Here is a 64,709-nt window from a genome sequence, read left to right as displayed (position 1 = left end):
GAACCAGAAGAAATAAAATGTTCATTAAAGCAGTTGAGAATGGCCGATTTGTCAGTGAGAGTTTGCGAGTCTGTAACAATGCAGGCTGGTAATTCATTTTTAGTTTCTGTTCCAAATGAGTTTTTTATTACCTTCCAGAATTTCTTTGGATCATTTAAGTTACTAGTAGTATTTGAAATGTAGTATTCAGATTTAGCCTTTTTAACTAGGAAGGTGAAACGATTTCGGAGCGGTCTAAAAACAATCCAATCCACTTGGGATTTCGATTTTCTGGCCCTTGACCAGGCAATATCCCTTTCCTTTAGAATGCTGGCCAGTTGAGGACTAAACCAGGGATTTTTTAGCCCTTTCACCCTAAATTTGCGGAAAGGAGCATGTTTGTTTATAATTCTAGTAAAAGCCTCATGAAAATAATCCCATGCCAGTTCAACATCACTACTGAGAGAGATCTTGTTCCAATCAAAATCCCACAGGTCATGAAAAAATGCTTGCTCGCAGAAATGTTTAAAATCACGTTTAAAAACTATTTGTGGTCTTGTTTTTTTAAGCTTAGCTTGCCTGATTGTAGCTATAGCGCAATGGTCACTCATATAATTTGCAAAAATACCAATATCCAAAAACTTATGAGGCGCATTTGTTAAAAATAAGTCCATAAGAGACGATTTATCTTGTTGTTTAAGATTAGGACGAGTTGGGCTATTGATAAATTGCGTAAGATTAAAAGAGTCACAGGTTGATTTAAAACTATCGGAGACAGAGGACAACCAGTCCCAATTAAAGTCTCCAGCAATTAAAATCTCATTAAAATCCAAGCAAGATAACTGATGACTCAGTGATGATAAAGCCTCAATGCTTGCTGAAGGGGGTCTATAGCACCCTACAACAGTGATAAAATGACCCTTAAGAAGTTCCAATTTCAGCGCAAGTAGTTCAAATTGTCTGCTAAGAGACACAGATGATTGGATGGTAGCATGACATTTTGTTTTTACATAAATTGCGACACCACCACCTTTTCTGGGACGGTCACAACGAAACACATTGTAACCCTTAATTGCAATGTCTTTGTCCGTGATAGATTTATTTAGCCAAGTTTCAGACAAAACAAGAACATCAGAATCAGAGGATTTTGCCCAGATTTTCATGTGGTCCATTTTAGGAAGTAGACTTCTGACATTTATGTGGATGATACCAAGACCCGACCTTGCTTTAAAATCATCAGGGGTACTCAGACAATTCAAATCTGGTCCAGGGTTTGGATGAACATTTCCTGATATTAGGAGCAGGATAACAATGAAACATTTCCTTTTCACCCAAGTTTTTGTTTGCATAGATTCATTATATAGGCCTATTACTCTCTTTCCACCATAGGAATATGAGTTCATTGAAAACAACCAGTTATAAGGACTAAAAAGACGAATAAGACAAGGTAGATTCATGAGATCCTTGGAGATTAGAATGATCCAATTTACAGAGCTCTTAAACAAAGTAGAATCCCAGTTTGTGTCTTTACTAGGGAAGACATGATGAGGCACATTTTGGTCTCCACACCCTTCACGCACCTCATATGGATGGAGAATAGTCAATAGGAGAAAAATAGGTATTAGGAGAAACATGCTGGGTGACATGTGTCAGGGGGTAGAGAAGGCCTGCTGAAGAAATCCGAAAATCAGCACAGGAAACCCGTCCGCGTTTTCCGTCCTGCCAAAGTTGAGAGATGCCAGATCAGCGAGGTGAGAATCCGGTCCGGACTTTCAATCCTCCCGAGAACGAAGATGACGTTGTTTGACGTCTCATGTAAACAGGAACACAAGCCCAGTCATGCTATGCTTTAGCTCAACGAACCCAGTCCACCAAAGTCCAAAATCAAGCGCAACACAGGTGGCGTTTCAGCTCCGGGAAGTGAGCACAGGCTCCGCTGTCCAAGCGGATAGAGTGATCCCAGTCCTCCAAGAACGGCAGTAATGTTTAGCCGCAACGTTATACAACAACGCTCGCCCTGGTTGTACTGTCCAAAACAGCTCACAGATATTGGCCGGTGTTTTACAAAGATAACAGATATCACCTAGACAACACTAGAACAGACATGAAAGCTAGTTATTAACCAGAGGTGGGAAGTAGTGGAGTACAAATAGGCCTACTTCGTTTCTGCACTACTTATTTTTCTGACGACTTTTTACTTTTACTTCTTACATTTTTAACACAAATAGCCTACCTGTAGGCCTACTTTCTCTACTTCTTACATTTTCAAAACAGGGTCGTTACCAGTGGCGGCCGGTGGTCTTTTTTTTTGGTGGGGCTCTTGACGTACCGTAAGTGACCTACCCGGGGGGTCCGGGGGGTTTCCCCCCGGAAATTTTTTTCGAGAAATGACCCCTTAAATGATGACTTCTGGTGATGTTAGAGGGGGGGGGAAAGGAGAAATCGAGGCTTAAAAATATGAGAAGACTGATCAATACCTCCATAATCTTCAGTGTGGAAAATATTATTTATCAACCTGAACATCTACTACTTTACCAGGAATTTGTGTTCTCAGAACTGGTCTGTTTTTTTCTTTCTTAAAACTGTTCATGTTTTATGAACCAACACCTTCACCAAGTAGCTTTACAGTGAACTGCATGTGAGATATAAAATTAATAGCATCTTTTCAGTAGCATTAATTATAAATATTTAAGTGGTTCAATACAAGTCACTACAGCATTTCAAACTGAACTGTGAATAAATGCAATTTAAAAAAAATAACCACAGCACAAAATGTCATAAATTGTGTTTTTTCTTTGTTTCTCTGAGGATTATTTACAAACAGGCTTATTTACATATAGCAATAACTCAGAAATGAAAAAGCTACATCGTCTAACACGAACAACCAGTTAGCATAATGATAATATATGTGTTATGTACAATGTAACTGGCAAGGCTAGAGCAAGAAAGAACATAAAGTTTGCAAAAGGTTTAAATAACTTCAAGTATCTGTCTTCAGATTACGTGGAGGTTTTAGTCCGATGGGAAGCAGATTTTAAGCGACACCGAAGATAAACCAAAAATGTGGTGGAGCTGCAAACCGTGTAGTGTTGCTGGGACAGAACAGGAGCTATAACCGTTGGAAAATACATCACAGACAATGCAACAAACGTGGAGACAGAACAATCACTTCTGTGATAAATGCCCACTTATTAATAAACTTCTAACAACCATGGGAAACCTCCTCTCTACATATAAAGTGATATCCAAGCATGGGAAACAAAAGACAGCATTTACCTGTTTGCATCCAGCTAGCCAAGCCTTTCTTGTGTACCAGCTACTTGTGAAGCCTTGTGTATAAATGTTGTCTTTTTCACGAGATTGCTGCGATATATTCAAATCGGGTTGGTCCGGTGCAAGGTCTTTAAGCAACAATTTATCTGCCAAACTTCTCCTTTCGAAAGGATTGGAGATTAGCTCTTGAACAGAATTAGGCGGGGACCGAGGTCCGGAGACTCCACCTGCACACGAAGCCATCCTCATCAACTACTGCGTCAACCGGATACGAGTCACTGTCCAAACTACTCACAGACTGCACTGGGCGCTGACATTGGCGCCCGGTGACCGTCATCTTTGACGACGCTGATTGGCTGAAATTATATTTTCGCGGCATAGTTTACACGTTACAGATAGCAACAGTCAGCTGCTGGTGGCTGCTGCTGCACTGGTTGAAGGCTCCTCTCTTAGCGCCCAGACGAGAGAAGGTGCATGGGCAAGGCCAGGCAGGAAACATGTGACTTATCAGTAACTTTAGACATCGTAACACAATTTTAAACGAGATTTATTGTAGATTATACATTTTACTGATACCAATTATATAATATTTACCTTGTTCATTAAAAATAAAAATAAAAACATATATATTTTTTTAAACATTTTTTTTTTTTTTTATTTTAATTTTAATTATTATTATTTTTATTTTTTTTCAATATGGGAAGAGGTGGGGCGGCGCCCCTAGCGCCCCTATGGACCGGCCGCCACTGGTCGTTACTTTAGTTTTAATCTGCATTTCGTGGCGTGAGCATTATTATTTAAAGTCATTGATTTATATACAGTCTATGATTTTAACACGATCCGTGTATCCATCATTTCCTGGTCTTCTCTAAACAAGAAGGACCAATGGAAACTTTGTCATTTTGCCGTTGTTCAGCATTGAAACATTCATTAGCTAACAATGACATCATTGTTCTATTAATATAAAGTTTAGTCAGTAGGCTACTTCTACTTTTACCAGAGTATTTTTAAACACGAGTATCTGTACTTCTACTTGAGTAAAGGGTGTGTGTACTTTTGCCATCTCTGTTATTAACTAATGTTAATACGTTATAGCCTATGTTTCATATTTAACAGATAGGCTATTGACTGTTAAATTGAGTTAACGCTTTTTTTTAATACAAGATTATTTTTATTTTTTTCTCCAATGGATTCATTGTCATGTGAACAAGTGACTCAATACCCGACCACCTGACATCGATCATATACACTGGAAACATTATGTTAGTCACAGCAGCATGTATTACACGTAGGCTAATGTGAAAATGCTGACTAAACTTAAACAGTCAATATAAACTCAAAATGTTGTAAACAAAAGTAAAATATATACATATTGACAGTGAAAGATAGAAATAGCTGTCGAATATAAATAATAGGTAGGTAGGTAATTCACTTCAGAAACACTTTTTGTTATATTCCATGGAATGCTCTTAACATCCAGATAGCAATGAATACATTAAATGCTTTGACAATAAATACATTACAAAATGTCATCTGTGGAAGCCGTGGCGCTGTAAAAAGCACGAAGTTTAGCCGGCCCGTCTAAAATAACTGGATGGCCTACCTGCCTGTCAGCCTTCCATCTCACAAACTTATCTCGTGCCCTCATTGGTCATGTGCGCGTTCGTGTGTGTTGGAGGAGGGGCTCTGTAAGGAAGTCTGAAGGAAGGGGCAGATTTTTTCCGGCTGCGTACTTGCAAATTCTAGCGAGCTGGTTTCTCAATTCTTACCTACCCTACCTTTAAGGAATTGCATTTTAGATTCCATATAAATGTAAAAGGTTGAGGACACTACACATGGGTGCATTTTGGTTGTTGAAGGGTTTGTTTGTTTAGTGTCCTTCTCTTCTCCACATCTCCAAATGTGTTGATTATGTGTCAGGGGCTCCGATGCAGCACTGACCACAGACTTGTAAAATATCTCCAACATCTTGCACACTTTAAAGGATCTCAGCTTTCTCTGGAAGAAGAGTCGGCTCAATTCGGGGAACTTGTATATCCCTGCAAATGAAAACAAGTCACGATATCACCCAAATAGGGAGAGACTGAGCCCTCCTCCATAATGAAACGCATGCGCAGAGCCAACCATCTAACACATCTGTAAACACTCGAAATAGTGAGATGGAAACATCAAGCTTGTGCTGACTTACTTCACTTGTACGCGAGGCTTATTATTAATTATTACCGAAGAGTTATGTAGAAAGGGGAGGGATTCTGTTGCACTTTGCTGAACAGGTTTTGTAAACCTTCGCTTTCTGTTTCAGTTTTCCGTTCGTCAACAGAGTTGCTTTGAAGCAAACAGATATTCTCCTGATCTTTGATGTGTGGCTTTATCATCATGACTGCGAAATTACTTCTGACTCTCCTTCTTTCGTCTTTGACAGGTATGAAAATCAAAGCTATATATGTCATTTTAAGCAGGTTGTTGAATAAAGTGTAAAAACGTTAGTCGAATCCTATGGTTTTAAATATTTAACTTTCAAAGATGGAGATCCATCATCTGATTTTCATTTCGTGTTAAATGAGCAGTGATATAAATATTAACTCCAGTAATGAACGTGTGATAAACCTAATCCCCATTTATATTGTATTGTACTTTACCTTAAAGTGCAATCTATAGCATTTCAGGTAATGTGCTGTTTAATTAATTTCATTTAATTGACATATGCAGTGACTAGTTATTTTTTTAGATTAATTGTACATAAAAAACACTTATAATAAATAAAACCAAATTATCCAAAATTTCACCCAAAACATATTAGATTTATTATTAGCAATAATTAGTTTTTTCTTTTCATGATCATCAAGTGCTAAACTAAACTAATATTAAGTATTCTAAATTATAGCACCACCTTGACAAACGTTGACTTTACAATGGTACTCACACAGTGGCGGTTCTAGACCAATTTAATTTAATTCACAATAAAAGCGGGTAAAAAAGACAAAGACAGTATGCAGTAAAGTAATTGGGTAAATAAACATAAAATACAGTAATTTGTATTTGTTTTTGTAAAGGTATTTGTGACCCGCTCTATCGAAATCAGTCGGAAGTCGCACCGGCTCATTTAAAAATAAACGTGGATTTGCGTAAAAAACTATTTTTTCGGGGTTCGGGTGTTTTGTTTGATTTTAAATAAACAAAGTCTTGGCTTTCAGAATATGAAACTTTTATTTCCAAAATCACACGATAAATACATTTGTGAAGCTTGTAAAGGGAAGATGACAGGCACCTCTCACTCGCAATCTGCTCTTCCGCAGCGCCGCCCCCCCTCCCTCCGGCTAAAATTATGAATGTAAGGCATATAGTAATCATAGATAACACGGCAGGGTCCGTTACAGTTTGTTTTCATCTGATTTCAAATAAACAAAGTCTTGGCTTTCAGAATATTAAACTTGTTTCGGCAAATGTAGATGATAAATACAACTTTGAAGCTTGTAACGGCATAATTACAAGCGGAGAACGGAGTAATTTAACGTCACAGCAGGCATAACAACAGCCGGTGTTTCTCGTGAGTGTTTTCCCCGGGAAACAAACACAATATACACTTACGCAAAAATACACACACACACGTACACACACACACACTCACGAGCTTCCCCCAGACTTGTAATCCAAACGGAAATATTTTCCCGATAATTTGCTCCGCTAATAATCAATCAGATCGATGGATTCCAGAGAAGAGGAAACTTTGAAGGCCTTTTTCTCAAAATGATGACTCGGTGACAGTCATTATATAATGTGACATATTTTGCTTAATATTTGGAGTACCTAAGTAATCCTGATATCATTAGAAAGCTAGGAATCTCCTCTTTCTCTCCTCTCGTGTATACAACTCAAAATGTGTCTTCGGGTCAATGCGACTGATTTCGATAGAGCAGGTCACATTTGTTTCAGTATACATCTAAGTAACAGTCCTTTGTTTCATTCGTTTTTTTCATTTAGAGTATTTGTTTTAGTAACTTTAAGTGACAATTTAATTAAAAAAACATAAACAGTATAATATTGTAACTATTTTTTTTGTTTGTTGTTTTGGAGGGGGGCCACAGGGGGTGGTCCCTGTTCAGTGTTACGGGGGCACTGGCCCCTATTGCCCCCCCCCCCCCCTAGAACCGCCCCTGTACTTACACATTGTTGCATCAGTATCACTGACAACAACAATTTGTAATGAGTACGTTATCGTGACTTAAAGCTGCTGCGGTTAACTCTTCAAGTTTTTACTTAAAATAAAGATTTGTACAATGTTGTTTTCACCAGGGTCTTGCAAAGTCTAGAAAATCCATAATCTAGAAAGTCATTCATTTCATTTACACAGGTTGACAATTATTCATTTCTTGCTTTAGTCAACACAATTACTTAATTTCATTCTATTTGCTATTAAAAAGTTCTTAAAAAGTTGATTTAATCTAATCTAAATATTTAATTTAGGCACTCTGTTTACCAAAGTAAATGGTATGAGTAGCCTACTCTCTCTGTAAGGGGTTATTATATTAAGATGACCTGTGCCATGGAAATGTGATGGAAACAAGGCTGTACATAACCCACATAAAAATATTTAAGGAACTGATTTAGAATTTCCAAAGATTATCCAAGGTCATCATCATAGTCATAGGACATGTGTAACATAGAAAATGTGATGATCAACTGACTGTCAAACTACTATGTGGTAATAGGTCATGTCAAAAAACACCCACAAGTACAAGTACTATATCCAGACTATTCAGTGAACGTGGCTTGACATATGTTTGCTACTCAGTAATCGTTAATCTCTTGGCCTTTCATCAGGCCTCTATAAAATAAATGACTCAAGGGAGGGACACGGTTTTGTTTCACAAAGTGGAACATACACTATAACCTGTAAAATATGGACTTCTATTATTAATGTGAGTGTCGCTGACATTTCGTATATGGTTTTTCAAATAATCTAGATGTTATCAAAACTAAATTTAAAATACTTAAATTCAACAGAAGTGCTCTTGTTCTCTTTGTTGCCAAGAGTTAGATGAGATCAACATCAGTTTCATGTCTTTACGATAAATATGAACCTGTATAAACTGTATATCACATTTTTAAATCTGTGCAAAAACCAAGGTGTAAAGATACATATAATTTCTGGTTTTACAAGAAGTCATGTGCAAGACTATTTCTTTCCTGGGTGTGGTTACTTCTGGGTGACAACAAGATTCCAGGGTTGGTTATTATTATTTTCACTTTGTATTAATATAAGAAGAATTTGGCTGTAGCTTCATATTCTTTCTACAGACATAAGCGTGGTGTCTATCATCTTAATCTTGGCAGGTAATAACATACTTTGCAAATGTATAACTATTCCTTTAATAACATCCTTTTAATTCAGAATTGAAGCTATGCTCTGATTGGTTGACAGCAGTCCATTTACTGATTTTTTAATTAGAAAACTAATTTATCATACCCTTTGAGCATAAAATATTACTTTTCAATCTTTTAGTTGATTTTTAAGGCCCATAAACACATTCATATATATAGCTAATGGAAGTACAATTAACAAAAAATGTGTGACACTCATTTGCAGGTGTGTGTCCCCGGAGCCCCAGAGTGATTTATGTGAAGGCTGGTGAGATGGTGGCACTGTACTGCCCCCTGAATGGAGAGGATAATCACCGTGATGCTGAGCTGAGCTGGACCAGTCCCCCCAGCCAGGAAATGGATCAGACCCCCAACATGTCGTCAGCTGAGCAGAGGCACAGGGACCTGCTGGTTCATGGGAGGAGCCTGGTGATTCTCAACGCCACTGTATACCATCAGGGGAATTACTCATGCTCTCTGGGGTAAAGTCAAAACCAAGTGATAAAGAGTATTTCTCTTTTACAATCAATCAAATTCCCCCATTTACCACCGTTAATGTGTTTTGGATCAGAATCTGACATTAAGCAAGGATTTGAAGTTGACATAAATAGTTCGGACATGTAAACAGGTTTTTATAACCTCCTTGGCGGACAAGTCTTTTCACTCAAATCCATCCAAGTCATGGACCAGTCCAGACTTCATGGGAACCATGAATGTCTGTCTTAGAATCTGTTCCTTGAAGCCGTCTCTATCTTATTTTAAGAACCTGTGCAAGATGTTTGAAACCTAAATGTGAAATATTTTCATTAATCTTTTTGACATGACAGCAATACCAGCACCCACCTTGGATTCAGACTGAGAGTATGTGCAAATCAGTCCAGAGGGTGCGAGCAGAGGAGCCGTTACCCTATGATATGTCACTCACAAGAGGCCTGCACATTGTATTGTCCGGATGTGAACACACCAGCTGCAATCACCCCCAACATTACCAGCAATGGCGTTATATGGTACAAGGTAAGTCGACTCAAGATATTCTTGATTTTATTGGGAAATTAAAAGCTGCATTTTGCATTATACATTATTTGTTTTTGCATTATCACGCCATATCTCAGGAAGGCATTGGATATATTGACTCATGGATGAACTGATAAGATTTTGGTGGTTCATCCTCAAGTCACAAAACACTTGCCATACTCCAAGAGCTAATTTTGGAATGAAACAATAAAATAATGAAGTGATAACATTTTGGACGGACGTGAATGTAAAATCCAAATTAACTTGAATAGTTGGCGAAGGCTTACACCCATGTGGCAGTTATGTGGCTCAAGTAGAATTTGAATGTGCTTTTTTTAAATATTTAAGGCTGTTTATATTCATTGTATGCTTAAAATGACAAGTCAATCTTTCTTGTAGGAAGGCGAGTCAACGCCAAAAGCCGGTTACTTCTCTAGTGTTGAAGAGAAGGACCATGGTGTCTACACCTGTACCAGATCTTACCTGTATTATGGACAAATATATAACATGACCTTTACAGTGGTGCTTGATATCCAACCAAAGGGTAAGAAAAACACTTACCATATGTTTACTTTTGTATTTTGAAGAAATCTCTATGTAAAATGTTTCCACCCTTTCTTCACACAGAAAAACCTAAAAAATATCCAGTGATCATATCACCACAAACTGGTGTAATTCATGTACATTTGGGTGAGCATAAATCTTGAAGCGTGGATACACACACATGGATGAACGCACATTTACCCTCTTACTAAATGAACAAATGATGGAACTGTGTAAACTCTTGTTTTTTTCTAGGCTCTCCAAAGGTGATTGATTGTAAAGCTCTCATGTATTCGGACTTTGATGAGGTGTTCTGGTTTAGCAGTGATTCATTTGTGGAAACTAACAGCAGCTTTCCCGTTTTCTACAATTACACAAAGTAAATGTTTCACACAAATATACCGGCATGTTCAAATGTTTTACAGTACGTAGCCAGATATTCACACACATGTATCATAACTAACACCTGTACTTTACCTTTATTTTCCAGTGAAATAACTGCTGACGAGATAAAGATGACGGCATCTCTAGTTTTCAAAAAGGTGTCAGATGAGGATCTATTAAAAAATTACACCTGTAAACTGCAAACTGTTACTGGACGCTCAACATTCGTCACCATCAGCTTGTCCCAAAAACGTATGTAAGAAGGACGGATAGATATAATTCATGTCCTTCACTCTTTTACATAAACTCATAGTTGTACTTTTTGAGTGGGCTGAGTCAAAATATAAAATCAGAAATGTTAGTTAGAATTAGCTTTCGTTCAAGTGACTGTCTACGACTATTATAATAATTTTAAATGACTGTTTGATAAAAAATATGTGTCCACTGTTATCTCCCCACAGATTCCCGTTCTCATGTTCCCCTGGCTCTTGGCTTTGTCGGCTTTGTCGGCTTTGGGGTGATGATTTTGGCAGTAGTTGTCTATGTGAGGTTCAAAATGATCAGAATGCGTAAAAATCAGGCTTTAACTCAGACTATACTTAGGACATATTAAAAGTGCAATTCAATCAATCAATGTTTATTTATATAGCCCAATATCACAAATGTTACATTTGTCTCAGTGGACTTCACAGTTTGTACAGAATATCAGTATGACAATACGACACCCTCTGTCCTTATACCCTAACATCGTACAAGGACAAACTTCCAAAGAAACCCCACATTTTAAAGGGGAAAATGGGAGAAACCTCAGGGAGAGCAACAGAGGAGGGATCCCTCTCCCAGGACGGACAGACGTTCTTGGAATGCAATGCCCTAGTAGGACAGTAGGGTATAATGAGTTCTTTAATGAGTTATTTAAGGTATGTTTATGTTTATTAAGGATCCCCATTAGCTTTTGCTCTTGACAAAAGCTACTCTTCCTGGGGTCCGACACTTAAAACAATACAACAATAATACAAAAACATTCAAGACATAACTCCTGACATCATTAACAATATTAACAACATCACCAATATCATCAACAATTTCCGACATCATCAACAATCTCATCCACTTACAACATCAATCTCAGCCAAGGATGAGTGCACAAGACACCCACCAGTATAAAGCATGAGATCAAATTAAATTAGGGATCACAGCTCACAAGGGTACATGGTCATTAGTAGATGGCCCTTCAATCTCTTCTTGAAAGAGGCTCTGGACTCTATTTCAGCAAGGTAGTTTGGCAATGAGTTCGGTAAGATGGCGCCTGCCCATCAAGGGCTTTGTAGGCGAGAAGAAGAATTTTAAATTATATCCTGTGTTCTATAGGGAGCCAGTGTAAGGCAGCCAGAACAGGAGTAATGTGGTCCCTTTTCCGAACTCTGGTTAGTACACGTGCTGCAGCATTTTGAATCAGCTGAAGCGACTTAACTGACTTTTTGGTACAACCTGATAATAAAGAGTTACAATAAATCCAGCCTTGAAGTAACAAATGCATGGACTAGTTTTTCTGCATCGTTTTGAGGCAAGATATGCCTGATTTTTGCAATGTTACGTATGAAAGAAGGCGGTCCTTGCGATTGATTTTATGTGGGCGTTAAAGGATAAATCCTGATCAAATATAACACCAAGATTCCTTACAGTCTCACTGGAGGCCAAATGAATGCCATCCATAGTTAGTATATCTTTAGATAATGTGTTTCATAGATTCTTTGGGCCGAGTACAATAACTTCAGTTTTGGCCGTGTTTAACATAAAAGAATGTAAGGTCATCCACGTTTTTAAGTCCTTGAGGCAGTCTTGAATTTTATTTAGATGATTGGTGTGACGACCCCTCCCCACTTCTGCCTGTCTGTGCTCCCTGCCTTGCTGTCCTCTGGCAGGTACTGGGAGTGTCGTCCTGTTTGTGCCCGCCCATCTAGAGGCGGAGCCTCAAGAAGGCATAAAGGCTTGCCCAGCTGGAAGGTTCACTCTGATCCTGGCCTGCTGCAGCAACCTCAGCCTTCCACCTGTGTTTGGTTTGATGCACCATCCAACATGCCTAAAGCACACTTCCACATATCCACACACTGCTGACACTACTGACAGTCTTATTCTTACATACACAATTACTCAGAGGTATTTTATGTTAAACTGTTAAATAAGCATCTGATTGGCATTTAACTCTGTGTGGCCTCCCTCTTTGTTTCCAGCCTTAAGTAAGGTTGTAACAATTGGTTTCATCAGGCTTGATTGATAAATATAGTTGAGTATCATCCGCATAGCAATGAAAATGTACAGAGTGATTCCTTATAATATTGCCTAACGGAAGCATATTATATATAATGTGAACAAAATAGGTCCAAGCACTGAGCCCTGGGGCACTCCATGGCTCACTTTGGTTTGCATGGAAGATTCATCGTTGACACACACAAACTGAGAGCGTTCAGATAGATAGGACCTAAACCAGCCTAAAGCAGTTTATGCCAACTAAGTGCTCTAGTCTTTGCAATAGGATATCATGGTCGATAGTATCAAATGCAACACTGAGATCGAGCAAGACAAGAATAGAGACAAGTCCTTTTTCTGAGGCTATTAGAAGGTCATTTGTGACTTTAACCAGAGCTGTCTCTGTGCTATGATGTGTTCTAAAGCCAGACTGAAAATCTTCAAATAAATCATTGTTTTTTAAGTAATCAAATAACTGTTTTGCGACTGCTTTCTCAAGATTTATTTAGAGGAACGGAAGATTAGAAATAGGTCTATAGTTGGCTAAAACCTCTGGATCGAGGTTGTGCTTTTTAAGAAGCGGTTTTATCACTGCTACTTTGAACGATTGTGGAACATAGCCTGATAATAAAGACATATTCATAATATTTAATAAACAAGTGTTAATTAATGGAAAAACTTCCTTTAACCTGTTAAGCCCGAGAGACCCCGGTACCGGGGCACTGCCGCAACATCTTGCAGGAAACAGTGTCTGAGGGCATGTTCATTTAATAAACTATGAATGTTTTATATCCATGTAACGGGAAGAAACTCATCTAACTGATCTTTTTTTTTTTTTTTTAAAAGAAAACCCACAATGCTAACACTGAGCCTCTGAATTAGCAACGAGCGAAAAATGCTAACAGATTACTGCACCGAAAATCACTCACAAAACCTTATTATTTATCTCTTCTCCACCTCCATGACATCGATTCACATCGTGAGGTGACACAGAATCGAAGGATACCCTCATTATCACTGAATTATACTAATTTGCGACGTTATAAACAAAAACAGACATCAAAACAGGTGACGCTAGGTAGCTAAAAATGCTAACATTTTTACCTTGGCTCTGTAGTCTCTCCAAAGTGGTCTTCAATGGCATTAAAACTATAACAACGCTGCTGAAGTTAATCCATAGGTTAATCCAATGTGTCTGTGTCCCTTTGAAATGATTTCTGATAATCCATAAGCAATAAAACTGCTTTTCCGTTTCCAGATGTCAGAGCTAGAGATAGGTCCACTGTGATGCAAAACTGCATGCGCGAAGCCCCCACCTTTTCTTTTCACAATGAGTGTGTGTGGGGGACCCCCCCCTTCGATTCTATTGGCTCTAACGGTCAGAAAGAGGTGTCAACCATCAAAATCGAGCAAGGGGGGCCAGAGATATGGAAAATCCACCCAAATGACCCCAGAAGTGGTTTCTTTTTGCTAAATCTCTCTAAAAAGGTCAAATGTCACTTGTTTTGCATCAATCTTGATACAGGGTACTTATTATATGTTGTATTTTGGATTCCTAAAGCTTTTAGTCTACTAACCCATCATCCAAGGGTAGTTTTCACTATAAGTAAAAAATAATTTTTGGACGGACACTATAATTTACAGTTTTTTACTATGTAAAATCTGAATTTTCTTTAAAATAAAAAACATCTATATTGATTCTGACTTTTCTACATCCAACTCACAGGTTTATCATTACTTTGAGAAAAAGGATTATTAATGTAACCCTTTTAGAAGGGAATATATGGTCATTTGTTCTGGGAATGTCATTTTCGAGCCTGAGACCTGAAAAACAGGCTCAGGGCTTAACAGGTTAACAGCTTAGTTGGAATCGGATCGAAGATACACGTTGATGGTTTAGAAGAAAGAATCATTTAATTCAATTGTTCAAGGTTTATGGCTGAAAAGCATTCTAATTGACTATCTAGTGTAATATTAGAACTTACATTTCCGGGAGCTGTTGATAACACTATACTGGTCAAAGGCAAGAGGTCATTCATTTTGTCTCTAAGAGTAACAATTGTATCATTAAAAAAGCACATAAAAGTATTGCTACTGAGTGCTATGGGAATAGAAGGCTCAATAGAGCTGTGACTCTCTGTCAGTTGTTGGTTAGCATGCTAATTTCAGTATCTAGCAATTCAATACATTCAATCTTTAACATAACTAATCACTGTAACATCTTCACATTCTGTTGATAATGTAAATATCTGTTCTAATGTTTTAAACAACAATTCTTTCCATGTCTTACACACAAACCCTTAATGTATTTAGTCAAAATGAATATATCATATTGATAAAAGTAGGCCTATATGTGACATATTTAAGTCAAGTCATACTGCAAGTAAGCTTGACAACTATATTTATCAGATCATTCATATTTAATGTGAATTGTTTTAATATTTTAAAGATTTTGAGGATTCACAATTAACAGTTAACTTTTAAGTGTAAAAGTAAATTTTGTTTAATCACTTTAACTAATGTTACCCACTCGTGATTTTCTCCACCCGCTCTTCCTCACCATCACTTATTTTCCTATAATCCTGTGTAAAATGCAGTGAAGTGGTCTCTCCCAACTACCCACACGTGATGGGCCCCTGTTTGTTTGAACACATTGACTTGTCATTGTGATAAAAAGAAATGTGTTAGTGATCTTAACCATTTCATTCATCAATAATTATAGTATTTATTCATGTGTATTTCCTTCTGTAAAATGTCAGCGTGTTGTGTGGAAAAGGACTGTAAGATGTGGGTAATACAGGAAAGATGGAAAATATTTTAAGAGCATCAAATTCAGTGCCTTATTTTTGTCTTTTCTTTTTGTATGGGTTGCCCATGCTTTGTGCAACCCTGTCTCCTAAAAATGACGTTCCCACAGAACTAAACTGCATTCTCAATTACGTTTAGCTAGAAACTTATTTTCTCCCACGTTACGTTTGTTATGAACGTATCTTAAATACGTTTATTTTCTACATATCTTTGCCATTTATTGTCTTGCTTATAATAATGATAATAGTCATTTATAAATATAATTTTAGAGCACACATCTGAAATCGACAATCGGGCTCGATATATGGTTAAATTAAAATCAGTAGGCGAGGCTGTAATTTCGCCAGCTGTTACTCATGAGCGAGGCAGAAAATAATAGTTTTATCATGCCAAAAAGCTGCTGGGTCGGTTGTTATTATAATATTAATATAATAATAATTTATTTTGTAATAGTCACACTCGATTTCGCCGATTTTCTTGTTGCCCCAGCTGGTCGACACCTCTTTTAGCAGAAACAAAGGCTACATTAATGTATTAAATCGATGTTAATCCATGTGTGTGGTTGTGGAATTACCGGAAGTGACGTTGTGCGATTGCGTCGCCAGGCAACAGCTTGGGTTCATGTTAATTTACAAACTCTTCAACTAGAACCCTAGTTATATTTAAAAACATTTTAGAAGGCCTCACGAAATACTTTAATGTAAATTAAAATTAAAATGTGAAGAAATGTGTGTATAACAAAATACATCCGTCATAAACAATACCGGAAACAGACGTAGGTAAGATCCTCAGCTCGGTGATTCGATGGTTTAGCCGCAATGCACGTTGAGATATGGTATTTATGCGATGTGAAATCCGAAAACATAAAAAAAAATAAAATAAAAACTTTATTCCGAGTGTGCTTGCTTTTCTCTTTGGAAGTCATCACATAACGGCATTGTAATACACGGTTCGGCTGCATTAAATATTACATATCTGCCGTAGTTCTTTATTTATAGAGCCCTGATGAGAAGACTTCTAGACAAACAGGAAGAACTGCCGCCAAAACTGAATACGCGACGTGGATCATAAATATATCAACAATTAAACAACATCTTACATTTCTTTTCACACAATACGTCTCCTTGCAGTATCAACACTAATTCGGCTGACTTTTATATTTGATCAAATTGGTAGATAGACTATATTTACACCATAACGGTGCACAGCTGATAGAAAGGGACACCTAGTGGTTAAAGCACGTTATTGCATTTTTTTTTTTGAAATAATGTTATATTTGATGAAAACAAATTTAAGAGTACATACAAAATAGGGGGAAAGTAGAAGGTCAATGATAGAAATATAGAATAGAAAAAATCTAGAAGATACTGTAAGTGATCTCTACAATAAAACAGTTTAGTGCAGGACGTCCAAAGATATTAATAGGAGGATGTGCAAAACAGACAAACTAATAAGGCTTTATTAAACATGAAATAATACTTTAGGTTAAGGTCTTCTTTTGAATAAGAAAAAAGCTTTGGGGGTATCTACAGATAAATATTAAGCCTGACAAAGTACTAATATATTGCTTTCCTGCAATGTTAACTATGTTGAAGCACTTATTTTAACTGATAAAATGATTCTGTATTCATGTTTTATATTTTCCATTTATTTGAATAAATGACTGAATAAAAGCACACTGTTTAATTATGTATTTGTTTTATCTTCTGTCAGAACAAGTATTGCTATTGTTTTATCCTTTAACAGCCAGAATTATTTCTAGAAAATGGTGAAGGTTTGAGAAGGCTGTTCCTGTAATGAGAGTTCACATTTATGCTACATTGAAGGGTGGAATTGACTACACATCTTCAGAAACATAATTTGCTTCAGATATAACTCATAGCAATATTGTAACCATTAAGAAAAGCCAACTGCATTAAAAACCCAGTTAACAAACACTAGGAAAAGTATGTTCCTTCAGTAATTAAGATGTCATTCCAATGTAGACACACCTGGGTTCGCTGTTCTGTCTGTTACGCTGAGCCATGCATTGTCTGGAACGTAAAAGGGACGAAGAAGACAAAGTGAAGTGACGTACTTCCGGTTCAACATGAAAACATTCCCAGTTAAACATGCAAAAACAAATCGCTAAATAAAACGATAAAACACTGGCATGTAATTTACGTTAGAATAAATAGAATGGTTTTGAATAACCCACAGTGCCTTAATGTACAAGTGAAAGAGGTTGTTTGGATGATAATAATAAAAGAAAAAGTTTTTGCCAATCCGATCAGAAATGTAAGAAAACCATGGATTTTTGAATATTCAAAGAGCCCGATTATAATGGCCAGACAGGCAAACAATTACATTAAATCATTGGAAATCGACGATCGGGCTCGATGGTTAAATATAGCAGTAGACGATCGATGTCCATAGCTGAGAGTAAAATATACGTCACTTTACAGCCCCGCCCACTTTTGGGGAAACCAACGCTGTCATTTGAACGGCGATCAAGCCTGAAGCCACAGAGCTCTTCTTTTACTGTCCTTTTTTCTTAGAAGAAGTACAGAAAAACGTAACTCTGGATTTGTTTTAATGTTTGAGGTGCAATAAACGACACAGCAGCTTTTTGGCATGATACAACTATTATTTTCTGCCTTGCTCATGAGAGTAACAGCTGGCGAAATTACAGCCTCGCCTACTGATTTTAACCATATATCGAACCCGATTGTCGATTTAAAATGTGTGATCTAAAATAATATTTATAAATGACTATTATCATTATTATAAGCAAGACAATAAATGGCAAAGATATGTAGAAAATAAACGTATTTAAGATACGTTCATAACAAACATAACGTGGGAGAAAATATGTTTCTAGCTAAACGTAATTGAGAATGCAGTTTAGTTCTGTGGGAACGTAATTTTTAGGAGACAGAGGCCGTTTATCAATCGCGAGGATGCTGGCTTGGTAGCACAGCCGAGCCGAGCATCTTGCTTCAGAAGCAAGGCAAGAATACTTCCTGGCATTCGGAAAACGAAGAGTGGAACAGGCTAGCAAGTGTGCAGTCTTCCCATGTGCAGCCTCGAAATTTCCCCCAAACCAAGGACGCGGCCTCGGTGGAATTCCAAGTATGCTGGAGATTGGAACAGTCCTTCGGCGGCACTCGATGACGTAGCATCCTTGAAATATTGGCTTGGAAGCCAATATCCTCGCCATTGAGAAACGGCCATAGTTGCTCTGTGAACTGCTGAAGCACAATAAGTATATTTCAGGTGAATGAAAACCTTTTGTCTTATGCCACCTAGTGGATGACTTTCAAATTACCTATTTTGCGCTAACAAATGTGCAGGCCACATTGCATTTCCTGTGACTTCTTCACAACAAAAACCACCCTTTTGTTTTCTCAGTTGCATCAAAATTAATTAGATTTTCATGTTGAATTTCACTTTAAAGGGAGTCGCCTTGGTGTTTGATTTTGATGCATTCAATAAACATGTTATGGGTCATGTTAAAATACAGTTACAAAATATAAAGTGTGCTGTTTCTGCATTCCTACCTGTTGATCATCTCACAGTGCTTTTGATATTTTCTTGTGACACCCAACTGTATAAGTTGTAAAATTAGCTCCACCATGACAACATTTAAGTTTACATGCACAAGATGAATCAGTTATAATAAATGCGACTCATTAGTTGAGACGTGTTTTGTACTTTGATTATTGACATGTGCTACATTGTTCTGATCATTTCTGAAAGCTATATAATTAAGATTTTAAATGCATGTTTGAATGGAAGACTTGCAGAGGAGTATTCTCTCATCTTGGTAAACACTTATCAGTGCTACCACTATTATGACTTTATTTTAAGGTCTGACACAGTAGTAGTATACAACATGTGGCATACTGTAAGTATCTTTGAGTATTTATCTGCCAGTCATGCAGATGGACTCCTAAAATTAGAAAGCATTTATATTTATAGTCCTGGATGTCTTCATACAAAGCAAGCTAGTAATGACGGACAATAGCCTGATCCCAGCTACGCCTCCCCTGAAGTCTTCATTTGAAAACCAAATACATCACGAAGAGACATCAAAGCTTTCCTGTTTCCTGAACTGTTCACAGCTTTCTAGTAACCATCCCAAGATACAAATGTTGAGTTTCATGTGCAAATCTTGTAAAATGATACCAAAACTACCTGTGTAGAAAAACCAAGAGGGAAATGTATAATTGAGAAACTGATTTACTTTCACATTCATTGTGAGTGTTTGGTATTCAGATGTAAAGTGAAACCTTTATATTAACCTTTATCCTTATTGTCATGACAGCAACTCCAGCAGCCAGCTCTGGTTCAGGGTGACAGTTTACACAAAGCAGAGAAACGAAAGCACTTACCCTCAACCATGTTATACACGGGAGGTCTGCAGATTGATTTGTCCTAATGTAAACGCACCTGCTGCTACCACCCTGAATATTACCAGCAACAACGACATTTGGCACAAGGTATAAGCACAACCATTATTTCCACACTTTGGTCAGGTGGTCATTGTTCTGAAATAACGTTTTAGCTCATGTTATGAACCAATCTAAATCTTATTCTATTTTTGAAATGTAATGCATTTTCTATATTTAAGGCTCGTTTTCATTCATTTTTTTTAAATTACAACTTATTTTTCCTTGTAGGAAGGCGAGTCAACGCCAAAAGCCAGTTACTTCTTAAGTGTTGAAGAGAAGGACCATGGTGTCTACACCTGTACCAGATCTTACCTGTATTATGGACAAATATATAACATGACCTTTACAGTGGTGCTTGATATCCAACCAAAGGGTAAGAAAAACACTTACACCATATGTTTACTTTTGTATTTTGAAGAAATCACTATGTAAAATGTTTCCACCCTTTCTTGCTCTCCAACGGTGATTGATTGTAAAGCTCTCATGTATTCGGACTTTGATGGGGTGTTCTGGTTTAGCAGTGATTAATCTGTGGAAACTAACAGCAGCTTTCCCGTTTTCTACAATTACACAAAGTAAATATACCGGCAAGTTCAAATGTTATACAGTCCATAGCCAGATATTGACACACACCAATCATGGCTAACACCTGTACTTTACCTTTCTTTTCCAGTGAAATAAATGCTGACGAGATAAAGATGACGGCATCTCTAGTTTTCAAAAAGGTGTCAGATGAGGATCTATACAAAAATTACACCTGTAAACTGCAAACTGTTACTGGAGGCCCAACAAACGTCACCATCAGCTTGTTCCAAAAACGTATGTAAGAAGACGAATAGATATAATTAATGTTCATATGATTCACTTTAATCTTAAATAAACTCATAGTTGTACTTTGAATGGGCTGAGTCCAAATATAAAATCTGAAATGTTTGAGTTAGATTTCATTCACATTTAAGTGACAGTCCCCTTTCAGTCAATTACGTTTCAACCATCAACCTTTTCTCTGTTTTCTCTGTTTTCTCCCTGTAGCTCTCCCTTCTTATGTTCCCCTGGCTCTTGGCATTGTCAGCATTGTGTTGGTGATGGTTTTGACAGTTGTTATCTATGTGAAGTTCAAAATCACCATCACTCTTCTCCTAAGAGACACTCTTGGCTGTCATAGCAGCACCTCAGGTGGGATTCTCAAGTTATGGAGACACATATTTGTCATTTCTTTATGTGTAAGCAGTGACAAAACCCTGTTGTTTGTGTTTGTGTGCCTAGATGAAAAGAGCTATGATGCTTTTCTGATGTGCTACAAGAGTGACACAGACGCAGGACTGAATGAAGATGACAGGAAGTGTCTGGAGAGTGTTTTGGAAGAGAGGTTAGGTTACAGTCTCTGCCTTTATGATCGCGACGTCTTACCAGGAAAAGGTACCTATTTAACAAATACTCAGAATAAAATCTAACAAAAAATCTTAATGAAATAAGAAATAATCTGAGCCCTGGTTGGTTGCAGCTGTAGCGGAGGCCGTGTTGGACTGTATATAGCAGAGTCGCACGGTGCTTTTGGTTCCCTCTCCAGATACCGGTCCGGGATCTGGCCTGCTGAGTGCCATCCATGCAGCGCTGGTGGAGCGGCAGACCCGTTTGGTTTTCATCAAAACTGAGAAAACAGAAGTGTTGAGATCTGGTTCCTTCCCAGAGGCCCTACAGATTTTAAGTGAGGCTGGGGCCTGTGTCACCTGGAAGGGCATGAGGTCCATGCCGCCCTCTTCCCCCTATGGAAGCAGCTACGTTATCACCTACCTGCCCCGCAGCATGCATCTAAAATAAGGCTTTTACCTCAGACAAGTCAAGATGTTCCGTCATGGTCAAATGTTTAGGCAAATCAGAATACATATCTTTTATCATATACATTTGTCCGGTGCCTTGCTCAAGGGCACCACGGCAGGGCAGGAGGTGAACTGGGACCTCTCCAAGTAGCAGTCCACACTCCATATTTAGGTCTGTTAGGGGACTTGAATCGGCGACCCTGCGGCTCACAGTCCAAGCCCCTACTGACTGAGCCACTACTGTTCTTAATTAATGTATGTTAATCATACATTTTTTTATATTAAAAACAATTTAAAATGATCACCTTTAGCTTCTTTAAGCTCTCTGTTTTGGTTTCCAAATATGCTTTCAGCACAATAATGCACATTTACTGTGTGGTTGAGTCTGCACCCATACCGTACGCTAACTGTCGAGCAGACAGAGTATACTGAGAAGCAAAAAGCCAGGGATGAATGGACTTAATCTATATTTTTCTTATCTTTCTGATAGGGAAATGAGGAGTTGAATTCCACTCTGAACAAGCCTAGCATATCTCAGCATAAAGATTAAGTAAAAAGTTATTTTGAAACATTTTCACAGAACATTTTCAGTTGACCTCCTCTCTTAGATTCATATATGCCCTTATTTGCATGGGTGTTGCAAAACACTGTGGTACCAGCTGACAGCTGCTTACAATTTAATGCTGTATCTGTCCAGGCCAAAAATCAAACTCAAATTAGAAACCAGGTCAGTGAAAGTACAGGTATGCGTATGCCTCCAAAAACTCAAAGACTCAGGGACAGTTTTATCCCACAGGCCATAAGACTGCTAAACACCTGACCTAAGCACCTTCAAGGCAGTGTCTAATCTGCCTTTTGTCTCCTATCAGAATTGCTGTCTACTATTTTATATATATATATATATTTTTTATGCTCAAAATCCTATAAATATTATGACACTATACACGTAAAGGGTTGCAACAGAGTAAAATATGACTAAGAAATAACAACTCTCACTTAGTTTACCCAGATAGGAAGTGGTTTACTGTTTACAGGAAGACAATATCAGAGCCGATTCTAGTTAAACCCTTTTAAAACATAAACAAACAGGAAATACCACGTTTATCTACACGCACTGTGGAAATATCACACCTCATGTTGCCGCACAAGAGACCGGAAAATGTCAAGCAATGACATACCAAGAACCCGAGATGAAGTAATACACATCATTTTTTTTTCTAAAGGTTAAGAGCACCAATATCGTTAAAAGATTTAGAGACACAGAATGCAAACTGGATACATTCTTGGGCTTTTGAGCCTTCCCATTTTCTTGGAAGGATGCTGTCCGAAAAACCATCAAGTGAAAATAACAGGTATTTCATTTAAACTTGAATTGTCTTTCAATATATCAGCTGGCATCTTCAAATGTGTGTTTAAAAGGAAGAATGTATTTGTGAACGGCGTCCCAGCCCTTTTTGACTATCATTTAAAAACACAACCCTCTCTAGGGGTTCAGCCACAGCAGCACTACAGAGCTGTGGAGGGGGAGATCTTCATGATGCCGTGCATACAGTCTTTGAACCACAAGCAGAAGGTGTGGTCCAGGACTGGAGAAGGAGATGAAGGAAATCATGACATCCCGTGTGAAACGCTGTTCACAGTGGAAGCAAAACATTCTGGAAATTACTCAAGGTAAATGATCATGTCTTTATCCCTAAATATGTCCGATACATTTTTCTTTATAACAAATGCACCTGGTATTAATGTCTTCAAAACAAGATGTGTAATCAATTCTTAAAATAGCTTATTTCCTTTGTGATATTGCATTGGAGAAAATAATGTAGAATTTAAATTTCTTTAAGTGACCCATTATGTAGTAAACTGACGACCCCTGACTAAGTGACATATTCTATGGATATTTCCCTTTCTGTTGAATGAAAGGCAATAAAACTGAACAACAACTGTACATTTGACCCAAATAGTGAATGCTTTCGGATGCATTTTGCAAACACTATTTCTTGTGAATAATGCATCAGAGATTAGTTTTCCTCTTGTATTTATCAACTCTTAAATCAACTGTCTTTATTATGTTTATTCAATTAATATTTGTAAAGCCTTTAAACATTTTTTTTTGGAAAAGCCACTTAACCCTTTATCGGGCGAGGAACCATATTTGGGTTAACTTCCGCACACCAAACATGGCGTCCCCCCCAGCGACTCAGTGAGGTCGAGAAGAATGTGGTTTTCTCCCAGCCAATCAGCGAAGATCACTCTACGCCACAGAGTGCGCCATTGGGGAATTTGACCAATCAGCAGAGGCCTGAAACGGGTTAGGGTTAGGGTTAATCTAATAGTGCCCTATAAAGGGTTAACAACAGTAACTTTTGAGTGTGAGTGTGTGACCACATGATTGAACTTGTAATAAGTGTTCAGGTTCTTGCTGTTCAGTGGCAGCGAGTTTTTCCTTTACCTGCACGTGGTGGCGAGATCCAGTGTGGGATGCTCCACGGCGGAGGAGAGCAGTGTAGTGCTGGAGCGGGATAAAGGTGGGAAGGTGCCCTGCCCAGGTCTCAACTGTAGTAACAACACAGAGGTCATCTGGTACAAGGTGCAGCACACACATTACCAGGATTATCCATTTCACTATGGACACTAAAACATATCAATCAAAGTGAAAACTCAACAACAGGTTTGTTTTTTCACAGCTTCATACACCTATGTCTTCTCGGCAAGGCCGAGACTCCTGTGTGGACGAGACTGGGCGGTTACATCTCTGTCAAGTCTACAAAGAGGACACTAGTGTGTTTTTCTGCGACAGAAAGATAATTGATCAAGGACTCACATGGACCCTCAGGAGAGCTGTTAATGTCACAGCTGCACGTAAGTGTGTGTGTGTGTGTGGGTGTGTGTGTGTGTGTGTGTGTGTGTGTGTGTGTGTGTGTGTGTGTGTGTGTGTGTGTGTGTGTGTGTGTGTGTGTGTGTGTGTGTGTGTTGTGTGTGTGTGTGTGTTAGACAAAGTTAACACTTATAGCTGCCAGATTATGTATTTTAATGACTTTAATGAGTGACATTTACTCCAGTGCCACCATTAGATTGACATTTTCTGTTTGTGAATGAGACGTGTCGATATTGGATGATGATCCACATATAAGATGAGGCCTTTCTTAATCTGCTTTCTTGATGCATTATCATAACACACATCATGTGTTTCATTTTTGTATGTTTGTGTAACACATGCATACAAAAATGAAAATGCAAAAAGCCTTTACAGAAAAACGTACTAAAGGGATGTCTCTTTCAAATTCAGTGTATTCTGTGATGTTACTGCATTGCTGTAGTTCCTCGTTAAAATAGTTGAGTTTGAACTTTGAACACTCACCCTCTAATTGTTTTTGTCTGGCTGCTGGCAAAACCACCAGGCTTCCTCCACAGCAAGTGGCTATCTTTGTGTGTGGTTGCTGCAAGCCTTGCCACACTGTGCAGAATTACATGTTTTCATTTGTTTTCATTTAAGAATTGTACGTTTTGTGGAGCTTCTTAATACCTTTAACACATGTAAAGGTTGTTTTTTTCAGACGTTTGGCTCAGATCTTATTTGTACAGTGTTTCTCAGACACACAGTAAGATAGATGATAATACAGAAATGTGTGACTTTATTTCCCAAACAGCTGAACCACCAAGTGACCCTCCCAGGGTTGATAAGCCCTGTGGCATTGAGACGCATGAAGTGGAGCTTGGTAAGGGTGTCCACATGTGCTTTAATATGTAATTATAGTACCACTTTTATTAGGATATTATGGGTTAAAGTATTATCAGCATGTTTTTGTACTCGTTGCAGGTCATTCCCACACTCTGGTGTGTGAGGCGAGTTTTATAACTGAGAAAACCTTATCAGTGGAATGGTACATGAATTACGGTGGCAACCTGGAGAATAGGACTCTACTACCCATGGAGGAGCAAAAGTCAGTCACTGCAGTCCCCTTTTCAATGTTTTTTAAATTATGCAGCACAAGGGGTTTTGTATGTAAAATTCTGTAACATTGTAAAAAAGAATGACTCGGTTGATTTGCATGATTAGTGTTCATTATGATGCAAGGAAACTAAAAGGATTTCTGTGACTCAGGGAGAAAGAAGTGGGACGTGCACAGAGCAAAGTCTCAAGAGACGCTATCATAGAAAAGGTGACTCTACAACACTTGAAGCACACATATACCTGCATCGCCAAAAACAGTGTTGGAAACAGCACTGGCACCATCAAGCTCAAGAAGAAAATTAAAGGTATTTTTTTATTATTGTCGTTTTATTTTTCTATTGTGTTTTATTCATACTACATTTTGTCATAACATTGTAACGTCAATCTCAGATACACACGATTTCTGGAACTGAACAAGTTCAACTTCAGTGACCCAAGTTCAATATTGCTTCTCTGAAGGCATGTGCACATTTTTGACTGGGTTTCAGTACATTTGCCATCGCTGGTTGGGTATCCATTTGCATCTTTGTTGCTGATATCTGGACTAGGAATCATCTTGCACGTGAAATGGCTGGAAATACAGCTTATCTACAGATCTCGTGTACAACACGGAAAACATGACAAGGGTCAGAATGCAGACACACACACACACACACACACACACACACACACACACACACACACACACACACACACAGCGCCTCTACATATGGGTTTACTTCTAGCTCAACCACAAAGTGAATATGTTCTTTAATAATAATAATAATGCATTTTATTTATGGGCGTCTTTCAAAGCTCTCAAGGTCACCTTACAGAGCATAATTAAAAACAAGCAACAAAGAAGATCAAACAGTAATTCAAGACTTACAAAACAAAGACTTAAAAACAACAATCAGTTTAGAAGAATTAAGATATTGAATACGCCAGTTTAAAAAGGTGGGTTTTCAGGCAGGATTTGAAGGTTGAGAGTGAGTCCATATTGCGGATGTCTTTGTATTTTATGGCTTTAACTTTATAAACATGACATATATAAAGGTACTGAAACATACTTTGAAATCCCCATCTTCATCCAGTGAATGTACTCAAATGAAAATACATGCAGAAACCAGGTTTCCAAATCTAATGATTTGTTTTCTTTCATGTCGTCCACCACAAATTAGATGAGAAAGAATTTGATGTGTTTCTGTCGTTTGTATGGAGCCCATCAGTAGATTTGGAGGGAGTTTTGACCCTTTCCGCACAGAAAGGACCTCATGAGGAAGGTAGGCCGAAACATTCAGTGTATGATATCTGAATTTTATTACATCGGTAAGTCCAATTAACAGTTACCACTATTGGCAGCATGTTTATCCAGCATGGACCTGCTGAACATTGAGGAGGGTAAATCCACCTTAGAAGTGCTGCTACCCCGAGTGTTGGAGGACCAGTGGGGGTATCGCCTGTGTCTGCTGGAGAGGGACGTTCTTCCTGGAGGAGGTCAGAGGGTGTGTGTGTGTGTGTGTGTGTGTGTGTGTGTGTGTGTGTGTGTGTGTGTGTGTGTGTGTGTGTGTGTGTGTGTGTGTGTGTGTGTGTGTGTGTGTGTGTGTGTGTGTGTGTGTGTGTGTGTGAGTGTTTCTGCATGCATGTGCTGACCTCAAGTATTCTTGATGGTTTCTTCTTTCTATTGCAGCATACACAAATGATGTGGTCCTTGCTATACGCAGAAGTCAGATGCTGATCTGTGTCCTGTCAGCTGACTATCTCTCCAACAGCAATGCTTTGTTCGTGCTGGAATCGGGAGTTCAGGTAGACCTAAAAGATTTCACAGAAATCCTTTTCACAGAAAGGAAAAGATTATTCCCACGTTGAGGGATACCAGAGTTATTGTAAGAGCCAAAATGCTTGTTTTGCCATTACTTATTATTTGTATTATTATCTTCATTTCTGTTTGCATCGCATTTAATTCTTATTGTTTATCACCTCAATGGTCACTTGGGTGTAGTTTATTGTTATTTAGGTCACCTGTTGGATGCCGGTTTGGGAGGATATGATGTAGGAAGAGGGTGAATTTGCTCTGATACTTTCTGTTGATCGTCAGGTCGGGAGTTGTACATTGTTTGTTTGCGTTTTATTAAACACTATGGACTATGAATGACTTCGGACTCTTATATGGAACGCGTCACAGCAAAGAGCACATTTTAGCCTCTCAGCGGCATAACTCATAGGGAGTTTGTGCCGCTACAGTTATCATAGCCATTTTAGTTTCCCAACTCTGTGAAATATAACTTTATTTCATAAACTGTGCAACTTTGTACTTCAGAAGTGCAAAAAAAATGTGGATGCATCACTTTTAGCTGTTTAATGTAATTACGCTACACATTTAATAGATATTGTTTTATATTATCAATGCGCATTATTTTAATCCACACACGAACAACTCAGTTGAGTGGGATTCTCTTCCATGTCTAGCATCCATCAAACATGACGTGAATACGGCATAAGCAATTGTTGTTCCACAGTATGTTTCCTGACAACCCGCAAACATTTTACTACTAACATAAACACCTTCATCAGGCAGCAAGAGGATATTTGAAGATTAAATTAAACACTTCTTTTACTACAAGCAATTCTCGAATAACCACATAGGTTTCATTTAATTGATCTATTGACATCAACCGAAACCAGGGGATGCATGGAGGAAATTGAAATATGTAATTTAAGTTTCATTTCAAGGGTTAAGTTTATCTTTGCTGACAATTTGTACTGTTTTTTTCCAATCTTCAAACCACAACTCATGACTGATTTGCTACTTGTTTCATATCTAAGGCTTTGCTGCAAAACACTGCCCTTAAAGTCCTGCTGATTTGGACCACTAGAGACTCAGCAGCCCTCATCCAGCCGGACCCCCCGCTGCCAGCACTGGTCAAAAGGGCCTTGAAGGTGCTTCCCAGTCTGGACTGGAGCTCAGGCAAAACTGCCAGGACGACCAGCAGCTTCTGGAGGTCTCTGAGGAAGGCCATGCCCAGTCAAAGAGTGAACATGGTTTCCCTCATGCAGGGACAATTAACAGACTGACCAATAACTTAATTCTAAAATGTTCAGTTCATTTATTTTATAAAGCAGCTTGTATTATTGGATTAAGCATCATGGACCTGTTGCAGGCCAACGCAAGTGATGGGGAAAAAGTGAGTCACCATTTGTTGCACTCAGAGCAGGAGTGTATGCTGATCTTTAATTTCCATCTGTACCACTACTGTGCTAAGTGTAACATGTAAGTAATAATTACCGTTTCATACAACACCGGCATTAAACATTAAGAATTAAATAAATGAGGGATTTCTGATATTACATAGTCATGATCAAAATATAACCCAAACAATGTTTACATTTGTACTTATATTACCTTTAATATGGCTGTTTGTAAAGGTTTAAGAACAGTAAACTTGTCAGTTGTAGATCATCTGTCTCAGCATACAGCAATAAACATTTGACACAATACAGATCATTCAGAATTTTTATTTGGCTGACTTTAAGATAGATATGTATTCAAGAGAGGTTTTAACAGTGGATAATTATGTGATCCATTTGGTGGAGCATAACAGGCGGGTAACCCACTGAGGAATACAGAGTTTCTGATTATCGGGATTTTCCAAAAGGAGGCACAGGAGAAGTCACTGAGGTACCCTATTTATCTAAACTAATAGGAGTGGGGTAATATTCCTGAAGCATGGGGTTTCTGATTTCAAAGTGGCGAGGAAGAGTTTTTACCAGTACCTAATCATTACTAACTTGCAGTTTAATCCCCCATAAATCATGTTGTATAAGTATTACCATCACTCTGGTATCCTTTAAAGGCGGTGTTCACACAAATAACAGTATCAGTCCTTTCAATGGGAAAATAAGAAAAATTGACAGCCACATTTTGCCAGACTTGTTTGAACAGACAGAAATATAGTATTGAGTAAACAAACCCAGAAATACTGGCCCAACGCACAAACAAACATAAAAGAAAACAGAAAAATTGTGTATGTCGGGCACAGCTGGTGAACACAAAGGGTTATACAATGGTGTTGAGAAACTAAATGAAAAAGAACAATCCATCTGCAGCTCTAATCAATGCTGTGCACACACGCACATGCATGATGACTTCACACTCAAACACACAATCCCATTTTATGGATTCAAAAATAAAACAATATCACACTTACAAATATGTTACAAGTGACTGTAAGAGCTAGCTTACCAGCTTCAGGTCTGAACATGCATGTCACAAAAGGGGCATCAGGGCTCTTAGATTCTAGTTTTTTTAATAAGCTAGCAGAAAGCAACCTATTTTATTTATTTTACACAATTTAAAACGATATTCGGGCCAATGTATTTCTCCCATATCTACAGCATCCCAGTCTGCACCCCGGATCAGAGAGGGTTGACAAACTGATACCTCTCCTCTCAGGTAACATCAGCCAGTAGTGGTTAAAAACGTAAACGTCATTATGTATTATTCATCACTTGCCACAAAGTTGAGAGGATGTCAACACTGCAGCAGGGACATATTTCATAGATATCTCCGATATGGTTTAAACTATACAAAATCATCAATTAGTGACAAAAAAGGTTGTGGTCATTTACAGTGTGTCTGCTTGGGCCTTCATCTTCCTCTCCCACAGTTTTTTATGATCAGAGAAACCCTGCTTGCCCTTGTTGAAGGAATTGGGACCTGCAGATGTTGGTGTCTCTCTGAAAAAGAGAAGAGATTAGCAACTTCCAATTACTCAATGTGAGATGTAGCATTTCATTTAGATAGATTCAAAAGCTAAATGTTTTGAAAAGAGCTGAAGCTAATGGAACAATTATAAAGTAGGCCATGTTGACATGTGAATTATACCTGCCAATGTTCTTCATCCTCATCTTTGCTTCTGGTGGCATCTCCTCAGGTTCACTCTGCATAGCAAGAAAATAGTTCAAATCAGGCTCTGCCTATTTGTTGTTTAAGGATTTTAAAACCAGGACTTTACTACGTGTGTGTGAACACTTCACTTACATCATCTTCGTCGAAAACAGAAGCCAGCCCTGACTTCTTTGGAGGAGCGGAAGGTGCAGGTTCTTTGGGTTTCTAGAACAGATTGGGAATACAAGATTTATGCAAACAAAAACATCCATCTTCTTAAAATGCAATATAAAACCTGGATCGACACATCAAATATGGGGATTTGTAGCTTTTTCCCCCTCAACATCACTTACAATGAGGACAACATTCAAATAGTATCTGTACAAGCAGTTATTATTATGCCTTATGACACACTCACTGTTGCTCCAAGTTTGATGGATATTGGGTTTGACTTCTTCGCCATGGGACTGCTCATGCTAAAGCCTATCTTGGAGACTTTGGGGGGAGCTGGTAGGTCTTCAGAGGAATCGTCCTCATCTTCAGGTATGAGTTGCTGGGATTTGCGTTTGACTGCGGCCCCTTCTCCTCCCACAGAGCTACAAGAGACAGGCTTAGTTTTCACTCTGTCTCCCTCCTCCTGCGGCCCTGCTTGAGGCAAGACAACTCAACAAGGTGAACAACTGCTTCCTGGGAGTTGGAGAATAATAATAGCCATCACCTTTACCTGTGTGGCTAATATTACATTTATAGCAGTTCACTTTAGATTCTTACCATCTTTCTAGCATTTAACTTACTTGTTTAAAAGCTGGGGACTAAGGATGGTGTGTGCATAACTTACCTACATTATTAGGGTGTATATTAACTTGGTGATATGATCTTAGACTATAGTGGTTATCATGCTATGTTGTCAGGGTCCTATGTTCTTGATATAAATTAACATTGTAGGAAATTGATAAAGGCTATATTCGTCTCTCAATGTGTGTTTTAAATGCAATTTTAATATAAAATCTGTTCAGCCAATATGGGGTTATCAAATTCTAAAGTCAAGAACGGCCGCAAATTTGAGTGCGTAGGTTTTATTGCAGACAACATCAGTAGGATATTAAACTGTAACGATAGGAAGGGGGATTTAATGATACTGACCCAGGGAAACATACACTGAATATGACCTGGGAGAAAACTAACACCCTTTTGAAATGTCTCCTTAAAGTTATATTAAAAACACTATTGAGCTGGACAACATAGGACCCTGTGAGACATACATGGACCCCTAGCATGGTGTTTACCTGCGCTAACTACTTGAAGTTATAGCGTTTTGCAAAATAGCTATGCTTACGCCAGGCTACTACGCTAACGCGAGACCTGTCTGCAATTAACTTTAGTTATCACGTTAGCCCGATAGTTAATATACAGCCAGCGACATTTCCATAGTACATGTTAATACAACGCGAATTGTTACTACGCATTAGCTGCTAGTACGTAGCTAACATCGAGTTAGCTTGATGAAGTTGCACACACGTTCACTCTGTCTGACATTAGCTGGGGCACGTCTCATTCTGTAAGCAGCAAAGCAAGCCAATGGAAATAACTGATTACTTCTCAACCACATTTAGACGTTAAAATAGCTCAAATATCACCTCCGTCGTCGGTGCAAGCCCTTCTGTTTTGCTTGTAATCCGCCATCCTTCTGTGTGAGAATTTGAAATGTGTATAGGCCACTGCTCTTCTCCGAGCGCTGTGGGACAATCAATGTGAGGTGAACGTCGAAGAACAAGAAAAGAGACGTCACGTATTAAATGACAACACCCTCCAAGTGAGTGTACAAGTACAATATTTGTACAGTCATTTTGAATGTCAGTCCTTTTAAATTGTCTGATGATGGTGTTAGTGTCTTCAAGTTCAAAGCATAATTATTATGAGGTAAAACTCGGCAAGTTGACAGAGCCTTTAAGTAGGGTACAAAGGTTCCTACAGAGTTGGAAGAAGTACTCAGATCTTGTAAAAGTATAAATACCATAGAGCTCTGTTACAAGTAGCATTACACCATTCTTTTCTCAGTTTCTGTCTTTGAACTCAAGGATCCAATTAGCAGGACATTTCACAGATAAACAGTTTGTATGTGTTTCTCAGCATGTATGCTTTCAATGGTTAGGGTTGCAATTTAATCTGTCCCATACACACACAAAAATATCTCACAGTTATTGTATTTAATCTATTGCCTTTTGGATCCTGAGTCTATATAAAGGTTAATTATAAGGTTAATTGGATGCTATCTCTCACATTATTGTTTTTGAATGTTAATATGCTAATATTTTGTTGGTCTGATATTCTTGGTTGGCTATTTATTCTTCAAAGATATCATTTATTTTATGGGCAACCTTAACCCAAACTTTTCAGATGCTGATAATCTGGTAAATGTTTTGGGTAAATGTCATATTTAAGTGGAAAGACAGTGCTCTCTCTTTGAGCAATTTTTTGGCAACATTTTTTTTAAATAACTGTTTGTCTGTTGAACTTATATGTACTTTTTTTAATACACTTTTTGATATGTTTGGCTTGTTTGTTTATTCAAATATTTTGTATTTTATATCTTGATTTTAAGTTTAATGGTGCCTTAACCTCTGGTCCACACTCCGAAGCAGTAGGTGGAGGTAAAGCGCTTTAAACGCTGGTTTAAAAGGGCTGAAGAAGAAGATGGAGGAGGAGATATGACAGTAAGCTAATTTGGTAAACAGACAGCTAGCTGGTAAGAATCAATACGTTAAGCCACCAATTTTAACATATGTTTTTTTTGTGTGTAGCTTATTCTTGTGTCAGGTAGTTAACTAACACCACCATTGGGGCTAACGTTAAACAACGACGTTAATGTCGCATTGTGGCTGTTAGCCTGTTGCTAAGCTTACGTTAGATGTTTGTGATGTGCTATGTTAGCTAACGTTTATTGACACTTGTCAGTCTTACCGTGTTTCTTTACATATGATCCCAGTTTTATTTTGATAATAAATGCTAATCTAGTAAATAAATTGCCTTCTTTTCTGTATTTCTCTGTCTTGCTTTTTCTCTCAAATAACTTTGTTTGTCTTCTTTCTCTCAGGCCCTTAAAAGCTTGGCGTTAAATAATGTACCAGTCAAGATGGGGCAGACCCTGTGTATTTGCTCCCGTGGCTCCATCACCATTGATAACAAAAAATATTACTTTGTGCAGAAACTAGACGAAGGGTAATATACCATTAAGACATTGTTTCATTTAAAAACTCCACTTAATTGCAGTTTATCTGATGTTATACTTTCTATTTGATTGTCAACAAATCCTATAAAAAGAGAAAAATCAATTAATCCTACAAGTCAAAGCCTGTAATAACTTATTTCTCTGATGTCCATTGTTGTTCAAAACTGTTTGTGAAATCATATAGCATTTTCATTTGTGAAATGTTATATTATAACGTTTTTAGTAGAAACAAAGCGCGTTGGAACTGAGTTTAAACAGGATTGTTGAGAGGTTTCTCTGGATTTGTTGATAACATAAAAAATAAAGCCTTTTCCTTTAAACCATTATTACAACTCATATGCTGTTCTCTGTGTCCTCTCGTCAGGGGGTTCAGTTATGTTGACCTGGTAGAGGGGGCAAAGGACGGGCGCTTCTATGCCCTGAAGAAGATCCTGTGCCATGACCGTGAAGGCCGCCAGGAGGCGCAGACAGAGATGGAGATGCATCAGATTTTTAATCACCCCAACATCTTAAGCATAGTTGCGCACACCTTTGTTGACCGTGGAGGCAAGACTGAAGCCTGGTTACTGCTGCCTTATATTGGAGTAAGTTGATGCAACATTGAGTTTGCCTAGAAACTCCTGTGGGAAATGAGCTGATTCTGATTTGTGTGTTTGTGTGAACAGAAAGGCAGCCTGTGGTCTGTTTTGGAGAAGTTACGGGACAAGGGGAGCTTAATGTCTGAAAAACAGATTTTGCAAATCTTCCGTGGTATCTGCTCTGGACTCAAGACCATGCATGAAAAAGGCTATGCACACAGGTAATCTTTCTCCATACACACACATGGAAACAAACATTTACATGCATCGGACCAGCATAAAAACTATTTTTCAGTTTTGAGGTTACACCCCAGAGTTTGTTTGGAATGCTGGAGTCGCTTTTGATCATAGTTGAACCTTGCACTGTGTTCAGATTAGGGCTGCAACAAACGACTAATTTGATAATCGATTAATCGATTATTCAGATCGTTAAAGTTTTAACTGTACTACTACTTTTATCGATACTGCTTATCGATCCTGTCCTTTAACGGTACTCTTAACGGTTCTTTTGAAAAAAAAACAAGGTAAACTAACTAAATAAATTGTTAACACAATTAACATAGCTTTTTATTTAAGTTAAATAAATAATATTTCACATCAAAAGAAACAACAATGTTTTAACAAATCATATTAAATAATCTGATGACAGAACTGTAAACAGAATAGCTGAAACTTTAACAAAATAAATAGCTCAGTTACCTCTAATCATTAACCCATGTTTGTATAATTTAGTTAACTCTCTGTGTTGCTGCTAGCATACATAACACCTGACGTGGAAAAGTTACTCGTGGATGGGGTTATAGAGCTAGAAAGACAGTCGAAAACGGTGCATTTCTCCGTTTGAATGTGGTACACTTGCTAAATGTTTAGACAAAATGCTCGTGTTACCACCCTTAGATACTAAACTCTTATTGCACTTTTGGCAACGAGCATTGTCCACATCGAGACGGGTAAAGTTTAACCACACCTTGGAGCGCTTCTCTCCGCCATCTCCGTCGTGTGTGTGTGTGTGTTGCTGCATGTAGCAGCTGCGTGTGTGTAAACTGCCCCGCCCCCTCGCACACAGACAGGGGAGAAATCTCTCGTCTGGATTGGAAATATCGAAAATACATAATTTTGTAGTCTTATTGCATATTAGAAATGGAGTTGGCGACACTAAGACTAATGTTAATGTAGCAATAATACATATGACATATATGTTTTAAATGTCTCCAGTACCGATAAAAAGACCGATAACGTTGGAGCTTAACTGCCTGTGAAACACACGTGATGACGTCACCAACGAATCGACGACTGAATTAGTTGGCAACTAATTTGGTCATCGATTTTAATCGATTAAGTCAATTAGTTGTTGCACCCCTAGCTCAGATGCTGCATGACTCAGGGGTCCAGTTAATGCTCTTTGGATTCACACCACGCCAGCATTTCGAGATGATAAAGTCATGAAAAATTGCCTACAGTTGATAAATAATTAACTTCAGTTTCCTAAATGTACAGTAACAATTGTAAATGCGTACTGCTTGGCTAAGTATAATGTTTTACAGTTTATATCACAATGAGAGTATTCTGAATATCGTAGTTAGTCATTCAACTCACGGTCAACGGAAATCCTTTTACAATCGAGAATTTTAATTTTAGCCAATTGAAAACAGTCATGTTTTTATTTACTATCTTTTACAGAAGGAAGATTTTGTGTGTTCCGTTTTCGTATTCACACCATTGAAATGCAGACCTCTGAACCTATTCTGTGTCTGCCCTAATCTGCCAGAGACCTGAAGCCGACAAATGTGCTTCTGGATGAGGACGATAGGCCGTTTCTGATGGACCTGGGCTCCATGAACCGTGCTAGGATTGAGGTAAGGGCGCAGAGTCTTTGATGAGTTTGTAATATTTACCTCATCTCTTCATTTTTTGATCCAACAACACCAAGTCCAAAATAGTTTGTTAGTTTAACTTACTGTGTGAGAACAAAGTGCATTACTTCTATGGTTGTGTCTGTTGATATAACAAAATAAGGTGTAACATTAATGTAAAACATTGCTGAGCATTTCTTAGTATAAAAAGTGAATAACGAAACCTATGTTATCTACAAGAAAGTGGTCTAAAAGTTAAGACCAAGAGATGCGAGCAAGCTTAGACGAAATAGCAGTGTTGCGTTTGAATTCTAACATCAGATACTACAACCTAACGTGTAGCAATGTGCAGTTAACATGAAGACTCAATAAAATACATAATAAAGAAGGTCCAGATTTCCAGCTCTAGATGGCAGTGTAAGATTTTTAATTCCAATTGACCACAATTTAAAATATCATTCTACAAATCTTTTAAAGGAACAGCTACTGGATATTGTCTCTTTCTTTCACAGAATACAAATCTTCACTTTTTTTATGTTCTACCAATATATGTATAGATATGTAAAGAGCAGCATTTTAAAGATTTAAACCTGTTAAAGCAAACTTCCAGTCTTCTGCCTGGAAAAGGATTCCCATTTTTCGTAAATGCTTCCAACAATGTTTGATGCTCTGGCTTATTTTCCATTTGGAAAATTTGACATTGTTCTGTGTGTCCGCCACCCCCAACACAAACTCATTAATTTAATTGTGCTTTAAATCAAGAGTTTCTAAAGTTTGTCATGAAATAATTAAGAGTTGACGCAACATTTCATAAATATGTTTCATGTTTTAAAGGCTTATCTTCCAAACATTAGGTCCTCTAAATGACCCTTACCCTGCCATGAATTTAATGAAACTGGTTTACCTTCAGGTTCGAGGAACCAGAGAAGCCATGACCATACAGGACTGGGCAGCGCAGCGGTGCACCATCTCCTACAGGGCTCCTGAACTCTTCAATGTAGAGAGCCACTGCATTATAGATGAGCGAACTGATATCTGGGTAAATGCTCTTTATCTTCAATCCTTTGGTCTTGTTTGTTTCATGTTTTTCTCATGTGTGAGTGACATCAGTAAGCCTCTGAAACACGGTGCCAATGTTACTGTGGATAAATCACTGACCATTTCTTCTTCTCGTCTTTTGACTCCTTCAGTCACTGGGCTGTGTGCTTTACTGCATGATGATGTTGGAGGGGCCGTATGACATGGTATTTCAGAAGGGGGACAGCGTGGCCCTGGCTGTCCAGAATCCAGTGACCATCCCACAGTCGTGCAGGTCAGTCTTCAGAATATCACATCATCTTACAGTGTAACTTGAAGAATCTATCCTGTTGGTGAACCCAATTCTGTTAATTGGCTTGAAAGAATCCTCTCCATTTTATCTAGAAGTTGAGCCAAGTTGTGAGTAGGTGTGACTGATTTTAGGGACATACTGAATACTAGAAGACACACAACTTACTCAATTAACATGTGTAATAAAAACCTGTAGTTATTTAATGCCATCGCAGACTAAGGTGCTGTTTACACGGGAACCAAACGGGTTGTATCCGCTACTTTTCTCTTTCGTATAGCCTGTTCGTTCACACGAGTCCGTAACGGAACCGCGGAAACGGACCTCTAAAACGATAACGGGTCCCAAGGTGGATAGATCTGCAAACGGAACGCTCTGGGGGGCCAAACGGCTCCGTGTGTAAGTCCTATACGATCATTTTCCTGATAACGATAGCCCCGCCTCTCCCCACCTCTGCTGTAGCATGGTCAGTGGGTGTTTCTCAATCGCGAGTACGCTTGCTTGGTAGCACATGTCTGCCGAGCATCTTGCTTCAGAAGCGAGTCAAGAATACGTCCTGACATTTGGAAAACAAAGAGTGGAACAGGCTAGCAAGTGTGCAGGTGTGTGTCATATGAGAGGCCCTGCCTTACATTTTCTGCCACAGATTTTGGAAATTGGTCCGTGCGCAAAGCATTGTGGGGATTTTAATACCGCGGAGTCTACTCATGTGCAGCCTCGATATTTCTCCAAAGGGAGTACGCCGGGCTCGGTCGATTTCCAAATATGCTGGAGATTGGAACAGTACTTCGGCGGCACTCGATGACGTAGTATGCTTGAAATAGTGGCTCTGAAGCAGCTTTACTCGCGATTGAGAAACACCCACAAGCTACTGTCAGTAGCTACTGCTACTGACCATGCTACAGATGTTAGTGCAACATCTACAGCTCCTCTACCACAACCATCAGCAACAAGTGGACATGGAGAACTACATGAACTACATGTTGCTAAATCCACCGTGGAGAATAAACAGAAGGGCAACCATGGCAACCATGCTCGGGGTTCTTCTTCGCTGCTTTTGGTGTATTTTGTGGCGGAAGTACAGCGCCACTTACAGGCCCGGCATATGTACTACAGCGGGTCGTGCGGGTCGAGCGGTCTCGTGTGAAGGGACACGTTTATTGAGCCGTATCCGTGTGAACGGAATACTTTTTTGATATCGAATTCGGTTCGTTTTCGTTTGCGTTCCCGTGTAAATGGGGCCTAAGATACAGCTCTAGAAAAAATGTAGAGACCACTGCAACATTTCTCTGGGTCTACTATTTATAGGCATGCGTTTGACTAAATTAATATATTTTATTCTATAAACTACTGACAACATTTCTCTACAGTATGTTGGAATTTAACAGACACTGGAATGGAAAGGCTGCCATACATGTAGAGATTGAGATTTAAGAACAATTTGAGCTGTATCTTAAATGTTTCCTTATACTTATTAAAAGCCTGTGTTAGTCCGCAGCTAAGTTATTGTAAGTCAGAGTTATCAAGTGCAATCCAAAAAAGAGTTTTTGTTTAGGTTGTTTTTGTTCAGCTCTGTCCAGGAAAACTCACTTTCTGTTAGTCAATCTAGTGCAACAAATCATACATTTGTTATATATATATATATATATATATATATATATATATATATATATGAATGACCTTTGACAGGTGTTAAAGATGATTTGACCACGGCTCAAACTAAGCTCTAATCTGATCTCTGTTTGTCCTCAGTTACTCGGGGAGCCTGAAGATGCTGCTGAGCTCCATAATGATGTCCAATCCGCAGGAGAGACCAAACATCCACTGGGTTCTGGACCAGGTACAGGATCTGCAGAGCTGCAGCCCCAACACGCAAACCAACATGGTGTGAACATGCACGGTGAACTGGACGTGGGTGTCATGGAAACCTTTGCACACACAAATGAACGTATTTTATTTTTAGCTTGAAGATCTTTTCTTTTTATTTATTGACTTGAGTATAAAAGTTGAGGTGCTGACTTTCACTCAGCATGGGGAGCTTGGCAACAGTTTTAGCATTCAGTTTGAATCCTAAGATCCAGCCTGCCTCTCACAGGCGGCTCCTGTAGTGATAGACCTGATCTGAAGAATCTGAAGGGCCTTACATGTGTTTTCAACCTGCAATATAATGCTCTTGGCAAGGTAGAAATGTTGCTTCTAATTCAAAGCAGCTTTTCCGTATCATTTGAAAGGGATAGTTCGACATTGTGCAAAAATTGCTCTTCCGAGATTTGCATGATCGGATAAAAACCACTCTCATATCTGTCCGTTAAATTTAAATCTGGAGCCAGTCTGTTAGCTTAGCTTTGCATAAAGACTGGAAAGAGGGAGGGACAGCTAGCCTGATGCTGTCTAAATGTAAAAAGTCTGCCGACAAGCACTTTACAAACTCTTCATCATGTAATATAGTGTTTGTTTAATCTGTACAAAAACAAAGTGAAAATAATAATAATAATGATAACAATAAAGTGGTTCGTTGTATACTTACCACAGGACATAGCGTGGTGAGCTTTAGATGTGCTGGTATGCCAGATTTCGATAACTTTAGATTAAGCGAGGCTAGCTGTTACCATCTGTTTTCAGTGTCTATGCTAAGCTTAGCCTATCCAATTGTGCTAATTTCTAAATATTACTTAAAAAAGTTTTTGTCTTAAGTTTGTGTATCTAATAGGAAAAAGGGATGACATTAAAGCTTTGCCGAACTGTCCGGTGGATGGGTTTAATATGTATCTTGATTTCATTCCCTACCGAGAAGGAAACGTTCCACTTCCTTTTATTTTTTTAATCTTAATTCCTGAGTGTTTATTGTGTGTAACATCTTGTGTTACGCTTGTGTGCTGTAGTCACAAATATACTACTTGGCCTTCAGCTTTTCTCCTCACTTTAACTCGTACTGTTTTTGTTTGTAATGGGGGGAAAGCTTAGAGGCAGAATGCTCCTCACCTGCAATGCTGCATTTAAACACACAGTGGTGCTCCTCCATCACGGCTCCACATGTTGACATGAAGATGTTTCTGTCTGTGCAGCTGATGATGTGTGAAGAGGCTCTTTTGTAAAACTCAACAAAGAGTGTCTGCGTACGGGTCAGGTGTTACTGTAACTGTACTTTCACGATAGAGAATGAACTTTTTATCACTTTAAGGAATTTCATTTTTTTTTGCATTTGTCATATCCACCATTGCAGTTTAACCTTCACTTTTCACTGTATTGTTTTAAAAATATATTTTTTTTTTTTCATTTCTGCTCTACTCGTGGTGAATTCTGATTTTCCTGTCATGTGTGAATGAGGTCTCACTATTTTTGTTCTCTCAGGGTTTACCCATATTATTAAAGGTCTGAAGTAGTCAACCTCAATGGTACCTTTCTTTTCAAGGACAAGTGTGTAGGTTTTAGGAGGATTTATTGGCAGAAAATGTAAAATATTAATAAAAACTACAGTATGTTTTCATTCCAGTAATATCATCTGAAACAAGGAATTGTTTAATTATTGGGACATTTTGAATGACCCCTTCATAGTAAGAGATCCTCTTCCACAGGGTCGGCAATGTTTGACTGCCATATTTTCGGCCTGAACAGAAAAACCACACTCTGGCTCTAGAGAGGGTCTTTCATGATTGTATTTTTTCCTTAAGGCCACCGTAGTTCTCTGACATGCTTGAGATTGGAGATCTGTTCAGTAGCAATCTGCTTCAACCTCAACCCTATGTGCCTCTAAATTCTACACACTTGACCTTTTTTAAAACCATCGTTTAATGAAATAATACTTTGGGCATTTAAGTTGAGATGGGTGCTTTCGTGACCCTGTATGCGGTGATATTGGACCACATTAGAATCCTTAATGGTTAACCTTTACATTAAATTGTTGGAGTTGAAATTGGCATAAGGTTTAAATATATAATCTTTTTAATAATACGTTTTGAAAATGTCTGAAGATGATTTTTTTTTGTTTTGTTAATACCATGGAGCTAGTAAAATCATTTTATATTTTCTAAGTGTACGGATGGAGTTCACAGATATTCGAAGGAAAGAATGTGTTATTTATTTATGAACAATTCTGTTTTATCTCATGAATTGCAAAGAATAAATAAAGAATAAATATGTAGCACTTGTTTTACATTTAATTTTGACATCAAACAGTATTCTTCACTTAAAAGCAGTCCAAGAAAAGTACCGGTATGTAGATAAAAAAATTATTATTCATGATAAACACAATATGTATTCAGATAGCATTTGAATGAGTTTGTTCAGCTGCTGCCTCGGTAACGTGGCAGCGTCACAGGATGCTTTCAAAAGGGTCATTTCATAAATGTTCTTCATTACTATGAAGGAAGAGCTAATTTCCCTTGGAAATATTGTAATATATCCTTTGCATATTATGTGCAAAAAAAAGTCCAGCATTGATAACGTTTCTCAAGTGAAAGCATGACGTATTTTTAATTTAGAAAACTGTAAAGTGTCATTAACTGCCATTAATGATGCATTAATGAGCAAGTAGTATTTTATTTTGGATCGAGGTCATGTGAACTGATTTAATCAATAACAGAGCATCATATTTTTATAATCTGATCATATGTCTGGTATTGAGATAATGAATATGTAACTGTAAAACTAAAGCTCTATTTCATACTTCTGCATTTGGAGCTGAATTATAAATAACAAACATGTGTATGTCGGGTCAGTACTGGAGTAAATGTACTTTGTTCAATTCTACCACTGCCTTCTAGATTTGCCCCGGTCTGCCGGGAAGAGATCAGCCAGCGAATCTCACAGAATAGGACTGCCGAGTGAGGTGTGTACTTCGATATTCACTCACTTATTTACCATTAAGTAAATAATAATTAGACAGTATTTAAGAAAATGCTGTGCTTTCTGCTTTGAGGGAACATTTTGGGAATTACCTTTTACTGCTTTGATATGACAATGTCTTTCACTCATGTTCATAAGGAACTTATGTTACAGTTTTGTGTTGAATAACTTTATGGTCCTGCTCTGAGTCCTGGCTTGAACTCCCCCTTTAGGGTTGAAATTAAAAGTCAATTGTAACAATACATCTGTGCCAAACCTAACTAATGCTTTACTGGGAGCTAATTTGCAGCCAAGTTCCAAAATCTTTAGTCGGATCCAGAAGAGTGGAGACATTTTTATATCAGAATATCAAGTGTGAACAGGGTACAGAAATGGTTTAAAAATACACAAGTGGCTAGTAGATCACTGTGACAAATGTAATTCAAACGTTCATCAAAGGTCATTCAAATAATTCATTTTGTAAAATCAATGGCTGTCCATTAATCTTTGTCTTCATAAAGTAGAATAAATAATAAAGCTGACATTTATTCCTTGAAAACACATTTGAAAAAAAGTAAAGTATTGAGTGTTATTGAGAATGGTATTATGTTTTCTTTGTTGTTATGCAGTTTCACATACAATTAGAAATGCTGTCCTTTTTTTAATCCAACTGAGAAAGAATCATCTCTCACGAAAGACGAGCATAACCTTTATCCGACAGTATTTTGAGCACTATGGTGAGTGTGTGTGTGTGTGTGTGTGTGTGTGTGTGTGTGTGTGTGTGTGTGTGTGTGTGTGGTGTGTGTGTGTGTGTGTGTGTGTGTGTGTGTGTGTGTGTGTGTGTGTGTGTGTGTGTGTGGTGTGTGTGTGTGTGTGTGTGTGTGTGTGTGTGTGTGTGTGTGTGCACACACATCCTTGGAAACAAATATCAAACTGCTCATGTAGCTGGATTTACAGCCCCTGCGTCCACTCAGATCAGTAAGATGTCACACTTCACTGCTGTCCCAATTACTTTCAAAGGTAATTCCAATCTTACCATGCAGGCCTACACAAACACACACACTCACACAAATGACCTGTCATAAAGTATACATAACAGACCACATATTTACAGTGCATATGCCCTTTTATACACAAATAACCTAAGGATTCATTACACTTGAATTAATGATATCCCAACTGATTTCTTGCTCAGGCCCACCTACAAAGCCCAGACTCCCCTGGGACTGGGTCTAGGACAGAGCTGTGTTTATGGAACACACACACACACACACACACACACACACACACAGTGTCCCATGCCTTTTATATTCACTATCATCTGCCTGTGAGGGTCTGAAATGATGTCATACAGCACAAGGTCAACTCAATAGTCACCTACATTTTAGCACCAATTTCATGTGCTTTTGCTTATCGTTCAGTCAGGTGGATGCACCAGCAGGTGTGTGTGTGTGTGTGTGTGTGTGTGTGTGTGTGTGTGTGTGTGTGTGTGTGTGTGTGTGTGTGTGTGTGTGTGTGTGTGTGTGTGTGTGTGTGTGTGTGTGTGTGTGTGTGTGTGTGTGTGTGTGTGTGTGTGTGTGTGTGTGTGTGTGTGTGTGTGCTGGTGTATTTGTGTGTGTGTGCTGGTGTATTTGTGTGTTTCATTTGTAACCCTCTGCAGTCCTCAAACACAAACACACTTTAGCTCTCACACCATAAACCATCTGCAGGCTTTATTGATTTGGCAATGAATCAATTAGTGAATTATTTAATTAGCAAAGCATTATGGGTCAGCGCAGAGCTGCTCCCACCTTGCACTGTTCCTAGGTCTCTTTAAATCATCTTACACATATGTTTTGAAACCTGTGTGGGTGTTAATGTGTAGTCCTATCTGTGCCCAAAGACATTACCAAAGTTACCAATGTGTGCAGACCTAGAACTTTTGCCATCACTCAAGTCAAAATTAGCCTTGGCTGCTGTTGAAAGAGGGAGACATATGGACATTACGTCTGCCCCGTTGAGTGGATGAGTTATGACTTGTGTTTGTGATCGAAGCGTTCTCTCCGTGCAGGGGCTTTCTTTGTGCTCATTAATTCATGGGAGTGTTTGGGTTAAAATGCATAATGAGTTCATTAAGGGGGATTGGCGTAATCAGGAAAGGTATTGCTTTAATTACTGGCTCAGGGCCAGATCTATTCGTTCTCTGGGAGATCGGCATCCCACCCTGTCCACAGAGCTCACTAATTTAATTAAGTGTACAAAATGCTACACCCTAACGTCGCCCTTGGGGGCAATTATGGCACTAGAGATTGAAAGATCTCCGCCGGGGGTATTTTACTTACTGGCAGGAGATTGCCTGTGCCAGTTAGCTGATTGCATTGATTATATTGATTTGTAACAGCTTTTCGGGTAATTTCATCTGCAAAGGTGAGAGCAACACGTTGGCCCGGGGTCTTTTTTTATTTATTCTTTCTTTATTTAGACCCTGGACTCTTTTGCCAAGTGGTTAGACAAAATGGAGCTCCACAATAAGTCTTTTAAAGTGGGAGTTGGGGAGGGCGGATCGATAGTTTTTATTTGCTGTATAGGGTCAGCTTGATGTTTTGAATTATTTTAGACATCACAACTCTTTCACCTAGAGTAAAAGTGCATCATGGTTGTGCTGAGACAGCAAACAGTGGCTTAAACAGGCAGCTAGGATCTTCAGCTGAAAACTCAGGCAGACTTGGTGGGTTCTAGTTTATTACACAAACTAGCTTATAGAGATATTCCATTACTGATCCTTACTATATGCTGTTATGTTACCATAACCATACTTTTATCTATTGTTACCTGAATGCCCAGTTTACAATAGCTTTTACAAGATAACAACAGGGTGTTACATTGTAGGGGTAGCAGGAAAGTTGTTAAAGGATTGTTAAGGGCTTGAAAATTCACAAATATTACAAAAGAACTTCATCAGTAATTGGCAATTTAGCAATACCATGTGGCCATCAGGCTTGGTACGCTGAATGTGTGTTTTTTAGCATCAGTACAACTTTCTCTCTTGGATACCAGTTATTTTCTGATTGAGTTTGTATAAATATTTGCACCCTCTTTGGTTTGAAATCTCTGGAACTCACTTTGGGATCATTTTTTCTGCCAGGTAACATGAGGCGTTGGAATTGCTAACAATCAAGCTAACAGCCTGCCATGAATGAAAGTAACTCATAGTGGAAACACAGTTGAAAAAAACGGTGTCTGATAATGATCGTTATTGTCTCAGCAGATAACTAATAAGAATCATAATGACAGTATTGTAACCCATATTGATCAGTGGTATATGATTAGCAACATTTGCTTTCATCCAATTGACTGTGCTCTAAACAGTCTGATTGATAAAATGCCATAAAAAGCCTCTGAAGATGAAAAACGTAATGTGCAATACACCTGTTAATTATTATGTAGAAGCAATGCTAATAGTTAGTATTTAATCAAAATCTGCAATATAACCTTCTGAAAACAGCCAAGAGGACCATCCCAATCTCTCCTATATGTTAATATGAAAATAGGCTTTTTTTACAGTGGATTGTTAAAATCTATATATACACGACACGAATATATATTACATTACATTACATATGTTTATATATATGCCAGTTTCATCAGGAAGCTAAGCCTATAAATATGATAAGCACATTTTGTATTATTCACATACATACCAGATTTGTTTTAATATATTACAAAAATATATTCAGGCTGACAGAGTTCAAAACACCGCAATTCAGCGAAACACAATCAAACAAGTTAAGATCAGATTTATTTGCCAAGTATATTCACGAATAGAAGAAATTGACTCCAGTTTCTAGTATATGAAGTCTTTTTTAATAATAGCACTCAGTGTACACACAGGCCCAAAAACACTGTACAGGGAAAAACATCAAGGCCATCAAAACATTCTTATTTATTTGCAGCTTATTTTCCTTATTTATCATCAAAGGATTTTTTTCCACATAGTTGTGATGCTTTCTTCATTTGATTGTAATTTCTTAATTTGCTGTGCGGTGAAGGTTGAGGTCTCTTGGTCACTGAATAAACGTGACAGAAACGGCTTCCATTCTGTCAATTAAAGAGAGAAATATGACCCGGCAAATTGGATTTAATTACAGACATATAACCCTTGTGAAGCGTGTCAAGGGCCAAGAGGAGGCTAATAGTTTGATGAGCAGTTCATCAGCGCTGATTAAGAGGATGGGATGACAAGATAATCCAGAGGTGGTGTGGTCATTAACTAACAGTGGCGAAAGAAGAGCAAATTAGCTGATTAAACAACTTCCCGCCCAGCCCATGTCCAGCTGGCAGAGGGGAGGGGCTTCCTGAGTGATGGATGAGGAGGCGTAGAAGAAGTGTTTATGTCGCTTGCCAGTAGAGTTGTCACTGAATGAGTGAAGTGTCTTCATCAATTTGGAGCTATTACCATGTCAAAAGGAGAGGATGGTGCTTGAAGGGGGGGAACAGATTGGGGGAGGAGAGAAGCAGAAAGCCCATCTGCATACTACAAGCTTTTTCATTTTCTCACTCACTCTCACTCACACACACACACACACACACACACACACACACACACACACACACACACACTCCTCCAGCCCCTCCCTCTAGGCAGGCCAGTTTACCGTAAGGCCCTTTAATTTCCCTGAAATAGGGCTGTGACAGCTGTGTCATGCTGATGAGGAGAGTGGCAGCCTGTCGCATCTCATCTATCTCAGCTCTGATCCTGCCGAGCCTCCTCCTCCCCTCCCCCCCTCCTCCTCCTCCTCCTCTTCTTCTCCTGCCTTCACCTCCTCATGTGTCTTTATTCTTCCTTCCGAGATGTCAAACCATTTCCCCCCAAATAAACGCAGCAGTCCCAGTCTGTTAAGCTGATGTGTGCAGGGGAGGGGCATTGATTGACGAAGGACAAAAGTAATAACTGAGAGCTGTTTTTTATTTCACCTGCATTGATTGTTATAGGTCTCTTTATCATCTGACCCGGCTCAATTATGCCAATTGGATAGCTCAGTGACACTGTGAGGTTGTGGTGACAATAAAATGAAACACAGAAAGCGAGAGGGGGATTAAAGCGTGTGTGTGTGTGTGTGTGTTTGAGAAAGGTGGAATAAAGATGGTGTAGATGAGTGTAGAAATAACTTGTTGGTGGAATATGCATCACTTAGGATGTATTACTCTGCAGAGAGAAGGACAACAATTTACATTTTAGTGATGTCATTTCCACCTGTCAGTCATGTCAGGGTGCGATAAATGTGGAGCCATTACATAAATGAGATGTTGACGTGAACCTCTATATGTATGCATGCATGCAGACACACACTCTGCTATCTCCTTTGATTTGCAAATACAATAGAAATACAGCAATCCATGTTAGCTGTTAGAAAGAACACTTCTGATTGTTGTACATCCTGAACGTCCAACAGATCTAAATTTCATTTGTGTTCTAGCTTCTGTTTTTTTTTTATTATCAAATACGTATACAAAACTGCAGGATGGGATTGACTACAAACCTTCCAGATTCATTTTGAGTTTTATCTTTTTCTTAAACAACAAAACATAAAAATGACTTTCTTCTCCTGCACTTCACGTAGATTCACTTAATTTGTTAATTTATGTTGTTTTTTTTCCATGTTTGCCCACCGAAATGCTTCTTTGTTTCTCACATTTTCCATAATGTTTTAACAAACCCCAGAGCCCGATCCTGACGTAGCTGTGTTGTTTGTTAATTGGAAAGCAAGAGGGAGACGTAGATGCAACAATAACTGGGGCCTGAATGACTTGATGTCGACCAATACAGTCTCAGTTTGTTATTTTGCTATTACACGTATACAGTGGTGTGCACCACTCCCTCTGCCACTCTACCTGCTGCCGTATTATCATTAGCTGATAGGGATCAAACAATATACCTGCTGTTGGCCTTCTGTACAGTCAACAGCTAATAGAGTGTGATATTACGAGCAGAGAGAAAGCAATGTGTGCAACGCATATTATTATGGATGCATTTCACTGTAGATTATTATGATATCATAATATTATAAGTAGAATAATGAATACATTTATTTTTTCCCTTTTTTCAACACTGTCTATCAGCTTGTCTCATTTAAGTTTTTAAAATACAAACAACAACAACTCAGTATTCTTAGTAAAAGGAAACACATAGATACAATAGTCATTATGGAATAGTCATTATGAAATACTCTAACACATCTCAAATTAAGTTGAAGAATTTATAATAAATAACAAGGATCTATACGTTGTAAATATTCTTAATTTTAATAGTCAGTTTTTTTTTTGTCAAACTGTGAGACATCTCCTTAATTCCATTCACTAGAAAATGTTATTGACATTACATATTTAACCTGAAACAGGCAGAAATTATTTATATTGCATTAACTTACATTTAATCATCAGGGTAAGCTACGGTATGTAGTAAATGTATTGAGGAAAAACACTTAGTTAGTTTGAAACGAGGCTAAATATTTCTGCATTACATTTAAGCTTTAGAGGTTTTGTATTTAAAAGAGTGTAATGTAATTTAAGTCCTGAGCAGACATTTATACCGTAACATCTAATGTAATTAGACTGAGTTCCTCCACAGAGATTGTCCCTGCAAATAGATCATGTAAGATACTAGAACCTTAAAAACGTGCTAGTAATAAACAAACTAATCATCTGCTATTTTATGATAGCCTCTGACTGACAGAAAAAAAGTAATTTGACATTTATCACTGTTGTGTGAGATTGTTAAACATTTTTACAGCAATAAACTTTGATAGCTGCAATTTAAACATTACCAAATTTAAAACAGGACCAGAAAAGCAAAAGCATTAATAACACAAAAGTTGAACTTTCTTTTTCTAATTTGTATTTAAGTGTGCCAGCACACAAATACAGGTGCCTGTCTCTACAGGCATGCAAGTTGATGTGTAACCTTCACAAACAGTGCATGGAGCCGCTGGGACTACGCCTCGGCCGGCCGGTATTAATGATGCCAGCCGCTTTGATGCTGTCAGCCGGACAGATTACCCTGCTCTTAACCCGCTTTTGAACCCAGCATGCCCAACAAAAGCCAGCAGTGAGCCTTCACACCAGTGCAAACACTTATTCACATTAATGCTACTTTATTCACTGACATTACTTTACAAGTGAAGGAAGGACACATTTATTTTGAGTCAGCACTAACTACATATGCCTCTCGCACTGAAAACAGGCTGGATTAGAAAAAGTAAACAGCTCAGTGAAGGCATACATAGTTGAAAGGGGAAAACCATCATCATCATATGTCGATTAACGCAGCACCCCTGGGAAAGCAAATAACGTAATAACAGCAAAAAACTTGAATTTATCATTGTGGAAAGAGCATAAACACAATGTTCCTTTTTTTTTTTAAATGTAATGGATACCTACTGTATACTGCCTTATTGCTACAGTTTGTAAAGAAAAAAAGAACGGACACACTGTCACACCGCTGTACTCTATGAATTATGCTCATAATTTTTGTTTATTTATGAATAATTTAATCTTAACATACACACATTAAAAGGACTGTATAAGAAGTGACCATAGTCACCATGACGTCACCCATTGGTTTGTTGACTATACCTACCAGGTTTGTCATTTAGCTTGTTTTTTTGTAACCAACCAAACACTAAATACTATTTTTTTTTGCGCTAACCTGAAAACGCACTGCAGAAGGGTTGAAGTTGTAAAGACAGAAAACAGTTTCCATGTGTCTCGTTGCAGTTTGCAGTGCTGAGGTGGGAGATGCAGGCGGCAGAGGGGGATGCTGGGTTGGAAGGTCAAAGTCTCTCCTGCCGGATGAGGGGAGGCGGTCTGTGTAGGTGTGGGTGGGAAGGTGGAGGGGGGATTTAATTAGAGCGAGTGCCTGCATCCCCCTCTGGTCTCCTGCTCCGTATTACTACTTGCTGCCAGGGGTTAACTGGCCTGATAAATGGGATCACTCACACTTGTACACACACACACACACACACACACACACACACACACACACACACACACACACACACACACACACACACACACACACACACGCACACGCACACTCACACGCGCACACGCACACGCACACGCACACACACACACCTGTGCTGTGGGGAGGGAATGACTAAGGCCTGTTTGATACTCACAGAATGTGTGAAGATGCAGATACAGAAATGGCACAATCTTAGCTAAATGTTCTGATATGCTCCGTTCAGACACTAACAGTAACATCAAGTTATATTGCCTAGGTCTTATTTGTAAGATAAACGTTCGCTTGTTAGATGTTTGATTAGTCAGAAGCGTCTGACCGATCAAAAAGCGATATACTTTTATACGTGCAGGACCAATGTTGAAATATCTCAACAAGAATTGATTAGATTGACATAAAATGTACCAAATACCTGCAAAACATATGAAGTTTTACACCTGCAGCTGTGCTTTGATTTCAGTGCCAATTAGCACATCTAGAAATACTAACAAAGCAAACTATGGTGTTGAAAATGAAAAGCATTACACCTGCTTAACATCATCGCAAGGCATTGTCATCGTGAGTATGTTAGCATGCTGTCACTGGCATTAAACTCAAAACACAGCTGTGCATTATATAAAACCTGAGAGAGCCATTAGTAATGCTGTAGACTTTTAAGCCTTCTAAATGGGGATCTATATTAACTCAGGACACAGTGATGTGAAAGAGACAAAGATAATTAAATAAGTAACATTCTTGAATACATCTAAAGGTATTTCACATTTTAAAGTGTGTTTTCTGGCAGTTGTTGCCACTGTAAATAACTGTGAATCTAAAAGAGGAAATTGTCCTGTATCTATCAAACTATGGATAGATAACCTTCCAATCTGGTCCCTCTCATAAGCAGACTTCCTGCGACGTGTTACACTCCTCAGCAAGGAAATGTTGGTTGGTACTCCGTCAGTGCGTATTTTTCATAAATCTTCAGTCTTAATCAAAGCGAAGGCTGTGTCCATTAATAACCCAGTGTGTTGGCCTGATGACAGAACACAATGCACCTAATGGAACAATTTATTTCCATAATGCTGCATTGTCAGGGCAAGTGCACAGCCTCGGTGGGGGGACGGGACAGGAGAGCGAGGGGCCCGTGTACAAAACAGAAGGACAGTGAAGGACATTAAAGGCACATTCGGTGAGTTTTGAAAACATTAGTGGATGCCTCCATTGTGAAATATTTGTAATGGTGCGGGGAGAATAAAGGTGAATTATTTGTTATACTTAGGGTTCTACTATCTTAATCAGAAATCCCAGCATTCACTATACAAAAACAAACCTACAAATCTGGGATTTCTAAGAGGCAATAATCCCCAAAATACAAACTCACCTAACGGAAACTCAGGCCAACCTTTGGTGACATTTTCCTTTCAGACATCTATCAGCGAAACACTGAGCATCTATCATACTACAAGGTAAAACACCTGTTGACCCTGAGCTTCACTCACAGATTACTTCATTGTATAAGATGACTTAAAGCCAATTTAACACAGCTACTCTCAAATATTTAGTTTAACCAAAAGATGAAGTGCCACATAATGTTTCACTTCCTTCTCTGGGTGAAAAGTTCAAATGAAAATAAAAATAACTCACTTAGGTGTGGTCAAAAGTGTGCTCTGTTTCACCTCTCAACACACCCAGTAGTGTTGTCACGGTGTACTGAAACCAACTGACTGAAACACCCGGGTGTATTACTCTGCTTCACTGCAGCAAGGTGAGCGGCATTTTAGCTTGTGTTAAGGAGCTTTTTAATCCTCTTCATTAATGTAGAATACATTGTTTGATGCCCTCTAGGGGGGTGTCTTCATCATGGTTTAAATTAAACTAAATGGACTAACAGAGTGTGCTGTCTCTGTATGAATGCTTGTGTCGACTGTTTCCTTTAACATGTTCTTCATTTGCTTCTCGTTCCCCAACACAACAGGACACCACTCTGTTTTGTTACCCTGGTAGTTATATAGCTGTATTCTTTTGCTGGGATTACATTCCTTAAGGGAAATACAGTTAAGATGTCTGAGAAGCATGATGTGGATGTTTTAATATGTAACTGAAGTTCTATGTCAGGCACAGTGTGAGACAGGGCAGGAGACAAATCACTTAGCGTCCGCTTCATCATCCCGGCCTGTCAGAGCATCTGACAGAACGGCCAATTATGGAAGTGCTAATTCCTCAGTTAGCGCGCTCTGAGCCGTCCCAGCTTGGCACATCTGCAACGTTTCCTGGAATTCAACACCACAGTGCACCAAGAGCAAACAGAATATCACAAACAGTACTAATCTTGTAAGGATATTTGAACAAAACCAAATGTCAATAAACATGAGATTTAGCTATGTAAATATGACAATTGTAGGACATTTTGCCTCGGAATAATTTTAGTACACGTGGACAGTGAAGTCAACTCAAGGGCTTTACTTTACTTTACTGCCAAGTGCTTTAAAACACCAAAAGACAAACTAAGAAAAAATAGACCAACCTTATATTAAAGACTAGTTTGCTCTAATCATAAAATGAGTATAAAAACTCAAACTTAGGCTTTTATGGGGTAAAGAAATATCCATAACTTATCAGGGAATAGGAGCCTGTAAATAACAATAGTAAAACATTTTAGATCTATTTCTTGAGGCTTATTCTTCTCTCTTGAGGGCCTGAAAGTAAGAGACTTTCTTATGACTGCTTTAAAGTTTTCTCTGTATGACTAGTTGTGTATAGTGAAAATTGGAAAATAATTACAGTTTCTTTATTCAACCTTTTAAAATAAATGTTAATAAAACATTACGCCCAGAATACAAACAAAGTCCTCTGTGAACATGTATAAAATGAAAGTATTCAGAGCCAAATAAAAAGTGTGCAGATTTATATTAATGTTGCTTTAGATGCCATACTATAAATATGTTATAGTGGAAAGGCCGGTAATCATAGAGTGGGTGTGTGGTGGGAATCTTTTAAATATGGAGAAAACGGTTCACACTTTTAGACAATCATCCCATTCACTTGTTTGTGTAATTTATTGTTCACACAAAAGTAATACAAATAATTTAGAGAGTTCAAGGGGGCATCTTAAGATAGCCTAATAATAAAAGATTTGACTCTTAAAATAAAATAATTTGTTCAGAATTGTTTGGTCTGCTGCTCTGTAGACAATTTCAACTGATATGATCTGCAGTAGTATGTATTACTATACTAGGAGTAGCAATTACATTACATTATGTTGGGTGCCAACTAAGAGGGAGTTCAAAATGTCCCAGTTTAGTGGGGGAACTGGAAAATAATTATCATTTTAAGGTGGGTTGATCAAATTCTCCTGTTCAGGTGTTCTCTGATATTTTTGTTGTGGTTGAGATTTTATTTGTTTCTGTCTTTAATGTTTTTATGTTTAATTATTATAATGGGGTTTGAAATACAACCATAGACCCAAAACCCTTTTTTTTCTCTGTACAAAATTATGTATATTAGACACAAAAATGGACAGGTTGACACCTGCTAAGCACATTTTTCATCAAAACTAGATGGAGAATCCGTAGTTATTTGTGACAGGCTCACTAAAAATGATTTAGGCTACCTTAAAGATTGAACACATTTAGTTTATCGGGAGGAGGGGCAGCTTATTCAAACCAATTAGCACACTGACAGAGAGGGATGAGTTCCCTGACCTCTCTACCCCTGTAGCCATGAACAGAACAAATATAATGAAGAAGGAGTGAAGAAAACAAGGGAATGAGTCAGAGCCGATTGTATTTAAACTTCCATCGTTCCCTTAAAGTCTATAGTGCTATATATTTAGCTGTACTGTGAATCAAGGATAATCCATAGAATAAGCTACAGAACTGTTTCTTGCATGACTGGAGACTCACTAGAAAGTTATTGAATGTCAAAAGGCTAAGTGTAATTCATGCAGATCTAATTTATTTCTTAACTTTTAATCTGTAAAGTGTGCTAAATTGAAGCTAAATGAACAGAGATCTGTCTATTGGTACTGTGAGGATATTTTGAGTGTTCTGTCACTTCATCAGAGCTCTGTTGCTGAACCGCACTCTGTCACACCTATGATGACATTTTGATCAATTGAGAGCCATTAAAATACACCACAATGATGTGATTTACCTCTGCCACAGTGTCCTAGATTGACAGATTTTAGCAGCGCTCCATTAGACTATTGACAAACTCCAGCAACTGATCAATTCATTTAAATGTTTGAATATTGACTACGTCCCAGCTGAAATTACCTGATGGGAGGTGGCACTACCAGCATTACCACATACAGATACATTTGCTAAGTGCTTAAGATAAGTCTGATGTGTAATTGATTTTTTTTCTAATCTGCATAACAATTCCTTAAAGTAACAGAAAAAGCTTTTAAACTCTTAAAATCTGTTTAATCAACATGTTTCAAACTAAACATCTAGATTCAGATCCTCTGGTCCAACCTGTACTCACAATCTGCGGCTGTCCGTTTTTTCTCTGTAGATTTCTGCTGCTCTGTGTGCATGAAGGTGAAACAGAGATTCTGTTTCGAGAGAATAAGAAATAACTGTTTTTAGAGTATCAAATCCTAAGAACGAGTTAAATTCTGCATCAATACATCGGGATACAAAGATGACATAAGTAGTTTGGAGTGTTTCAAGTGAAGACCTATATGCTAAGTATTGTATTCTGGACAAAAGTGTTCGACCATACCTGACTGCTATCCCGACAGTTTTTCCGCTATGACATGCCTGGAATCTTTAAAGCAGAAATGTTATTCAGTTGATTATACGTCAAAACACTTTGTGGACCAACATAAAACTTGGTATTCTGTTTATAAATGTAAGGGTTTACGAATAGTTTGTAATTCATTTATGAATTAGGTTGTGAACACTTTATAAATCATTAATAAGCTTTTATAAGACATGAGATAAACAGGGCAACTGTGAAATGTTGCTTGCCAAATAGTGAGCCCACATTTATCTGAACTGCTAAGCCTTATATTGGCTACTTAGCTTACTTCGTCTGCTTCATCAGCCAGCATCCTTGGTGTCTGTTGTTCACTGAGTTGATTCTCGCTGAGTAGCCTATATAAGGCTTAGTCATCTTGCCAAATAGTGAGCCTGTGTTGATGTATGCAAACTATGTTAGAACTGGTTTATAAATGGTTCTTAATGATTAATAAAGTGTTTACAACCTAATTCATAACCTAATTATAAACCCTTTATGAAACCTTTATAAGGGTAGTCTTATTGTAAAGTGGTACCGATTTTTCTAAGCTGCCCATTCACTACTCTCGCTTTTCACCACTTGGCTATTCTTTTCCTCCCCAAGATTTAAAGATTCAAAGGCTTTAATGCCATATGAATAGAATATATCTTTATTGTCATCATACAAAGTATAACTTTATTCAACCCTTTTAAAAAACAGTAGCTACAGTGTAGTTAGGACAATGAAAAAGGTACTGTAAGTCCCGAGCTCCTCCAACAATGCAACATAGTATAGGACATAAAACAATAAGACACATTTTGAACAAATGAAAATGAAACAGAATAAAATAGTGCAGCTAATGTTGCAAGACCAATGTACAAGTAATGCAGATGAAGTAAACGATATACTTGTCAGAAAAATGAATAAATACAATAAGCTAAATAATGCAGAGAATGTTGTAAGCTAAGTAAATGCAGTATCCCCTCAGTAACCTTTGGTTAGTGTTAATGGGTAAATTGAGCCATAACAAGACATTACCTGAGTGCTAATGGCGTTGGGTGATATCCTCACAGCGGAAAGCATGGCTAAAGACATGCTATCATGAGCATTAAACCTCATCCCCAAAGTACCAATTAAATTCAGTGTTCAATGTCATTTCAGACAGCGAAATATGGCTAACAGTGGACTGAAAGACGATGTGTTTTTTAACACACTGTACAGTTGGAATTGAGTTCTGCAGAAAGCGGGAAAAGAGAGAGCAAACAGTCAACGCACGGAGATCTTCAAAGCACTTGATGGCTCTGAATATCCTCATAAGTGGCCAGATAATGCATGGTGGAGAGGCACAGTGAGATAGCAGGGTGAAAGTAATGATGTCTTGTTGTGGCTGATAAGGTGTATTTATCTCTTATCTCCCATGTCTATGCACAATAGGGCCCTTGTATGGGTGATAGTAAAACACAGGGCTGTTAGATGGAAGGACCCATTAAATGGTCATAAAACTGACACTGGACTGGATTCTGTTGAAAGGAAGCTTTTGTTTCCAGTGTGGAACAAATAAACAGGAGAGCTGGGAAAGAGATTGGAGAGTCGCAAGGTTGGAATTCCCCAATTTAGATGTGAAGCAGACTCTGAACCCTTTGCGGTTTTATTTGTTCTGTGGTTTATCAAACGTTTGCACTTTATTAAGCTGCTTTTTATCCACTTAAATCGTATATGAAGAATGCAGGGAGCTATTGAGATCAGATAAACTGCAATTACATTAACGGGCCGAAGAGATACCTTTCATTCGGATGCATTTATTTAGATATCTGGAACATATAATAATGTATTTATTTGTTTGCTGTTGTGTATTTGAATCTTCTTGTGGACATATCATTCTTATATGAGGAGTTTTATGTTATACACTTTCATCTATAATCAGGTTTAACCATACATCTTTGAAAGTTAAAGTCAAATTAACTGTACTGATTGTCTTGTCTTATATTGTCATGAAAAGTGATACATTATTTTTCAAACAACTAACTGAAATCCTCTTCTTAACAGTAGTACAGTTACTACTTGAGCAGCACATGTTGGAATAAGGGATTCACAGATTGATGTTGTTTTACTTAACAATCCTCCGAGCCATATCTATCTAATGTTTAGGGAGTGAAGACTTTGACACATTTCTGAATACTGATCTTTAAACTGACCTTTTAAAACAACCTCCTAGAAGCCTTTTCTGATCTGACGCCTCTCGCAGCAGGAAGTCATCATTTATTTGCTTTTTTCACACACTGAAACAAGTGATTATCGTGAGGACAGTCTTAGCAAGCCAGCTTTAGACCAGCATAGGCCTTTGTTGTACATCACAACCCTGTTATTATGCTGCAATAACACAATGTAGCAAGAACAGGAAGAGCATGAAATTCTTCATTTCTGTGTTGCTTCATGCTTTTTTCAAGAAGGTTACGCCTGCTGCTATAGCTTTTGAAATATCCTATCATCTACTTTTGCTGTGTGTTGTGATTCATTCATAAGTCAAACTAGACTCAAAGAAACAGCAGCTTCTTTTAAAATAAGCTCAGGGTTCTTTTCAACATATTGGAGTAACGGACAGAAACTCTAAGGTTTCTAATTAAGCATAACATCTTTTGGCTTCCCTTAATTAAGTCTGATTGTTATAATGGGAATGCTTTTTAAAATGTCTTCCATTTTTGTAAAGCACTTTGAATTACCTTGTGTTGAAAGGTGCTATATAAATAAACTTGCCTTGCCTTGCCTTGCCTTGTAGTCCAGCTTGCTGTCGGCCATGCTTTTTCAACTACTTTGACTCATTTTTCCTTAAACACACATGTTTTTTCTAGCTCGATAATTGAAGAATACTGTTGCTTTGGTTGTAAACATCAGGGGCTCAGCAAACAACTCCATTTACTTTCCAGAAAGTGCTGATAAACACCTGATAAGAGGAGTGGGAAGAGGCCAAACTAGCAAAGACAGACAGAAGGAGATTCACATCCAGTGGGCTGGATGTCATATGGCAAAGCTCAATATTGGTTAATAAATGATGTGGAGAGGGTAAGGAGGCTGAGAAGAGAAGTAAAACTCAAATAAATAACCTTTATCTGCTTAATGAGACAACTTTAAGTTTAGTCTCAAGGTCTGGCGGAAAGCGAGTAGATTTATCGTCTGCCTCCAACATTGTGGGAATTAGTCTAATTACCAGGGGTACGGAGAGATGATTTTCACTGCACAGAAAGACCATTGTGCACCCGAATCATTTATCACAGCCGAAGTCAGGCATTGTACTCCAGCCCTGGTGGGAAAACTAGTGCTGATGGACAGTGTCCCTGAACGCCACATGTCACAACAAAGAGCAGACACAGGAATGTGCTCATATGAAGCCAGTTGAATCGAGATATATCAACAAATGTTACAGTAAATGTGGCTTTCATGGTCCAGTGCATGGTGTTGACATGTTTTCATATGATTCATGTTATCAGACTGACAATCTGTAGAAGCTCCTGAACTTTTTTTTTTGTCCCATATGTGAAGGGTCCTTAGGTTAAATAAACCAGCAAGGATCAGTGACCCATTGGGAGTCAATAATGTGCTGACACACAGAGGGCACATGGATTAGTTTTAGGACAGAGAAGGCTGTCTCAGAGCTGTGGTAATGATTGAAAAATATGCCTGTAATTGCTGATAAGCTCTTTAATGTTTCAGTAAACTCCTGTTGGCCGCTTAGTTTACTGACGCATAACTTGTCGATAAGCTCTGGCTTTGTAGTGTAACGTCAAGGGCTGGCGGTCTCTTTGAACACATTGTCTTCTCACGGTGTGAAGGGTGTGCGCCTCATTTTGAGCAAAGGGTTCAAAAGGGTATGTGTTTGTGAAGACATTTGTGAAAGGAGGGAAAGGAAGTAGTGAGAGTTTTGGTCAAACAGATCAGAGTCAGTGTTACTTTCAGACAGTCACATAATCCATCAGATGAACTACATCATGTTGTTGTCTTTGACTCAGGTGTGAGCATCATGCAAACTGCTGAAGTTGCTGTCAGCTGCACTGTGGCTGACCCTGACCTCTGAATGGTATCAATATAGGATTGCATTAATATCTCTGTTATTTAGCTTCAGGTGATACATAAAAGATAGACAAAACAATACATTTGCTTTAAAAACCTGAGACAGGTAACTTGAATGTATGAGTTTACATTTCGAAGGGTTGCTATACTTCTCATCTTAAATGTTGTCCACTCAACAAAGTTATGGCGCGTTTCCACTACACGGCCTCGCTCGGTATGGCTAGGCCTCGTTAGGACTGGCTCACTTTATGGCGCATTTCCATTACAGTTTAGGAACTGGGGTAGTATCTATAGTAACGCAGTGTAGGCAGAGCTGTGACGTCATCTTCAATGAGAACCCCAGAAAAACAACACAGCCGTTAGCTGTTAGCACTCAGAGCTCACAGCTCCTCATATATGTTCAGAAACTAGACAAAAGTTAAACAAGTACAAACCACAGACTGCCTGTGTCATGGCGAATACAGTCGCTGGTTTATTTATGTCTGTATAGGCCGTTGTTCTGAGTGTGGACGGTCGGAGCATATACTGCGTTAGCTTAGCCAATCTCCATTTAGAAAACACGCATTTTAAAAGGTTTTTCGCCTGCCATCTGTCTGCAGACTTGTCAAAGCATTAATTCATGGTTTTTACTAACCGGTATCAGTATGTTGTTACTTCGGCATCATTTTGAAACGTGTATTACAATTAAATCACGGTCAAATATGTCCATCTTGTTGTAGTTGTAGCCCCCTTGCCAGCTCTCTCTAGTTTAGCATACTCAGCCCGACTCAGCCTCGTTGTCTCTGGCCCTAGACCCACGATTTTATGAGGCCAGAAAAACTGTGAATTAGGACCCGCCGGCCGGTACTAGGCCAAGTGGAAACGCAACCAAAGACGGGCCGCTGACGTCACAGCCCTCTTAAACCGTGCTCCGCGCTGTAGTGGAAACGCGCCATTAGTCAACTAGAACCAAATTGTACTTTGCAAAAGGGTGAGAGAAATGTTTGATTTGTGCTCTTGGCAAATTTCCAAGTGGCAAGTCTGGATACCTACCAGGTTAAGATCCCCATGACCCCTGGTTGAACTGCATGTCAGGTGAGTTGCAATTTGATTAATTGAAAATAAGGGATTTGCAACACTGAAGTTCAGTATCAATCAGGTTCTGCATTAGGCCCATTGTTATTCGGCACTGTCTTGAAGAGGGGCACTGTTTAAAATCAAATCTCAAGACCATAATTAATTGTGTTTGTTTTATGCTAAACCAGAATTCCTGCAGGGGCCCACATATTAATTCGGAACTATGATGTAAACCAAACTTCTTGGGACATTTTATTTGTTTTCTTTGCTGTTTTGGTATACAGCGATAATGGGCCTATGGTGGCTTTTATAGGCACGGCACCATTTGCTCTTGTCAAGGAGAGCGACGTTGTGCACAACACTGCTCAGTTTCAGGCACCCATTCAATTTAATTTGTCCGCCTCTGTCAACAGGCCCGGGTGACGGATTTACCCGTGGCCTGACTATTTAAATTACTTTCAAATCATAAAAGCAAGGAGCACGAGGGGGAGAGGTTGAGAGAAACAGGCAGAAAGCAGCACTGATTTCCCAGGAGCAAATTACCTCTATATCAGCGCGGGAGACAGGCGGTAATCTCAGAGAGAGAGAGAGAGCGAAGGGCGAGAGACAAAGAGGGTAAGAAGGGGCTGGAGAGAGAGACCGCTCCAATTTCCTGGAGGTCAAATACACGCGCGCACGACGCACGTGCACCAGCCAATTACATATCGTGAGTGGAGGTCTTATAAAGATTCTGCAATGTATTTTATTCATATCTTCAGACTGGATTTCAATTTCCGGAGACACACGATTTAGAGCTGTTTTGTTGTGGAGGCTGGAGCTGCAGTTTGATTAGACTGTAACATTGTGACGTCTGCACTGCTGTTTGTTAGTGAGGCTGTTTGAAGTGGTGCAGCACCGATGAAGCCACTTGGAAACTCATGAAACTCCTTGAACAGAAACGAATACTCCTTCTCCTAATAGTGCTGCACCTGACAATCATTTGTGTTATTAATTAATATGATTATTTATCGATTAATCATTCGGGCCCTACAATCTCAGTATATTAAACATGGCTCACCGTCGGTTTCAGAGCTAAGGTGTCACTGTCAAATGTTTTGTTTTGACTGAACAATAATCCAATAAAACCCAATTCAAATGTAACATTTTTACATTGAAATGCTGAATTTGTGCCAATTTTGCTTCAAGCAATGTCAATTTGCAAATTGAATGACTTGCTTCATCTCCATTGACTAATCCAACGCAAGTATAGGAAAAGTCATGCAAATGAAGATGTGCAGGGCCTACAGGACAATGAGGTCATGTGCTCTAAACGGTGCACATGGTGTAGGCTACAGTGTTTTTATACTATTTGATTACTTTTAGGACAAATCTCAGTGAATAATGAGAAGGCCTAAATAAGCCATCTATAGTATTCAGACTCCAAAACACAATTTGGAAATTCTAGAAAATGTACTAACTCTAAATGATTAACAATTAAAGGTAGGGTAGGTAAGTTTGAGAAACCGGCTCGAGATCGCTAGAATTTGAAAATACACAACCGGAGAAAATCTGCCACTTCCTTATAGAGCCCCTCCTCCAACACACACGAACGCGCACATGACCAATGAGGGCACGAGATGAGTTTGTGCAGAGATGGAAGGCTGACAGGCAGGTAGGCCATCCAGTTATTTTAGCCGGGCCGGCTAAAATGATTGGTCGTGCTTTTTACAGTACTACAGCTTCCACAGATGACATTTTTTTATGGATTTTTTGTCAAAGCACTTGAGATATTCATTGCTATCGGGATGTTAAGAGCATTTCATGGAATATGACAAAAAGTGTATCTCGAGCCGGTTTCTCAAACTTACCTTCCCTACCTTTAAAGGCTTTATTAGGTGGGGGAAGCCCCAGCACTTTTAAATGCAATAATTTGAATCATTCTGAGCATCATGATGTTCCTGTTTGCATCAACATGCAGGTTCTGAATACAAAACAGTTACATTAAATGTCTCTAAGAAGCCTATCAAAATTCAAATTTTCCAACAGATTAAGCCCAATTTAAAGTTTGTTATTATATTTATATAATGTTCAAATACTGCTTACTGCACATATTCTTATTTCATATTTCATATTTTATATTCTATAACTCATTGCATTCCATTTCGCTGTAAATTACTGCTTTATTTTATTGCTATTTAACTATATTTTATTACAGTGTCCTTAAAGGTGTTTTGTTTTATATTAGATTTCTTGTTTTATATGGAGATTCTTTGTTTTATATTTGATGTATGCACCATGACATCAAGTCAAATTCCTCGTATGTGTGAACCTACCTGGCAATAAACCCGTTTCTGATTCTGATTCTGATTCCGACATGGTTGAATTGTGTCAGTGACATAACAGTGAATTAGACCACATTCAGCTGACAGACATAAAACCATGTTGAAAAGAATAAGTGAGACTCCACTTCCCCTTCCGCTTCTCAGGTCTTAAAATGGCATTAGTTCACCTTAAGCAGAGGACCAATTAACTTATAGCCTTTTCTGCCAAGTCATTACACTTTTATATGGTTTGTGTGCAATTCCTGATCGTAAACTTTAATGACATTGGTATGGCCTGAGTATGAGAATGAAGAAAGCCATTAATATAAATGACTTAAATACAGGAATGGACACAATGCTTGATTTTTTAACGTCACACAACCAGAGTTAAGCAGAAACATCCAGCATGCTGAAAAACAGCCAATATGTGTTGCCAAGGTGTGGAGGATGTTTGCAGCACTAATAATTAGTTTACTATAATTCTTTGTTTATGGCAAGGTAGCTAGGAGCATCTGGCAGTTAGATAGATACTGAAAATACAATCTGCTAATCTTCTAATGTACCTCCGCGCTTTGATGCAGTTGAAGGTGTTTTCAGGCGGGACAAGGGTTGGACATTACCTCACTCTGAATGCTTTCTGGGGGGAGAAACGAGCGAGTAATTAGCTGATTAGAGGGCCGTCACAGCAGCCAGCCTCCAGCCAATCCCAGCGCACACCGGCCTGCAGGGGGGGGGGGGGGGGGGGGAGAGGCACAGCTCATGCAGGGAGACGCATGCCTCTTCTTGAAGTTAGTATTAAACACCAGGACGGACGCAATGTTGCAGAGTGACATGTGCAGGTGCAATTTAGCGTCATAGATGGAGGAATGCACACGCAAATGTCAGTAATTTAGTCATACGATAAGATCATGCTTTAATGCTTACTTTTGATAATTAGGCTGTAACTTGTTTTGACTTGCCTAAACTTTTTTGGAGAATATAAAGAGAACGTAGCCTATGAGTTTGTGACGCACGGCACAGGGTTAGGGTTAGGGTAGGCACCCGCCAAAGTTGGCATTTTTTAAAGACTGCTCTCCTCCTAAGTGAAGTCGTGATGGAGAAATCCAAAAACTTCCGAATTGACGCCCTGCTCGCTGATGAGACCCACCGGGTGAGCCGAGACCTCTCCCCCGGTCTGAGCAGCGACAGCCCGGCAGGCAGCCCGGTGTCCTGCCGCCGCGCGGACACACCTTCTCCGCGGGCCGCACAACTTCAAGGACTACTTCACAAACCGGGTCTCCTTAATCTCCCGCATCCAGGACTGGCTTCAATCCCCGGCATGTATCCTGCCCCCATGTACCCTTTATCCGCGTTGGGTGGCCATCACCCCGCGTTCGCATACACCGGTTTCACACAGACCTACCCGGACCACCTGAAGATGGCTGCCATGGCGGGCTCTCTGCCCCTAGAGCACTGGATCCGCGCCGGGATCATGATGCCAAGGCTGCCAGATTACAGCAGTAAGTATATAATCAATTTAAAATGTCAAAAATATCCACACTTAAAAAGGCAAGGGATAAGCTAATTGAGAGAAATAACAGTCCAGTTTTGAAAATATTGTTTCATTTTCTAAATCACAGACAGACCCAAATCAATCATGCACCGCTTTCCGTTATCAGGTTTTACAGTTTTTAATCACATGGCTTCACCTCTGAAGAACCGCCAACGAATTTAACAGAAATACTGTCTAATGAAAATGAGTAAATTGTTGACTAAGCTTGATTCATGTTCCGTTTAAATTATTCATCCTGATATTATCGTAACCCAACTGTTGTAGTAGTTAAAATAAAAGGCCTAATTAATAATGATTTATTAATCCTTTGTTTTTTTGCTGGCCTATTTATTGTTTATGGTGTTTTCGTTGTCACATTAATCAATTAAGTAGACCTTAATTATCACGTATTATCAAGTCTACTGCAAATTATCTCTCTTTAAGATTCAAAAGGATTTAAATAAAGAAAATATTATAATGTCTAAGATCATACAGAAACATGCAGTTTCAGCGTTTGACTTCCTTTTTTCAAACTGCTAATTGCCTGTCCTAAATTAAT

The 64,709-nt window shown here is 38.6% G+C and overlaps 4 protein-coding genes and 1 pseudogene across 7 annotated transcripts in view; 4 read left to right on the top strand and 1 right to left on the bottom strand.

The window, feature by feature from the left end:
* The first annotated feature begins 5,051 nt into the window (after positions 1–5,051).
* LOC117471720 lies at positions 5,052–22,699 on the top strand (annotated as a pseudogene).
* A 183-nt stretch (positions 22,700–22,882) lies between these two features.
* On the top strand, positions 22,883–29,292 carry LOC117471284 (interleukin-18 receptor accessory protein-like). 2 transcript variants are annotated; one of them, XR_004554784.1, is made up of 12 exons: positions 22,883–23,217; positions 23,353–23,536; positions 24,293–24,452; positions 24,550–24,724; positions 25,513–25,581; positions 25,683–25,806; positions 25,968–26,122; positions 26,306–26,443; positions 26,978–27,079; positions 27,159–27,301; positions 27,487–27,602; positions 28,623–28,774. XR_004554784.1 is itself a non-coding variant. In XM_034116160.1 (12 exons), exons 1-12 carry the CDS (start codon positions 23,130–23,132, stop codon positions 28,869–28,871), a joined length of 1,695 nt encoding a protein of 564 aa, XP_033972051.1. In that variant the 5' UTR covers positions 22,890–23,129; the 3' UTR covers positions 28,872–29,292. The 2 variants fall into 2 exon arrangements, 1 of the variants encoding a protein (XP_033972051.1); XM_034116160.1 differs by having other exon boundaries at positions 22,890–23,217; positions 27,159–27,293; positions 28,623–29,292.
* Positions 29,293–29,296: 4 nt separating this feature from the next.
* On the bottom strand, positions 29,297–32,457 carry pcnp (PEST proteolytic signal containing nuclear protein). Of its 2 annotated transcripts, none has more exons than XM_034116164.1 (5): positions 32,322–32,457; positions 31,103–31,329; positions 30,838–30,909; positions 30,682–30,737; positions 29,297–30,533 (listed from the first exon to the last, which is right to left on the bottom strand). In XM_034116164.1, the coding sequence occupies exons 1-5, from the start codon at positions 32,365–32,367 to the stop codon at positions 30,422–30,424; spliced, it is 513 nt and encodes a 170-aa protein (XP_033972055.1). In that variant the 5' UTR covers positions 32,368–32,457; the 3' UTR covers positions 29,297–30,421. The 2 variants fall into 2 exon arrangements, with proteins under 2 accessions (XP_033972055.1, XP_033972054.1); XM_034116163.1 differs by having other exon boundaries at positions 31,103–31,332; positions 32,322–32,414.
* An 886-nt stretch (positions 32,458–33,343) lies between these two features.
* stk16 (serine/threonine kinase 16) lies at positions 33,344–41,812 on the top strand. Of its 2 annotated transcripts, none has more exons than XM_034116162.1 (8): positions 33,344–33,430; positions 33,779–33,903; positions 34,278–34,497; positions 34,579–34,712; positions 36,260–36,347; positions 37,255–37,383; positions 37,535–37,656; positions 39,424–39,691. In XM_034116162.1, exons 2-8 carry the CDS (start codon positions 33,818–33,820, stop codon positions 39,560–39,562), a joined length of 918 nt encoding a protein of 305 aa, XP_033972053.1. In that variant the 5' UTR covers positions 33,344–33,430; positions 33,779–33,817; the 3' UTR covers positions 39,563–39,691. The 2 variants fall into 2 exon arrangements, with proteins under 2 accessions (XP_033972053.1, XP_033972052.1); XM_034116161.1 differs by having other exon boundaries at positions 33,351–33,398; positions 39,424–41,812.
* A 10,374-nt stretch (positions 41,813–52,186) lies between these two features.
* The window catches only part of mnx2b (motor neuron and pancreas homeobox 2b), a 15,369-nt gene continuing 2,846 nt past the window's right edge, over positions 52,187–64,709 (top strand). The window contains exons 1-2 of the mRNA XM_034116135.1: positions 52,187–52,241; positions 63,703–64,118. Of these exons, the coding sequence (XP_033972026.1) occupies positions 63,713–64,118 (406 nt within the window). The 5' untranslated portion in view covers positions 52,187–52,241; positions 63,703–63,712. The remainder of the gene's footprint in view (positions 52,242–63,702; positions 64,119–64,709) is intronic.

This window comes from Trematomus bernacchii, unplaced genomic scaffold, assembly GCF_902827165.1.
Source record: "Trematomus bernacchii unplaced genomic scaffold, fTreBer1.1, whole genome shotgun sequence".
Lineage (NCBI taxonomy): Eukaryota > Metazoa > Chordata > Actinopteri > Perciformes > Nototheniidae > Trematomus > Trematomus bernacchii.
The sequence above is the reverse complement of the archived record's forward strand: the minus strand, read 5'-3'. Positions and strand labels throughout refer to the sequence as shown.

What these genes read in the sequence shown, in the direction of transcription:
- stk16 (XM_034116161.1), top strand. An exon ending in GTGCAGAAACTAGACGAAGG is followed by an intron (nt 33,904 to 34,277) that starts GTAATATACCAT and finishes TCCTCTCGTCAG; the next exon opens with GGGGTTCAGTTATGTTGACC. An exon ending in TACTGCTGCCTTATATTGGA is followed by an intron (nt 34,498 to 34,578) that starts GTAAGTTGATGC and finishes TTGTGTGAACAG; the next exon opens with AAAGGCAGCCTGTGGTCTGT.
- LOC117471284 (XM_034116160.1), top strand. Translation starts at nt 23,130, where the DNA reads ATGCAAACTGGATACATTCTTGGGCTTTTGAGCCTTCCCATTTTCTTG. An exon ending in CATTCTGGAAATTACTCAAG is followed by an intron (nt 23,537 to 24,292) that starts GTAAATGATCAT and finishes CTTGCTGTTCAG; the next exon opens with TGGCAGCGAGTTTTTCCTTT. An exon ending in TGCTGGAATCGGGAGTTCAG is followed by an intron (nt 27,603 to 28,622) that starts GTAGACCTAAAA and finishes TTCATATCTAAG; the next exon opens with GCTTTGCTGCAAAACACTGC.
- pcnp (XM_034116163.1), bottom strand. Translation starts at nt 32,367, where the DNA reads ATGGCGGATTACAAGCAAAACAGAAGGGCTTGCACCGACGACGGAG. An exon ending in CCATCAAACTTGGAGCAACA is followed by an intron (nt 30,910 to 31,102) that starts GTGAGTGTGTCA and finishes AATCTGTTCTAG; the next exon opens with AAACCCAAAGAACCTGCACC. An exon ending in AGGATGAAGAACATTGGCAG is followed by an intron (nt 30,534 to 30,681) that starts GTATAATTCACA and finishes TCTCTTTTTCAG; the next exon opens with AGAGACACCAACATCTGCAG.